This window comes from Cannabis sativa, chromosome X (genome assembly GCF_029168945.1).
Source record: "Cannabis sativa cultivar Pink pepper isolate KNU-18-1 chromosome X, ASM2916894v1, whole genome shotgun sequence".
In the NCBI taxonomy this organism is placed as follows: Eukaryota; Viridiplantae; Streptophyta; class Magnoliopsida; order Rosales; family Cannabaceae; genus Cannabis; species Cannabis sativa.
In genome coordinates this window covers 49,465,852-49,537,940 of record NC_083610.1, presented here as the reverse complement: position 1 = coordinate 49,537,940, position 72,089 = coordinate 49,465,852, and the positions used below count along the sequence as shown (strand labels likewise).

General features: G+C 34.2%; 2 protein-coding genes across 7 annotated transcripts; both read right to left on the bottom strand.

Annotated features, from left to right (window-relative positions):
• Positions 1-35,495: 35,495 nt before the first annotated feature.
• LOC115697073 (uncharacterized) lies at positions 35,496-53,808 on the bottom strand. 6 transcript variants are annotated; one of them, XR_009685371.1, is made up of 5 exons: positions 52,586-53,808; positions 51,979-52,116; positions 51,210-51,449; positions 50,983-51,132; positions 35,496-35,688 (listed from the first exon to the last, which is right to left on the bottom strand). XR_009685371.1 is itself a non-coding variant. In XM_061107196.1 (4 exons), the coding sequence occupies exons 1-4, from the start codon at positions 53,468-53,470 to the stop codon at positions 51,043-51,045; spliced, it is 1,353 nt and encodes a 450-aa protein (XP_060963179.1). In that variant the 5' UTR covers positions 53,471-53,808; the 3' UTR covers positions 50,789-51,042. The 6 variants fall into 6 exon arrangements, 2 of the variants coding, with proteins under 2 accessions (XP_060963179.1, XP_030479869.1); XR_009685370.1 differs by having other exon boundaries at positions 50,991-51,132; XR_009685373.1 differs by lacking the exon at positions 35,496-35,688 and adding an exon at positions 46,671-47,543.
• Positions 53,809-54,210: 402 nt separating this feature from the next.
• Positions 54,211-55,309, bottom strand: LOC133032256 (zinc finger BED domain-containing protein RICESLEEPER 2-like). Its single transcript, XM_061106136.1, has 2 exons — positions 54,703-55,309; positions 54,211-54,611 (listed from the first exon to the last, which is right to left on the bottom strand). The coding sequence occupies exons 1-2, from the start codon at positions 55,307-55,309 to the stop codon at positions 54,559-54,561; spliced, it is 660 nt and encodes a 219-aa protein (XP_060962119.1). The 3' UTR covers positions 54,211-54,558.
• Positions 55,310-72,089: the final 16,780 nt, after the last annotated feature.

Here is a 72,089-nt window from a genome sequence, read left to right as displayed (position 1 = left end):
AAAAAAACTTACATACAAGCTAAAACCACATACTCCTGCAACAAGGTTAGCTGGATAGTTGGAAGTAGGATTTATTTAATTTTAAATAAATAATTTCGAAAAATAAATAATTAAATAAATAAAAAATATTTAATTAAAAAAAATTTTAATTTTCGAAAATAAAATATTTATTTTCGAAATAAAAAAAAATATTAATTTAAATTTCGAAATTATTAAAAAATATTTAAAATTAAACCTACAATTTTGAAAAATTAAGTTTCAACCAACCTAAATATCATTTCAAAAATTTGCTAACTACTTTTAAAAAATTAAATGTTATTTTATAAATAAAAATTAGAAAAGATAAATGAAATATCTTATCAGATTTTAAATTTAATTTAAATAAATAAAATAACAAAATTTAAAAGTTAGCAAACTATCTTACATCTATTTAAAATTACATGATTATAAATATCTTATTTTAAATTTAAATAAGGTCAAAATACAAAAAGATTTAATTTTTTAAAAAAATATATATAAAATCTGACCTTTAAATTTAAAAATAAGATAAGATATAATCAAATTTAAAAATAAGATAGATTTTTAAGCAAGAAGATAGATACTAATTCTATTCAAATTCAAATTACACTAATATCTTGAATTAAATTTAAAAAATATTAAATTAATTCAAAATGATAATTAGAATTGAATTAGGAATTGTAATAGTATATATACAAAACCATACAAAAAATCGGAAGTTAATTCCATGAAAAAGCATGAAAAATCGAAGAAAAACGAAAAAATTGTAAACTGTACGGACAGTTCTGCGATCGCAGGAAAAATTCAGCACAGCCCCGATTTTTTCAAATCTTCAAAAATTCATAACTAATTCAAATAAAATCCAAATTGAGTTCTGTAAAAGGCTAACTTGCTTAATTTTTTCCATACTATCCAATAAAAATAATTCCATAAACAGAATCGCAATTATTTTTCACGAAAATTTACAAACATCAATCAATCATCAAATAACACTCAATACAACATGATACCATCCAAAAACAAACAAACAATCGTTTTAAAGTCCAAATTTCATGTAAGTAAATCAATTACCATGGCTCTGAGGCCAGTTGTTGGAAAATATTTTTACCAGGATCTTAGATCTACTCACAAGTATGTTGTTTAAACATCTTAAATAAGAACTTTCTAAAACGATAAATTAAACACATATAAAGTTAAGAAAACCTTACATTGATGCAGCGGAATTAATGTCTCCTTCCACTCAGATCTCTAACCCTTGAATCCTTTCTGTAGCAGAGTATAATCAAGATCTGAGCCCGAATGTCCTTCTTCTTCAAGTTTGATCCTTCACAGTCTTCCAATCTATGATTGAGTTACTGCTTGCTGTGTGTGGGCACTTACTCTTTCACTAGGGTCACGAAAAAGATGAAGAAGAAAAGAGAGAGGGTTTCGGCCAAGGTCTAGAAAGTGGGGAAGGCTCAGTTTTTCTGAAGAGAGAAATTTCTGTCAGAAAGGCTTGTTAGAAACTTGTGTTTTGACTGAGCCATCACTTTCTATTTATAGGCAACTACTAGGTCTAGGTTTAGAATTATTTGGCATTAAAATAATGAAAATATTAATTTGAAAAATCAACTTAAGTGGCCGGCCATGGTGTTGTAATGGGCCTCACTTAATTTTGCAATTTTATCAAATTTTATCTCTATTTTCTCAAAAACGCCAATTTTCCAATTCTAACCTTTTAAATGCCAAAACTAATTATTTAATAACTAAAATAGATTATTAAATAATATTGTCATTTAATTTAATTATTAATTAGACATATAAAGTCCATTAATAAATAAATAAACCTATTAACTCTTTTCTTTACAATTTCACCCCTGCTTAGTGAAAATTCATAAAATTAGACATAGTCTAACTTTAGAATTATAATTGATCAATCACGAATCAATTAGTGAGTCTTACAAGAAGAATGTTCTCAACTAGAATGGGGACCATGGATCTATATGCTGAGCTTCCAATAAGTGAACCAAATTTACCAAGTAAATTCCTACTTATTAATTCTTCGTTGAATCCACTCTTAGAACTTAGAATTGCACTCTCAGACTTATATAGAGCATATTGTATGTTCCACGATATCAATATACTATCTCATTTAACCATTGTTATAATCTTATTGTGATTTAAAGATCCTCTATATAGATGATCTACATCGAGATGGGATTTCTTTACCGTTCTCACCCCTCAATGTATTTTGCCCCTTAAAACACTTAGCTACCTGTAAATGGTGTTTAGTGATCTAATAATTAGTCAGTTAAACAAGAGTTCATCCATTTACTTCTATTTGCTAAGCTCGAAGGGAATCATCACTTAACTTCTATACACCAGTAGAAGTTATAGATTCCATATTTATGTTCAGCACTCCCACTCAATCATACTATCATGTTCCCAAAATATACGTATCACCCTGACCCAAAAGTAGGCTTAACTAATAAATCAAAGAACATGAATAGCACTCCTGAGTTGAGCCCAAGCATATCAGGATTTAGATTCTTTTAATCTTAAGATCAACTACTGATATTGACTTGGAAAGATATGTATAACGGTAAGTTTGTAATATCTTAACTTAGTTGCAATATCGGTCCAGTCCAATGTATACTCCATACATTCGAAACTAGTATACTTTACTAATGTCCTGGAAAGAACATAACACTTACTCCAAGTGCAAGTACACATCATCGCTGATTATCACATTAGTGTAAATCCAATAACACTGATGAAACAGGGACCAAAACTTTTGATTCATATGATCACAATCACATTCCACTGTGTTGACGATACTGTAATTGTGAATAAACATATGATCTGGATTTAACTGATTTTGTGTGTATGAATGTAATAAACATATTAAACCATTAGCATGTAAAATTCATGCAAACATCAATCACTTCTAATTTCTTATATTGATAACTAATCAGATTGTAAAGAGTTTTATTTAGGGCATAAAACCCAACAATTATATCCCCCAAAGTTTGGGGGTGCAACCTCCTCCTCTTCCTTCGCCTCGGAAGGAGTGCTAGGACGAACATCGTCCTGTTCCTCAATCTCCTAGACCTCAGCATCCCCTTCATAATCCTCCTCCTGGACGGACGGATCTTGTTCGACACTTGGTAAGGTGGCATGCCGGGCCACTTGAGGGTCAGATGCATCGACTCTACGCATTTTCTTTTTTGTACGAGCCATCATCCTATGGCTGGACGGAAGACTTAAGCTAAAATGTCCATCACTCGAAGAGGTTGGAGTAGAACGAAGACAAGGATGATCCTCGGGCAAGAGTTGAATCAGATCCTGGTCGATTTGGTGTTTGCTTCCCCAAAACTCACCTGGGTTCATCTACAAAAGACAACACATAAGATGAGTGTTTGGTCGGGATATCGAACATTAAAATAGGCAAATATGCTGACCAAGAGTACTCAACGGATTAAAGAACAAGAATATTCGACGAAAAGTTAAAACTCAAAAGTTTGAAATTTTCGTGAGTTAGGGCAAAAAAAATTATGAAGCTTAGAATAAGCAAGATGAAGGACATGCATTATGCAGCTCAAAAAGCAAGCATTATGAACGATGAAATAGCACGGATCGTTACAAAGGAAACTCGCAGAGTTTTTAAACTTAGGGTTTCCTGCATATTTTCTACAGCGAAGTTAAAGGTGCATTCAGAAAATAAATGTGCAAAGTAAACATAAAAGAAATCGAGAACTTACTTAAGGATCAAACGTCTAGATTCAGGTTATGCCAAGCCAAACGAGCAAATCTGGTGAAAACACTTCAGCAAACTCGAAGCTAAAAACCTCTCTTTTTGCTCTGAACTTACTTAGCAAAGAAGGTTGGTGAAAAAGAGTTTGTGGACAAATGCTCACTGTATTTATAGGTAAACAACGAAAGGGGGTAATCATTTCAAAAGAACCTCAGACGCCTCAGTTCCCCCAAAAGCGAATATGGGAAATCAAAAGCAATCAAGTGCAGCCGTCAACCGTGGTGAGAGAAAATTGGATTTCGAGATATTAATTGCGTCAGAGCATTTATTAGCCAAAAATCGAAGGGACGCCCAGTCAGCCTCACATCGAGTCGCAAACAGACGCGCCTAACACGTGTCACCCATTCAAACGGAAAGACAGCTCGGATGAAGTCTACACGCAACTTCGGAAGTCCCGTACAGACTTGGGGGGAAAATGTTATCCCCATTTTTGCACTCTGACGTGGCATCACACGATGGTGACACGTGGAATCAACTCCGGGTATTTGCTCGCAAGATACAGGCCGAACAGGATACCTCATATGCATGCTCAAGACGGAGCAATAGGCAATCCACGCAGAATGACAAACACTTAGCAAATTCAGCTTTCGCATCATGAGTCATCAAAAAAATCCCTGTAACTTGGGGATCAGATTACAGAGATATGACAAGCTGTCCAAATCCCACGATTAGTGTATTCTGTATTTACTATGCAATCTTTTTGCTTTTATCAATTGTAACGAGAAGGGAAACACTTCCTCTCCAAGCTCATAGCCCTATAAATAGTGATGCATATTCACTGGGTAAAGGGTCGAAAACATTTTAGTTGAGAGATTTTGTCTAAGAATTCATATTCAGAGATACTATTGTAAGAGCTATAAGAAAAGGAACCTTTTCTCCTTGTTCTTAAATAAATAAAAATAACGAGGATTAGGCTATTACCGAACTGCTCGGGATTGAACCTCTATAAAATTCTTATGTCGTTATATTGTTTTATTATATTTCAATCGTTATAACTACTTGTCACTTACAAAATTAGACTCACTGTCGTTGGCTAAAAGCGAGGTCAACAACTACAATCCTCGTGGGATTGACCTCACTCTTGGTGAGTCTACTATTTGTAAACGATATGTGCACTTGCGTGTGCAAAATATCACAATAGTCCTTGTGAATTACCTCCTTTGTATCCACTTGGAGTAGAGTTTTTTACCGGTGCAGAATTATTACGACTCACCAAGGCGCTATTAAGAGGAGTTGAAGAGGTAGTTTTTGTGCGAAGAACATGAGTAAACACAACTTGTAAAGAGGAGACATCAGAACTAGAGAGAACTTGTGACTTTGCAGAGTTAAATTCAGATGAGAGTCCTACAAGAAAACTCATAATAGCCATCTATTCTCATTGGCGCTTTTGAACTTTCACATCATGACTAAATGACAATAACACATTAAACTCTTCATATATTTTCTTAAATGTCATAAAGTAACTCATAAGAGACTTATCTTATTTCTTCGCACGATAAAAGGCTTTGCAAACATCATATATGTGAGATATGTTGTCTTTGACAGAATACAAAAACTCCAAGTAATCCATTAGTTCTTTAACTAATTCACACTGATTAATCAAACTAATTACCTTAAGCAAGCATCCTTACGGAGCCATATTTTTCTTGAATCGTCTGTTTCTTTTGGGGGATCGTCAGTCAAGTAATCATCTTTGTCAATACTCCTCAAATACAATCAAATTGTCTTACTCCATTCCAAATAATTCAAACCAATCAATTTATGGTCTGTGATTTTAGACATTACAGGAACCACATCAGAATCAACGACTGATTTCGAATCTAATTTTATCTCTGCCATATTCTCAAAAGCAAAAACAATTGACAGAGAAAAAGAAGAAAAATAACACCAATAAATGAGCACACAAACACGAATAAGGAAGAAAAAAATACCAAATTACAACCTTAGACTGATGCAAGTGGGCTTAGAAGAACTAAGTAAAGAACCGACAAAAGAACGTCGTTGAAGATGTTTTCACACACGCCTCCACGTGCTGGTGCGTGGGAATGTACATAGAAAATTTAGGTGGCGCGTGAGCCCCACGCGCGAGGAATTTGGCAACCGAACTTCGGGATTCAGAAGATCAGCGGTTGGGCAACCCTCCTGAGTGGGCAGTGAGAATAAATTCACACTCCAAATAGGATTTTTAAAAAAGAACCCTAAACTCAAAACCTAATCTCTTTTTTTTATGAACCCTAATTTTGAATTTCGAATCACAATTCTAACTATGGCTCTGATACCATGTAGAGAATAGTGAATCGAATTGTGTGTTGTACTTCATAGAATAATATATATTTATATACAAAGTTATGAGACTAAATGAAAAATTACTAAACACAAATAAGAAACTACTAAATACGAGTTATCCAAATTTCTTTACAACTAATATTCTAACAATTTCGATTACGCCATATACCATACACTGAGGTTGCAGTGATTGCATCCATTATAGAAGCCAAAGGTCTTAATCTTGTGCTATTAATCTAGTTTTTCCAACCATCAAAGCACAATGCCCAAGCTTGAAAACCCAACCAATTAATAATGGAACTCACTACTTTATTTGAGAAAGAGTGGTCAAAGAAAAGATGAGTGGCTCCCATTCACCATGCCTCAGACTGGACAATCAAGAGTCTTTAGGAATATGAAATCTAGAAAATAAATCTACTGTCAAAAGATGGGAGTTTAAAGCTTGCCAAATAAATCTATGCTTAGGGATGCTCATACGATCCCAAACTGCCTGCTTATAATTCACTTGACCTTGTTGCAAAAGGCTATTGTAAAGTTTACCTGCTCTAAATTTACGTCTATAGCCAGCTGCAAAAACACTTTGCTTGTTGAAAATCTTCCTCAAGTGGCAAAGCTTTTGCCAATACCAACTTGAGTCTGGATTGAGGTTGTAATCCTAGAAATTTGATCCTTCTAAACGCACTGATCCATTTGACCCACAACAAGTCATGTTTTTCCATTATGGCCCACATATTTGGCAAGAGATGCCCTATTCCAATTCGATCCATCCCTGAAGCCAATCCCACCATAAGCCTTAGGGAGACATACCTTCTCCCAAGACTCTATATGTATCTTACTCTTGTTACCATTCTACCCCCAAAGAAATCCTTTTCAAAATCTCTCAACGTCCTTCACAACACTTTGAGGTAAAATAAAGATATTCATCCAGTAATTTTGGAGCCCAAGCAAAACTTAATGAATTAATTGAGTCTTACCAACAAGGATAGATGTCTAGTAGCCCAAGTTACCTCTGCTTTATCTTGTTTATTATAGGGTCACAATCCTCCATTCGCCATTTAGTAAGTCTCATAGGGACCTGTTAGGCTAGTTTTAGCCTATGTTTCGGATCACAATTATGTTTTCTTTTCGATGTTTTAGGACAGAATTACGCTTGTTTCCTATATTTTCAGGTTTCTCAAAGCTAAGGAAGCTCCGGGCCACAAAAGTGCAGCAAAAGACAAGTGGAGCTAAGAAAAACGAAAAATTTACGTTTGGTGCACTTTTGGCCGCGGCGACCTTATACTACAAAAAACCCTTTTTATGTCCCTTTTTTATGTCTAATAAAAATGATGTTGGACATGAAAAATATTTTGGTAGTTTTCTAGTCCAGCATTATTGGACATAAAAAAAAATTATCATGTCCAACAATATTGGACTAGAAAATAAGTAATGGACACGAAATATATTTTTTATTTTTTAAACAAATTGTCTATTTTTTATGTCCAACTATGTTGGACTAAGAAAATATTTTTAAAAGTTTTCTAGTCCAAATATGCTGGACTAGAAAAATATTTAGAAAAATTTTCTAATCTAATTATGTTAGACTTGACATTATCTAAAAAAAAAATTAGTATGCCTATCAAATATAAAATCTATTTATAGGCTTAAAGAAAGGTGTTATATTTTTTTAAATATATATATATATATATATACTCATCAATATTTTTAACAAAACAAAACCCAACTTTTTTCACACGGTCCGAATTTCAAGAATGAATTAACATATACATTTTCAATTTTCAAGATTGTAATTTATTTTATTCTTTATTAAATAATTATTATTTATCATTTAATAAAAGTTGAAAATCCTAAAAACATATCTCTCTCTCTTTTCCTCTACCTACCAGCCGCATAACCCATAGTCATATCCCTCATTCTCTTCTCTCTATACCATCTTTGAATCACTTCTGCACAACCATATCACAGCCATGGTGGCTCTATTTCTTAGGCCCTGCGGCGTTTCCCCACAGATCGAACGTCCTCCTTTCTCTCACTTTGTAGGAGCTGAAGTTGAGATCTGAAGCCGAGATCTGAAGTCGAAGTTGAAAGAGACAATGATGATGATAGAGGACGAGAATGATGATGGTTGTGCTACAAAGAACCGAAAGAGAGAGAGAGAGAGAGAGAGAGAGAGAGAGAGAGAGCACCAAAGATCAAGATTTAAAGTCAAAGTTGTTGACGATGTGGCTCTTCTCATCTTCTCTCTTTGCCGGAGCTAAAGTCGTGGTTGAGGACGGAGCTAAATTCGCGGCCCTTGTCTTCTTCTCTCTCTTCGTCGGACCATGTCGAGTGCTCAATGATGGAGCTCCGGAATTATTTTATATATACTTCTTTATTATTTTTATTTTCTTTTATTGATTTATTTTATAGATTTTTTTTTTTTTTGATAAATCAGCAAGTTTATTATTGATCCACAACACTTTTGTACAATCATTTACAAAGAAAAGAGCATCTTTATGTTAAAGACCTCATGATCAATCTCTATCTTTTTACAATGAATAAAACCAATCTCTATCTTTTGGACCAATTTTCTTTGGCCAAAACAATTCTATTCTATGTTTTACATTTTGTTAAACTCTTTGTACAATTACATCTTGACCTTCTATATGATTATTCCATATTTGGTCATTTCGGGAATGCCAAATGGAATAGACTAAATGGGCAGCAGCTGCTGCAAGAACATTCTTTCTAAACTTGTTTATTTTTGCCTTGTGTATCCACTTGAGAAGCTGCTATAAGTCACTGGTACGAGCTCCCCACGACAGCCACTCTTTGACATGTTGTAGACAGCCTACTGAGAATGGACACCTGAAAAAAAAAAAAAAAGGTGGTCATGTGTCTCGGGTAGCAGCAGTGAGCACAAGTTGCAGCTCGGGTCATCTAGCATCTGAAAACGCTGCAATCTATCCTTGGTTCGGAGGCGATTCTGCACAACCAACCATAAAATAAAGTTGTGCTTTGGTGTGTTGAAACGACTCCAAACCTCATTGCTCCATGTGACTCTACTCCGTGTTGGAATGATCAACTCATAGCCATCTGAGATCTTGTATTTCTGTTGGACAAACTGTTGCACATCTGTGGTTTCTTTGAGTTGATTCTTGGCTGCCACTATTTGCTTCCAATACCAACTCGCTTGATTTGTTGCTTGGTAATCCCACCAATTTCCATCTTTCGTATAAACTGCATGTACCCATTTGACCCAAAGATTATCTTCCTTGTTTGCAACAGCCCACACATACTTAAAGAGAGCTGCTGTGTTCCATTCAGCCATTCTTTTAATGCCCGTGCCTCCTGCAATCTTTGACTGACAAACATTTTCCCAGGCTACTAAACCAGCTCCCTGCATCATATATTGACCCTTCCAAAGAAAAGCTCTACATATAGATTCAATCTCATTTATTACCTTCTTTGGAAGCTTGAGAATCTGGCACCAATAGGAGTGTATAGCTGTAAGCACTGAATTGATGAGGACAGCCCTTCCGGCAAAAGAGAGGTGTCTAGTGCTCCATGATCTGATTCTTGCTGTCATTTTCTCTGATAGAATTGAGCATTCCTGTTTCGAAATCCTTTTATGGCAAATAGGAATACCAAGATATCTGAACGGAGTTTGATGTTGTGAGAAACCTGATGCCTCCAGGACTCTAGTGACATCTGATTCTATCACATTGCAACAATAGATTGCAGATTTTGCTTTGTTAGGTTGTAGCCCCAAGGTAGCTGAGAAGAGTTTCAATCCTTGTAGCATAAGGATGATGCTCTTATAATCACCTTTACAAAAAAGTAGCACATCATCTGCAAAACTTAGGTGATTGAGCTTTAGGATGTCACATCGCTCAAGAAAAGAGAAATCTTCTTTGTTCCCAACTTTCTTCAAAATGCGAGTCAATATTCCATGCCAATGACAAATAAAAGAGGAGAAAGGGGATCACCTTGTCTTAATCCTCTCTTAGTTTCAAAGAACCCGTGAAGGGATCCATTGAAAAAAAAGAGAGAATTTTGGAGTTCTGACACAGTTCATTACAAGAGAGATGAACTTTTCAGGAAAAAGTAGCCCCCTTAGCACCTCCTCAATGAAGTCTCATTCTATCGTGTCATAAGCCTTTTGTAAATCAAGTTTGATCATGCAATTCGACTTTGTTGACTTCCTTCCATAATGTCTCACCAGATCTTGACATATCATGATGTTGTGGGCAATGAATCTCCCTTTGACAAATCCTCCCTGATTTTGAGCAACAATATCAGGAATAATATCTTTGAGTCTGGAGCATAGAACTTTAGTGGCCACTTTATAGATTACATTGCAGCAGGCAATCGGTCTGAAGTCACTTGGAGAATTAGGACATTTCACCTTAGGGATAATAGTGAGAGTTGTGGAGTTTATCTCTTTGAGGATTTTGCCTGAATGCAAGAAGGATCTCACAGCTTCACATATATCATTGCCAATCAATTCCCAATTGTCTTGAAAGAAAAAACTTGAGAAGCCATCTGGTCCGGGAGCTTTAGTGCCAGGTATAGCAAACATGGCCTTCTTTATTTCTTCATTAGTAATAGGAGCCGACAGAGTTACCCTTTGTTGCATCGTTACTGTGGGTCCATTCTTGATCACATGGTCTAATACTTCCCTTCTATTGACCATTCTGGTGCCTAACAGTTGCTTGTAATAAGCAAGAAAAACCTCAGTGATCTTTGTTGGTTCATCTACTCGGTTCCCTTGTGGATCCACAATAGAAAGAATTCTGTTTTGGTTGATTCTAGCTTTGAGGCTTGCATGGAAAATGGTCGTATTATCATCCCCATCTCTAACCCAAGTAGTCTTTGCTTTCTGCTGAAGGAATTGTTGATAGTTCTTGTGTGTCTGAGAGAAACTGCTTCGTGCTGCTAATTCCTTTTGCTGAAGTTCCTGATTTAGAGGGTCCAAAGATAACTGGTTTTGGCAATTATCCAAAACAAAAACTACTTTGATGACTGTCGATTGCAAATCATTATACCCCTCTTGATTTATCTTCTTAAAGACCGGCTTCAATGCTTTAAGATTAGCCACCACCTAGTACATTCTCGTACCCGATACCTGCTGCTGCCAAATATGCTGCAATCGGCTAGAGTATTTAGGGTGAGATATCCACATTATAAAATAGCAAAAGGGCTTTCTCCCATTGTGAGCAAGCTGGTGAAAAATCACTAGAGCTGGAGAGTGATCAAAGGCACCTTCGTTTAGGAAAATGGCCTTAGCTCCCGGATATTTTTCCATCAATTTACCATTGGCCATTACCCTATCTAGTTTAGAGTAGATGCGGTCATCCCCCTGTTGTTTATTACACCAAGTAAAGAATTTACCACTGCTTTTGATATCTTCCAGTTGGCACTGTGAAACACAATCTTTAAAAGAATAAGAAGTGAGAGTCTTCACCCTACTTCCAATCCTTTCTTCTTGCTCCAAAACATCATTGAAATCACCCATCACTACCCAAGGGTCTTGAGTAGAAATAGCTTTTAGATCCTGCCATAAAATCATTCTACCTTCTTCATCATTAAAAGCATAAACAAAAGTAACAAGAAAATTCATACCATCTAAAGTAGAGACTTGAAGATGTATTAATTGACTTGTACATTTGATTATATTGATGCTGAAGGTATTAGGATTCCACGCAACTACCATTCTCCCTCCTTTATGCCATGCTATATTGCTAGAAAAGCACCATCCATTAAAAACATGAGAGTACAAGGAACCAAGTTTTGGAGCCTTGACTCTTGTCTCCAGGAGACCAACAAGCCCCACATTTTGATTATCAATCAATTGCTTGATCAAATTTTGTTTGTGAAGGTTGTTGGCTCCCCGGACATTCCAAGCTAATATTCTATCCATTTGGGTTAGGAGGCACTCCCCCTCCTCTTGTCTTATCTCGAGTTGCTGCTAGTATTCTTGTGCCCTCATTTTCTTTAGGTTCTTATTCTTGTAAGAGAATAAATGCATTTCTGGTGCTGGTGCTATCGGCCTTTGTAGTACCATTAACTTTCAGACCCTTGTGAACTTGTTTAAATCCATCATTATCCGCAAGTCCCACTGGTTTCTTCCCCTTGTGACTTTCAGCAGCTGTAACAGGAGGATTCACACCAGAATTAGTGTTTAAATTCACACCAGAATTAGTTCCTGCTGTTGTACATCCATTTGTATCAGCTCCAGACCTCACCTCAATATCCTCTTTCAATTCACCCTTTTTGTTTTTCACAACCCACTGCTGCTTATGAGCAGATGGTTTCCTCCTGCACTCATCAGTGCTATGTCCCAAACCATTGCAATTCTTGCAAATGATTGGTTTCCATTCGTATTTAATCCCAACTGATGTAATACAGCCATGCTCATCTTCAAACGCAATAGACGATGGTAGTTCTTGTTCCATAGAAACTTCAACAAGTATTCTAGGGAAAGTGAGTTTTTGCCTCATTTTAGTGACTTCATCTACCATTATAGGCTCTCCAATCTGCCCTATAATCTTGAACAAAGTCTTTTGGCCCCAATATTTCAGTTCCAAGTTTCGATTTGAATCCAAATTGGAACCTTAAGAATATCCCCTTTTCTGAAATTAGTATCCGGATCCCATGCTTTCATTATCACCGGCCTCTTGTTGAAGAAAGTATAGCCTCCATTAAGAATGTTATCCCTTGTCTCAACTGAAGTGAATCTAATCAGAAAAATGCCATATGAGAGGAGCCCAACCTTATCCACTTTCTCCTCCATATTCTTCTAGCAAATCCTTCAAGAACATCCAATGGAGGGTTTGCACCCAACACATAACATACAATAGCAGAATTCCAATATTCAATTTCCCCCTCAATATCATCCATTGTGACCTTTACAATTACTTTCTCATTATCAGGTTTCTGTTTCTCAGTCGAAGCCTCTTGAAAAGAATTATCTAACGACCTAATAACAGAACCTGACCTAAGAATGGGGGGAACAGGGGAATTACCTTTCGAGACATCCCTGCTGCAGCTATGGTTTGCTTCCAGGAAGTGAGCGAAGTCACTGCGAATGTCATCTTGCCTCTGCAATTCACAAAGCGAAGATCGTGGTGAAAGAGCCTGAAGCTGTTCAAAATCTGGTTCGTGTTTATTGTCTTCTTCGTCAGTGAAATCGATGGGTTCAATTCCCAGAATTGCATCCATCGACTTGGTTTTCTTGACATCTCCAGATGAGGATGGACCTCGTTTCTTCACAGGTTTATGATTCTTCGAAGTAGATGCTTAGTTTTCCATGATTCTTGGACCGCGTTTTTGCCATGGCGCCAGCTCGGGAGCTGCGAGAGCAAGAAACAGAGAAAACTTTTTTATAGAAATCTTTGGGATTGTATTTTTTAAAAAAAAATCTGGAATTGTACTTTTTTATGCTAGAATTGTATTTTTTATTTGCTTGAATCTGGGTGGTGTTTTAACAGGTTTATGGAAATGAAAAATTTATATTTTACTGACATTATATTGCATGTAATATAAAATTCAAATCTTAATTATATTATTTTTATTAATTTAATTAATATTTATATATATTTTTAATTTTAAAAATATTTATATTTAATATTAAAATTAAATATAAAAACGTAATTTTATTAAAAATAAATAAAATTACTGTATGTACTCCACGTCCAGCTTAGCTGGCCTTCAAAGAGATTTTTATTGTGAGACCTTTTTTCTAGTCCAAAATAGTGGGACTATAAATATTTTTCTAGTCCAATATTGTTGGACTAGAAAAATACCCCTTTTATGTCCCAGGCTATTATGTCCAACACAAAATGGACTCTTTAAATTTATCTAGTCCAACTTTAATGGACTTAAAATGAGGTTTTTGTAGTAGTGAATTACTTCTGGCCGCGGCTAAATAGTATGGGCAGAGAGACGATTTTGGGTTGAATCAGTAGCCGCGGCGAGACGGTTCACCGTCGTGGCCATGTCATCACTCACCGCGGCGAGGGAAGCTATGGCCGCGACGAGAGCCCGTACAAGTGAGGGCAATTTCGTCTTTTGAAACCTGAAAATGAGAAATAAAAAGAAAACTGCGATTGGAAATGAAAAAAAGCGATTTTGAGACCTAAAACGTAGTCAAGAGCGGCTAGAGGAGCAAAGTGAAGATCCAGATTCATTCCACCAACAGTTTCTTTCTTCCTTCCTTTTTAATTTCTTTATGTTAAATTCTGTTTTAGGAATGGTTATGGATTTGAACATGAGCTAATCTTCCATTTAGGGAAGATGATGAATGTTTGTTAAAGTTTGCCCTAGTTAATGTTAATTGCCATTCCTTTTCATTTTGATTGTGAAATTATCCTTATTTGTGTTATTTCCATGTTTAAGCTTAATCACATTTTGCATGTCTATGATCTCAATTCGAAATCTGAAAAGTGAGAATTGAGAATGCTAAAATTTGGATAATCTAGGTTTATGTAAAACGAAGGTATTTGCATGACTTATGTGACGATTTAGATTATTGTTTAATGCAGATTTTATGTGAAACTAATTAAGAGATTAATTAGAGAGCATGAGATTTAGAACCTAGAAGATCTGAAAAGAGCTAAGTTAATTTGAATAATCTGTCATTTATAACAAGAACTGGAATGGTAATTAGGCATTAACAATTGGGTAAATCTATCAACAGGACTCTCTTCCCTATGTTCTCATCTTGATTAATTTTTATTGTCACTTTAAGCTTCTTGAATTTTTATTCAATTATTAAACTCAAGAAATATTGATTTGCCAAATAGAAACATAGATTTAATCTAGTGGTACTCAATCCAATTCCCTGTGGTTCGACCTCACCTGTGTGAGCTTACTACTTGATTACGTGCACTTGCGTACTATTTACAATTTTCGTAACAGGACCCCTAAACACTTGAGAGGAAACTGACCTTCATCAAATTGCACTTCCGAATGATTTCAATCTTACAACTGTTGTAGCACCACCAAATAAAATCTGGGACTTAGCATTGTTGGCCTTCAATCTAAAAACTGAGCTAAAATCATCAAGAGCAATTTAAAGATGCCTAATAGCCTGTTGAGTGCCTTTTCATAAGAGGATAAAGTCATCTAAAGAGCACAAACTGGTAAACTAAGACTTTTACGCATTGGATGGTATTTGAAAGACTTTTCTTGAACTTCCAATTGAAGTCTTCTAGTGAGATACTCCATGATAAGTACAAAGAGCAAGGGAGAAATAGGATCTCCTGGCTTCAGCCCCTTCCCCCTTTAAATTTACTTTAAAACCTACCATGTCGGGTTCTGTGCCATAAATAAAACCCATTGCAAAATAATCAGATTTACTAATAAAGATCAGAAATTGCATTTTATGTTACATGGTACACATGATTTAATTAATTATTATATTTAATGTATAAATTCTATTAAGTCCAGAACATATGTATTTGTTCATGATTATAGTGTTGTCAAAACAGTGGAATATAATCAAGATTATATGTTCAAAAGTTTAATTCTCTGATTTGTCAGTTCACTTGATTTAGACTGGCACGATAATCAGCGATAGGTATACTTACACCTTGGATAAGTGTTATGTCCCTTCCAGACCATTGGCAAAGTTTACCAATATCGGATGTATGGAGTATACATTAGAAGGGACCGATATTGAACTTGGATTAGATATGATAAATTTACCGTAATATCTATTCAATTCAATATCACCTAGTTGATCCTAGATCAAATGATCTTAATCCTGACATGATTAGGTTCGATCTCAAGAGTGTTATTTGTGTTCTTTGATTTGTTAGTTAAGCCTACATTTTGGTCTGGGTGATACGTACATTTTGGGAACATGGTAGTACAATTGAGTGGGAGCGCTAATCATATATATGGAATCTATAGCTTCTATCCGAACGTAGAAGTGAAACGATGATTTCGTTCGAGCTAGGCTAAATGGGGATAAATGATAGAGCGCTCATTTTTGTGATTATATTAGTTCACTAAAATATCATTTATAGTGGCCAAGTGTTTTAAGGATAAAATATATTGAAAGGGTGTAACGGTAATTTTTTTCCTTATGCAATGTAGATCATCTATAGAGGATCATTGATTATTGGGATTATAAAAATGGATAATTAATAGCATATCTATATCGTGGAACATATAGAGTGTTCTATGTAACTGAGAGTGAGATTCCAAGTTCTATGGTGGATGCAATGAGGAATTAATAAGTTAGTGAATTTACTTGGTAAATTCTAGATTTGCTTATTAGAAGCTCGGTTATGTAGGCCCATGGTCCCCATACTAGTTGAGACAAACTGCTTGTAAGACTCAGTTAATTGATTTTAGTTAATCAATTATAATTCTAAAATTAGACTATGTCTAGTTTATGAATTTTTTCACTAAGATATGGCTTGATTGTGAAGAAATAGTATTTTAGGGTTTATTTGTTTATTAAGAGACTTTATGGAGTCTATTTAATAAATATTACAGATGACAATTTTATTTGATAGTTACTTTAATTATTAAATAAATAGTTTTGGCATTTATAGGGTTGAAGTTGCAAAAAGTAGTATTTGTAAAAAATAGATAAAATAGTTGAGAAAAATGGCAAAAACCAAATTTGTATGGGGCCCATTAAGTGGTCGGCCATATGTGCTAATTTTCCCTCTATTTTATCAATTTTTTTATTCTTAATAATTCAACCCTAACCCTATTGGAGAATAGTATAAAAGGAAGGCTATGGTCTCATTATCCAACTAATGCCTCCAAAGCTAAAAAACTAGTTTTCTCTCTAGGTTTGAAGAGACCTCTTCCTTCTTCTTTCTCTTCAATTATCGAAACACTATAGTCTCTCTTCACAAACAATTTCAAGCCTTAGTGGTTGAGTGCATGCCCACACAAATCAAGTAAGTCCTCAATCATAGTGTCTAAGACTGTGAAGAATCCAAACACAAGGAAGGAGTTTCGGGCTCAAATCTTGGTGATACTCTACCACAGAAAAGATACAAGGGTTAGAGATCTGAGCGGAAGGATTCATTTAATTTCGCTGTAACCATTGTAAGGTTTCTCAAACTTTATATGTGTTTAAATTACATTGTTTTAGAAATTCATATTTAGGATGTTAAATAACATACATGGTAGTAAATCTAGATCCTGCTAAAATATAATTCAACAACTGGTATCAGAGCCATGGTAATTCTTTACTTTCATGAAATATGGATTTAAAACGGTGTTTGTGTTATTTGGATGGTTTCATGATGGTTTATGTGCTTATTTGATGATTGTATGGAAATCCCAATGTATGTTGTAAAATATTTTTTGTTTCGTTCTGGAAATAATTTTACTGGAAAGTAGACAAAAAATTAATGAATTTAGTCTTTTACAGAACTCAATTTGGATTTTTTTTTATGAATTAGTTATGATTTTTTGAATTTGGATGAAAATATCTGAAATCGGCTGCACATACGCGCGCGCATGGGGGACATGTGCGGGTTGCTCGGACAAAACCCCTTCAGATAGGGGCATGTCCAAAGCTTGTCTCTCTTCACGCCGAGGTTTCTCGGCGACAGAGGGTGCACGCAGCCTCCTGTCTCGACCATCACCGTCGTTCCGCGCGCAGGGGTATGCAATGCATACCCGTGTGCACCAAACTTATTTTCAACATAACTTTTGATTCAAAAATTGTTTTTCATTGAAACAAAATTCAAATTTTTGTAGAATTTTGTGTACAATCTGAATTTTCAATTAAAAATCTAAATATCAGAATAAAATTAATTTTTATTAATTTTTAATTAATTAAAATTAGTTTTAAATATTAGTAGCCTTTGAATTTGAAATTTTGATTTTTCCACAAAAATAGCCTTATGGTCAATTTTGAAATTTTGATTATTTTATTTATTTTAATTGTAAGATCATATATTACTTATTTTATTATTAAAATATGAAAGATCTTATTTTTATATTAAAATATTAATAAAATTTAGAATAGTCTATTTTAAATTTTAAAATTTGCTAACCATATTACTTTTTCAAAAATTTTTATTTTGAAAATTAAATTAATCTTTTTTTGCAAAATAATATGAAATTTTTGAAAATTTGTTAATTTAGGTTTGAATAGAAATTTTAGGGTTTCTAACCATAAAATTTTTAAACTTAGGATATTTTGTTTTATTTAATTATTAAATAAAATTGATAATATCCTAACCATCAAATATCTTATTTTTCAAATTGTTTATTTTGTTATATTTAATTCATTAAATTATAAGATTAAGAATATAATATTAGGAATATCTGAATTTTAAATTCAAGATATTATATTATATTATCTTATTAGATATTTAATTAATTTAAATTATTTAAATAAACTTAAAAATTTGAAAATTGGTTAGATATTTGAATTTAAGTTAGAATTTAGGATATTTAGGAGATTTGTTAGATTTTAAATATTCTCTAACAACCTAAATTTAAATTCTAGTTAAGATATATTTTAAATATTTTAATATTAAATAGAAATATCTTAACCTACTTTCTAGTTATCTGTTACATGTTTGTTTGTAATGTTTGTTTATTTATTTATTCAATTTTTTTTTACAAACCTATTACTTATTTGATTTAAATTGCTACGATTAACTTGTTGACAAATCCAATGATCTGATTTTAATCATAGTCCAATTGTCAATAGATCTTTTAATTAATTTGTAACAGGTAAATTTTGTAATTTCTTTCATCTGTGTAAACCTAGTAACATGATAGAGCCCATCGAAATCATTTGACCTGTGTGAGCCTATGCGTTCGCTTTTGGGCTTAGATGCATATAGAGAGCCCATTTAAGTTTAATTAATTAAATGGACTAGGTTGCTAAAATAAAATTTCACATAAGTAATTTTATTTAGGCCCAATTATTAGGTTATTTTTAGTATTAATTTTATATTAAGTTTAGTGTATTTTTAATTGAGTTTTAATCCCGTTTGAAGCATTTTTACGCTTGATATCTTTTATTTTTGGAGATTTAAAATAAAAGAAGATTAGAAAAATATCAGAGGAAAGAGATGGAAAAAAGGATAAAAATATCTCACAAAAAGATGATATTTAAAGTAGAGAAAATTGTACAAGAAAATAAAGCTAAAACTTCAAGCCTGAATTCAAATATGTTTTGATTAGATTTTGGAAAAAGTCAAAACATGAAAGTTCTAGATCTCTCTTTTATCTTTTTAGAACAAATCTTTCAATTCCGAGCAATATCGAGAGAGTTATGGCAAAAATACTATCAGTTGGCGCTACAGAAAACTCACATCCTCTTCTAATCCTAAGCAGAATAGGTTTTCTAATCCTAAGGAGAATAGGTTTTTTTTTCTTCAGCGATTTTTATCTTATTTTATCATTTTTTGGCTATAAAAGGAGTGGACTTCAATAATTTTGGACTTCAATAGTTTTGGGGGAAGCAATATATGTTATTAATATGATATATTTTTCTCCCAATTTCTATGTATTCTATTTCATTCGTGCTTAATTACTTTTAATTGTCTGATCACCAATTAACTGTCTATGTTTTAGATGCGAGATCTGAGAAGTGAGTGTCAATTATGTTATAGTGAAATAGAACTTAATTTCGATATAGGATGAGAGTACCTGTATAGTTTAGATAGCTTATAGGGTTTCTATGCTTAATGTCTATTGCATGTTAAATTTATCACGAGAGTAAAAAGTTTGCATGTAATTGAGAATTATATATCTGATAAGACTATAAATTACGTTAGTAAACTTACTATTGCATAGAAATTGATAATAGGAAGATAATCATATTAAGCCATACTCAATAGATACAATTGAAATCGAAGCCCTAGTTTTTATTAACTGTTAATTTCCTTAAATTATTTCTCCTTTCACTGTTTTTATTATTTTCTAGTTTTAACCTATTCTTATTTTTTATTTAACCAAATAGAAGCGAAAGTTTAATTTTAACGTACTTAACTACAATCCTCGTGGGATCGACCTCACTCTTGGTGAGTGTACTACTTGCAAAAATACGTGCACTTGCGTGTGCAAAATATCACAACAAGTTTTTGGCGACGTTGCCGGGGATTGTTATTTAATATTATTAAAAATTAAATTTGGTTCTAATTTGGTTTTTCTTCTTAGTTTTAGTATTACTTTTGTTGTTTCAAATTTTTATCTTTTTAGTACTAATTTTAGTTTTATTTTTATTTTTTAATTTTACTAATATTTTACTAATGAGTTTGACCTGCAAGATAAATCCAGATGCTATACCTTGAGGATTTTTCCCAACAATACAATGAACCATTCTATTCAGCTTGGAAGAGATTTAAAGAGCTTGGAGAGAGATGTTATCCCACTTTCTCAAGTGGGTGTTTTACTTGGCTCTTTTATAATGGACTTAATGATGAAACAAGAAGCCGGATTGATTATGGAGTAGAGGTCACTAGAGCGCCTCTATTAATGAGAGGCTATGATGTAATAAATCTATTGAATAATATGGCAGATTTTGATTACAACTGGCATTTGGATCCATCACTTCAGGGTTGGAGTCACCAATACCCACCTTATTGCCCAAATACATCCCAACAAACTGAAAAAGAGGAGCAACTACTACACTTCTACAATCACTTCCAGGAGAGATTAATCACTTAACTGACATGGTGAGATCCTTATGTGATAATTCAATGGCTCATGATTCAGAATGTAATAACTCCAATGATGAAAGTTATGAGAGTTATTGGTACAATAAAGAAGGGTTATTATTTGAATATAATGAAGATAATGAGCCTACAATTGAAGATCAAAATCCTTTTGAAGTAGTATTAACTCAAAATTTGGCTACATCAGATTCTTTCTTGGTAAATAATGAATGGAGTGACTGAAATCATAGAAGAGAATGAATTCATCCATGATCAAGGAAGAACATGACATCATTGATTCGACTTTATCAATGATATTGACTAATAAACCACCAATGGATCCATATATGTCATCAAGACCATATTATATCCTCTACAAGCTACAAAAGGCTTCTCCCCAAGCTCATCATCTAAAGTCTTATGTTGTTGGTGCTGACTTTGGTCCAAACTCATCGCTTGCCAAACTTGAAGGCAAGTACAACAACAATTTTCAAGTTGTCTTGCATGACGCTTATTATGGGCGTCAACCGCTTGTTGATGTGGCGCTCAGGTAAGTTTCCTTTCTTTTTTCTTTAATGTCACATTGGGGACAATGTGCCACTTTAGTTTGGGGGAGGTGACTTAAAGTTTTATTTTTAGTTTTTTTTTTTATTATTTTTAATTTTTAATTTTTATTGTTGTGGGTCAATTTGCTTAATATGATTTAATTTGAAAGTAGGTAGATAGCATGATTTAAAAAATTCATTTATTTTTTCGAAAAATCTGTGTGCTTGGTGATGTTATACTCTTGGCTAATTTAAATTTTATACTTTAAAAGAAATGTAATCATATTAGGTAATTTTTTAGTAATTGAATTGATTTATGTATGCTAATTTGATATGTGGAAAGTTGTTTGAAAAATTCTAAAACTTGCTTGCTTGCTATTTGAGATGAAATAATAAATTATACATGACTAGGAAAGTGATTGAGGCATTTTTTTTTATCGATTGTGTCTTTCAAGCCATCCCTATAATTTTATTCTAGTTACCGTTTTTGAGCCTTAACTTATTTTTTTCTTCTACACATATTGAGCCTAAAAAGCTAAACCCATGAATATCCACAATTTAACCCTAATTATACCATAAGTATATCTTTATTTTGGGAGAATTTGGATGAGAAGTTTGTTGTATATGTGTGGAAAAAAATGTAAAAATTGAGAGAATATAAAAAAATTGATTGGCAACAACTTGAAAAAAAAAAAAAAGAAAGAAAGAAAAATCTGACAACCAGTGTCAAATATAGAAAAAAAAAAGATAAATATATAGTTGTTGCAATCTTGTTGAAAAAAATATCTGTCATGTAATTAGAAAAGGGGTATTGAGATAGTGTAAAAAATATTGTGGGTGACATGATTGGAGAAGCTTATGGTATAGGAAAACCTAAATGACCATGTCAACTACCTTTACCCTAAGCCTAACATTACAAGCCTAGAAAGACCTTTTTGATTCTTGGTTGTGTATTAATTTATATTAGAGGAGAATAGTAAGTATTGCAAGCATATGGAATTTTGGGTTAGAGGATTGATAATTGTAATTGGCATGCATAAAATACTTTAATTGTTAGTTAATTGCATTTTATGGTTTCATGAGCTAAATGAAGATAAATTGAAATCTGTCAAGGGTGTAATTGAACTGAAATTCTAGATTATATGCATAACTGAATTTTTTTTCATAATCATGTTATTGAAGCTACTTAAAAATTTCTCACGTTTTAGAGATTGACTTGTTTAATATTTATTTAGTGTTTTAGTCGATGACGAGTAAAAGCTTAGTTTGGGGGAATTTGTTAGGTTATTTTTAGTATTAATTTTATATTAAGGTTAGTATATTTTTAATTGAGTTTTAATCGTGTTTGGAGCATTTTTACGCTTGTTATCTTTTATTTTTGCAGATTTAAAATAAAAGAAGATTAGAAAAATATCAGAGGAAAAAGATGGAAAAAAAGATAAAATATCTCACAAAAAGATGATATTTAAGTAGAGAAAATTGTACACGAAAATAAAGCTGAAACTTCAAGCCTGAATTCGATTATGTTTTGATTAGATTTTGGAAAAAGTCAAAACATGAAAGTTCTAGATCTCTCTTTTATCATCTTTTCGGAACGTCTTGAATCGTCCAATTCCGAGCAATATCGAGAGAGTTATGGCCAAAATACTATCAGTTGACGCTGCAGAAAACTCACATCCTCTTCTAATCCTAAGCAGAATAGGTTTTCTAATCCTAAGGAGAATAGATTTTTTTCTTCAGCAATTTTTATCTTATTTTATCATTTTTTGGCTATAAAAGAAGTGGACTTCAATAGTTTTGGGGGAAGCAATTTAGAGGGAAAAAAGAGTACGAATTTCAGAGATAGAAGTCAATACTGGAGGCATTCTGCAGAGGGTTTTCAGCATTATTTTATTCTCTATCTTATTCTCTTTCTTAAAGTTAATATGTGTGATTTCACTTTCATGAACATGTGTAGCTAAACACTTTATTAGGGTTAGATGGATATTGTTTGATATTGCTTTATATTATTAATATGATTTATTTTCTCCCAATTTCTATGTATTCTATTTCATTCGTGCTTAATAACTTTTAATTGTCTCATCGCCAATTAACTGTCTATGATTTAGATGCAAGATCTGAGAAGTGAGTGTCAATTATGCTATAGTGAAATAGAACTGAATTTCGATATAGAACGAGAGTACTTGTATAGTTTAGATAGCTTATAGGGTTTCTGTGTTTAATGCTTGTTGCATGTTAAATTTATCACGAGAGTAGAAAGATTCTTCAATAGGGTTAGGGTTGAATTACTAGGAATAAAAAATTGATAACAATAGAGAAAAATAAGCACCTTATGGATGGCCACTTAATGGGCCTCACATTGGTTTGGGCTTTGCCATTTTTCTCAACTATTTTATCTATTTTTCACAAATACCACTTTTTGCAACTTCAACCTTATAAATGCCAAAACTATTTATTTAATAATTAAAGTAACTATCAAATAAAATTGTCATTTGTAATATTTATTAAATAGACTCCATAAAGTCTCTTAATTAACAAATAACCCTAAAACACTATTTCTTCACAATCAAGTCATATCTTAGCGAAAAAATTCATAAACTAGACATAGTCTAATTTTAGAATTATAATTGATTAACTAAAATCAATTAACTGAGTCTTACAAGCAGTTTGTCTCAACTAGTATGGGGACCATGGGCCTATATAACCGAGCTTCTAATAAGCAAATCTAGAATTTACCTAGTAAATTCACTAACTTATTAACTCCTCATTGCATCCACCATAGAACTTGCAATCTCACTCTCAGTTACATAGAACGCTTTATATGTTCCACGATATTGATACGCTATTAATTATCCATTGTTATAATCCCAATAATCAATGATCCTCTATAGATGATCTACATTGCATAAGGACAAAAATTACTGTTACACCCTTTAAATGTGTTTTATCCTTAGAACACTTGGCCACCTATAAATGATATTTTAGTGAACTAATATAATCACTAAAATGAGCATTCTATCATTTATCTCTATTTTGCAAGGTCGAAGGAAATCATCGTTTCACTTCTATGTCCGGATAGAAGCTATAGATTCTATATCTATGATTAGTGCTCCCACTCAATTGTACTATTGTGTTCCCAAAATGTACGTATCACCCTGACCAAAAAGTAGGCTTAACTAACAAATCAAAGAACGCAAATAACACTCTTGAGATCGAACTTAATCATGTCAGGATTAAGATCATTTGATCTAGGATCAACTAGGTGATATTGAATTGAATAGATATTACGGTAAGTTTATCATATCTAATCCAAGTTCAATATCGGTCCCTTCCAATGTATACTCCATACATCCGATACTGGTAAACTTTGCCAATGCCTTGGAAAGGACATAACACTTATCCAAGGTGTAAATATACCTATCGCTGATTATCATGCCAATCCAAATCCAGTGAACTGACAAATCAGGGAATTAAACTTTTGAACATATAATCATGATTATATTCCACTGTGATGACAACATTATAATCATGACCAAATACATATGTTCTGGACTTAATAGAATTTATACATTAAATATAAACATGAAATAAATCATGTGAACCATGCAACATAAATTGATTTCTGATCTTTATTAGTAAATATGATTATATTTAAATCAGCTTTATTTATGGCACAAAATCCAACATTTACCTTATGCAAAGAAATTTGAAATGTTTAAAAAATTTCATGAGTTTCTAGCAATGGTAGAAAACAAGGTAAGTGGTTAAAGATCTTTCGAACTGATAGGGGTGGAGAAATATTTGGTAGATATGCAGTTCAAAGATCATTAAGTTGATTTTTTGAATTATATCCAAACTTACCTCCCCAAAAATTCGATTTGCATATTGATGATATTATAAGGTCTATGATTAGTTACTAGTCGTTGCCTAAGTCCTTCTAAGGAAATACCCTAGTGATAGAAAAATTTTAGAATGATGGAATGGTTGTGTACTTAGTGTAAACCATTACTAGATTCATGGATGACCTAATTGTAATCTTTAGAAAAGCTAGAGCTGTTAACCAAGGTTTGCATGTTTGATAGCTATTCTAAGTGATTAGGGGTGGACCATCGCATAGTCATTAGAGGAGATTATAAGAAAGTGTTTGTTTCAACAAATACTACTTTTCTAAGAAAATGACTAAGTCTGAAAACAGAGTAGCAAAATAGAGGAGATATTTTTTTCTTGATTCCAAAACTGTTCTATCATCTTATTCTGTATAAGATGGTCCCACTGCCTCTGTTGTCTTGACACAACCGAAGAGGATAATTCCACTTATGTTCTTAGACAGAAAGTCACGGTACCTTGTCGTAGTGGGAGAGTTTCAAGGAACTCACCCTGTTATGACTTGGAAGAAACTTGTGATTAAAATCCATTGTTAGTTTAAACAAGTAATTGATTGTCAAAATAAGAAACTAAGAAGCAAAGCCTGGAGAACTATGGTTAAAACCATTCATATGGACAACTAAAAGTGTTCTATAACAAGGACAAGAAAGGAAATTTTGTTAGTAAGTCTATTCAATGGACTTAACAAAACTTCATGTTCCTAGTATTAAAGGTTTGAGTTTATCTTAACTTATGGCTTGTGGTATGCCTGGTAATTTACTTACTCTAGTGCAAGCAACTTACTTTAGTAAGATGCTGAAGTATTTTTTTCTAGTGACTAAATCTATAGAAGCTTTCGACTTCTAGATATAGATTTCATTTATCTAAGGAAAAGTTTCAACTATTCTAGAAAAGAAGAAGGCCAATGAAAGAATTCCTTAGGATCAACAGTGAGAGATCTCAGATATGTTTTAGTATGCATTAGAGCAGACACTTGCTGTTGAGTGGGAGTAATGAGTAGGTATTAGATTAATCCAGGAAAGGAACATTGGAAGACAATCAAGTGAATCTTAAGATCAATAAGAGGAACTATATGTTAGTCGATAAGGATGTATTTAATACTCTTAGACTACACCAAATTAGATTTCTAGACTTGCCTTAGTGCTAGAAAGTCTACTGATGAGATGGTGATTACTCTTGGGGTGGAGTAGTGATTTTGGAGAAGTGTATAAACCTATCTAGAGTCTCTAAGTCTACCAGAGAGACTGAATGTTAAAGTTGCAAGAAAGACACTTATTCAGTCTAAGGGGAGTTCTATACATTTTTGGCATTGTTTAAACATTTATTAACTACTAATGTTACCTCCTGACTTACGCAAAAGTAGTTGCCAAAAAGTAAAGAATCCAGTATCCCTAGAGGAGTATACATATAGAGAGAAATTTCACAATATCAAGGATTTTGTGATTAAAGAAATGTAATTGTGGAGGAAAGGTTGTATTGAATACAACCTGTCAGATCCTATTACGGAGAGAATACTACATACTACACTTGATTTGGATATCAAGGTGTTGAGATTATTTGTAAGGCATTTTTTGTTTTATATTAGTGACAGTAGGAGTTTGTTGGGTTTTGTGCCCTAAATAAAACTCATTTCTATATAATCAGACTTACTCATAAAGATCAAAAATCCCATCTTATGTTGCATAGTACACATGATTTATTTCATGATTATATTTAATTTATAAATTATATTAAGTCCAGAACATATGTATTTATTCATGATTATAGTGTTGTCAGCACAGTGGAATATAATCATGATTATATGTTCAAAAGTTTAATTCCCTAATTTGTCAGTTCACTTGATTTAGACTGGCACGATAATCAGCGATAGGTATACTTACACCTTGGATAAGTGTTATGTCATTTCCAAGCCATTGACAAAGTTTACGAGTATCGGACGTATAGAGTATACATTGGAAGGGACCGATATTGAACTTCGATTAGATATGATAAATTTACCAAAATATCTATTCAATTCAATATCACCTAGTTGATCCTAGATCAAATGATCTTAATCCAGACATGATTAGGTTCGATCTCAAGAGTGTTATTTGTGTTCTTTGATTTGTTAGTTAAGCCTACCTTTTGGTCTGGGTGATACGTACATTTTGGGAACATGGTAGTACAATTGAGTGGGAGCGCTAATCATAGATATGGAATCTATAGCTTCTATCCGGACATAGAAGTGAAACGATAATTTCCTTCGAGCTAGGCTAAATAGGGATAAATGATAGAGCGCTCATTTTAGTGATTATATTAGTTCACTAAAATATCATTTATAGGTGGCCAAGTGTTTTAAGGATAAAATACATTGAAATGGTGTAACGATAATTTTTGTCTCTATGCAATGTAGATTATCTATAGAGGATCATTGATTATTGGGATTATAACAATGGATAATTAATAGTGTATCTATATCGTGGAACATATAAAGCGTTCTATGTAACTAAGAGTACAATTCCAAGTTCTATGGTGGATGCAATGAGGAATTGATAAGTTAGTCAATTTACTTGGTAAATTCTAGATCTGCTTATTGGAAGCTCGGTTATATAGGCCCATAGTCCCATACTAGTTGAGACAAACTGCTTGTAAGACTCAGTTAATTGATTTTAGTTAATCAATTATAAATCTAAAATTAGACTATGTGTAGTTTATGAATTCTTTCACTAAGATATGGTTTGATTGTGAAGAAATAGTGTTTTGGGGTTTATTTGTTAATTAAGAGACTTTATGGAATCTAATTAATAAATATTATAAATGACAATTTTATTTGATAGTTATTTTAATTATTAAATAAATAGTTTTGGCATTTATAGGGTTGAAGTTGCAAAAAGTGGTATTTGTGAAAAATAGACAAAATAGTTGAGAAAAAAGGAAAAAACCAAATTTGTATGGGGCCCATTAAGTGGTCTGCCATATGTGCTAATTTTCACTCTATTTTTATCAATTTTTTATTCTTAATAATTCAACCCTAATCCTATTGGAGAGTAGTATAAAAGGAAGGCTATGGTCTCATTATCCAACTAATGCCTCCAAAGCTGAAAACCTAGTTTTCCCTCTAGGTTTGATGAGACATCTTCCTTCTTCTTTCTCTTCAATTTTCGAAAGACTATAGCCTCTCTTCACAAACAATTTCAAGCCTTAGTGATTGAGTGCATGCCCACACATATGAAGTAAGTCCTCAATCATAGTGTGTAAGACTGTGAAGAATCCAAACACAAGGAAGGAGTTTTGGGCTCAAATCTTCGTGATACTCTGCTACAAAAAGGATACAAGGGTTAGAGATCTGAGCGGAATGAGTCATTTAATTCCGCTGCAACCACTGTAAGGTTTCTCAAACTTTATATGTGTTTAAATTACATTGTTTTAGAAATTCATATTTAGGATGTTAAATAACATACATGGTAGTAAATCTAGATCCTGGTAAAATATAATCCAATATACCATTCATCATGAGAGTGTACAAGATTGCATTCAGACATGAAGATTTCTTTTTAGAATAATTGTATGTTCTTATTTCTCTAAAATATTTTACTATTAATAGGCTAATTATAAAGAATTGTACAAAAAGAAATTTACAACTAATTTCAGCTCAGATCCTAAAACTCAGAAGAAACAAGAAAAAATCACTAAGAAACGGTTTCCTAATAATTGATATTGAATTAAATACATAAAATATTTACATAATACTACACTCCCCCTCAAGTTGGTTTATGCATATCAAACATTCCAAGCTTGCACATTAATTCATCAAAAAATTGACCTATGAAGAGCTTTGGTGAGAATATCAATTGTTTGAAGTTTTGATGGAGTATAGATGATTTGAATTGTGGCATTTTTAATTTTCTCAGTGATGAAGTGACTATCTATATAATATGTTTTGTCCTGTCATGATGAACAGGATTTTTAGCGATACTAATAGCAGCCTGATTGTCACAAAACATCTTTATAGATCCTTTTGTAAAGAGTCTCAGCTGAACTAATAATCTTTTCAGTCGAATCCCTTAACAGACACCAAGAGCCAGAGCTCTAAGTTCTACCTCGGCAGAACTTTTAGAAACCACATATTGTTTCTTACTTCCCCATGTTACTAGATTACCCCAAACATAAGAGCAGTATCCCGAAGTACTCCTATCAGTTACATCTCTTGACTAGTCTGCATCAATTTTGACTTTGATCTATGTCAGAGTACCCCAAACATAAGAGCAGTATCCCGAAGTACTCCTATCAGTTACATCTCTTGCCTAGTCTGCATTAGTTTTGACTTTGATCTCTCTGTTTTTAATTTTCTCGAACAAAAGGCCTTTCCCATGATTCATCTTGAGATACCTTAGGATTCTAATAACAACTTCCATGTGTTCTTTAGTGGGATTGTTCATGTATTGGCTAACAACATTGACAGAGAAACCAATGTTAGGTCTTGTATGAGATAAATAGATCAACCGTCCAACTAGCCTTTGATATCTCCCCCTGTCCACGTGTGTACTGTCTATTTCTGAACCAATTTTCTTGTTGAAATCTATTGGACTTGAGATTGGATTGCATCTTAGCATCCTGTTTCATTTAGTAAGTCTAGAAAATACTTACATTGCTAGACAAAAATACCATGTTTTGATCGAGCAATTTCCATGTTAAGAAAATATTTAAGATTCCCAACATCTTTAATCTCGAATTCTCTAGATAAGAAGTCTTTCAATATTTCCATTTCCTCCTTATAATCACTTGTCAATATGATGTCATCCACATAGACAATTAGGTTAGATATCATTTTATCTTATGAGAACTTGACGGATAAAGTATGATCAGTTTGACATTGAGTGTAACCATTTTTGTATGATTGACTTAGTGAATCTACTGAACCAAGCTCATGTAGACTATTTAAGACCATATACGGATTTCTTGAAATTGCAAACCTTATCTTTGTTTGAAGAGTTCTCAAATCCCGGTGGAATGTCCATATAAACTTCTTCAATATCATCATTTAAGAATGCATTTTTCACATCAAGTTGGTGAAGAGGCCAATCTTTATTTCCAAACAGATATAACGGTATGTGTATATTTAGTTTGGCAACAGGAGTAAACATTTCTTGATAATCAACTCTGTAGGACTGAGTGAAGCCCTTAGCAACAAGGCGAGCTTTAAATCTCTCAATGCTACCATCAGCTTTGTAAACGGTAAAGACCCATTTGCAACCCATAGATCTCTTCTTAGGTGTTAGATTTGTGATTGTCCAAGTGTTGTTTTTTACCAAAGCATGTATCTCATTTACTACAACTTTTTTCCATCGATGATCAGCCATTTCCTATCAAATAGTGTGAGGAATCTATATGTTACCAATGGTAGAAACAAACACCTGATAGGATGGTGACAACATCTTATAGGACACAAAATTTCCAATGGGATGTTTTGTACATGTACAAACTCCCTTTTTTAAAACAATAGGCTATTGAATTTGTGAATAGTGACCAGTGAAACAACTTCACTGCTGTTAGATGAAGAGCTAATTGAGACATCAGGATTAGAGAGAGTAGAAGATGTATCTGAGGTTAGGCTTTCTTTTTCAATAGCCATGGTGAAAGAGAAGCGTGAAAGGTGAACAAAAAAAATTGGCTAGAAGATATAATTAGAGTAGAGAAAAAGAAGTGATTAGGGTTGTATTACCCGCTCTGATACCATGAAGATTTCTTTTTAAAATAATTGTATGTTCTTATTTCTCTAAAATATTTGTCTATTAATAAGCTAATTACAAAGAATTTTACAGAAAGAAATTTACAACTAATTACAGCTCATATCCTAAAAATCAGGGATATAAAATAAGTAAGGAAACAAGAAAAAATCACTAAGAATCAATTTCGTAATAATTGACACTGAATTAAATATATAAAAGATTTATATAATTCTACAAGACAAATCATTACCCATCTTATAAATCTAGCATGGAAACACAGATCATTTAGCTATTCTTCTAAAAAATACCAATCCATTGTATTATAGGCCTTACTGAGATCTATCTTAATAGCACACTTGGGAGAAGCATTTTTTCTACCATAGTTCTTGATGAGGTCTTGAAAAATCAAATTATTATGAGCTAATATATTCTTAACAAAAGCTCCTTGATTTTGGCTCACCAAGAAAAGAAGAACAGCATATAGTCTTAAATTGTTAGGCACTAGGATTAGTATGGTGTGCTAGCATATAATAAATAAAAAAAGTATTTTAGTCTTTGTTTGGGAGAGTAGTTTTGAGTGAAAAATTACTATATATAGGTAAGTAAGAAAATAGAGAGGGTATGCAATGAATTGAGTAAAACTCTTTGCATTAAAGGGGACTAGGGGCTCCCATAGTTTGTAATTGGTTTTCTCGCACGTTCTCTCAGGCATATCGAAGGAGGTGGACAATCCAAAGTGATACTAGTTCTCTGGCATCGACTCCATCTTCTGGTGTTTCTCTAGTGGCATTTTTCTCTTCTCATCCTTCTCTATAATCGTCGATTTTTACCGAGGCATCTAAGCAGCGAAGAGATTGGTAGCTAACGGTGGCGATTGCATAATCTCCAATCGATCATTTGTTCTAGCAGTAAAACCAACGCTGGCTGCTAATTCTCCCTCACCACTGTCTCTTGCGAGACCTTCTCCGGTGTCAATTCCAACGGTTGGTCAGAACCGATTTCTGTTTTCTTAGGACAATAATTATCTTATCTATCAATATCCAAGATAGCCATCATTTTGTTGAAGAGATGGCACTCGTCATCCGTCATCCCAAGATTTATCCTTTAAGTCTTTGAATGTCTCTTCGCTTTCCAACAGAGTCGTCGCCCTCTCTTGGTCATTCTTTTTTGCTTTCCTCAGTCCCATATAGTCTTCCCACTCGTAACGAAATTGGTGTTGTGATACCATTTGATAAGAACCGGATGCCAAATTACTCAAACCAGTAACCAAACACACACAAACACAACTGCAAAATGATACAAAAACAGTGGAATGATACCAAAACAGTAGAGAATTGTATATTGAGTATGTGAGAAAACTAATTACATATTATGCAAGCCCTTAGGCCCCTTTGATGCTAAGAGTTTTACTCAATTCATTGTATACCCTCTATTCGTCTTACTTACCTTTATATAGTAATTTCTTATTCAAAACTACTCCCTAAACAAAGAAATAAATACCCTTTTTATTTATTATATGCTAGCACACCATACTAATCCTAATGCCTAACATAAATAAAGTAGCTTTGAGATACATTTATAAATGGTAGAACAACATGCAGTAGATTGACAGTCAATAGTCTTAGTAGGAGAATCTACCTAGTAGTCTTACTGAACTCAGCTAGGATACTTCCTGTTTTGAAGAAAAGAAGAATAGCCTTGCTCACCTCCATTCCTATTTTAGATCACATTTCTTTGAAAAATTCAAAGCCAAACCCATCTGGAATGGGCTTTTAGTACTTGGAATACTAAAACGAATAGGTCTAATCTCTATGTAAGTGAAAGGTTTGATCAAGAAGAGCAACTGCTGTTCAAAAGATAGCTTAGTGCCGAGAGCCAAGCAGGACAGATTGAGTTTAACATTAGTTGTACTTTTATTACCCATGAAGCTTCAAAAGTGAGTTACAAAGTGATCCACCACTTCAGAGTAATTGTCAATAACTTAACCATGTTCATTCATAAAGCTAGCAATCATATTTTCTTCTCTTCTCTTCTTGATACTAACAAAGAAATAGGCAGAGTTGTCATCACCTTTTTGCAGCCAATTGATCTTGCTTCATTGAATAAAAAGTCTCTGAAACATTCTAACTTGAGTACTAAAGTTAGTAACAGCATCGACCTATGCTTTTTTGAAGGACAAGTCTCTCGAATTTGCTTGAGTCTAAAGCTTAGCAACTTGATATAAGTCTTTGGCTGTTGGTAATTAATCTCCACATCCTGAGAAAAATTGTCTTTAAACTTGTACCACCAACAGGTTTTGCCCAACTATCCAACACAATCTTTTTGAAATCCTTGTGGTCTATCCAGAAGTTAAAAACCTAAAAGGTTTTATCCCAATATCTGCAATACAGTAGAAGTAATGATACAAGAACGGTGATCAAAAACAATTTCCCATTAAAGATAAGCAGTAGAAGTAGGAAACGTATTCAATCAAGCTTCGTTCTTAAAAGCATGATCTATCCTAGAATAGATTCTATCAATTCCAACCTGATTGTTGGTCCAAGTATAATGAGATCCACTTTTGTTCAGTAAGTCCACCAACCCCAAGTTAATCCAGTTGTTAACATCCTCAAGCTCATTCTTAGAAACCAAGTTTTCCCCAATCCTATCCTCATAGTGAAAGATAACATTGAAGTCTCCTAAGATTATCCAAAGTTTTATAGGGAACTTAAGCTTAGTTAAATCATCCCAAAGAATCTTCCTCTCAACAAGAGAATTCGAGCCATAGACAAAAGTAACACAGTCAGCTTCATTGTGACTAACCATTTTAACATAACAGTGCACATATTGAGAAGATTTAGCCAAAACAATCACTATCACAAAGGTTTTCCTCCATATAAGAATTATTCTTCCTTCTATAGTTGGACTAGAGTAGTGATTCCAACTAAGAAATCTAGTTGAAATCATTTACCCTATTTTATTTCATTTAATTTTAATTTCTGGTAAGGCACCAACCCCAATATTCCTTATTCTACACAAATCCAATCCAGCTTCTTGTTTATTACTACTATTCGAAACTCTAACATTCCAACTTAGAATATTACAACTTTCCATATCAAAAAATGGAGAGAGAATTACCAGCTTTATCCCCACCAAGCTATTGTTGTAAAGTCTCAACCGTATTCTTAGTATTATGTTCAATCTCTGCCTTATTCCTTGGGTCAAGATAAGCTCTCTAGTCTTGTCTTTTTGTGCTCAATTCTTTTTAAGGTTTGCCACTGGTCAGTCTCTTTCCCTTTCTCAGTCCAGTCTTAATTCGAGCTACAACTTTAGAAGGATCCCCTCCTTGTTCAGCATTAGGAATATTCAAGCTATCAGCCTAAAGCTTGTCCCCTGTATTCACATCAATAATATATAGCTTTTCACCTTTCCTAGAGTCTATTGCACCATGTCCAAACCCGTTGCAGGATTTGCACTTAATTGGTAACCACTCATAGTCCACTCCCTGCTCAACAAGTTGTCCATGTTCATTAAGAAAATGAATAATTATTGGAGGAGTATCTGTAATATTCATTTCCCAAGCACTCTAGAAAATTTAACCATTAATCTCTCCTTAGTGACCTAATTAACCATAAGCGGTTTGCCTATTGTACTCACAAGAGAATTCAAGCACTTATTGCCCTAATAATGCAGTCCTAGATCATCTAATCAAATCCATAATGGCATTAATTTAACCAAATGAATCACATCCAAATCAGTAGTCCATGGCGGGACTATGACATGTTTTCGATCAAACTGAATCACACCATTCTCAAGCATATGATGTCTAGTCGCATCATCATTGAACTTCACAATTGTAAATTCCCCATTCCTCCAAACAATTTGTGAAATCCCTAAGTTCCCAAGACACACTTGAGGAATCCCTCAAAAATAGCAATAGAGGGATTAGCCCCTGACAGCAAAATTGAAATTTGCTACTTAAATTTTGACTTACTCTCATCAACTTGAGCTATTTTCTTCCCATCTTTAATGATCAGAGTTGTGTACAACATTTTAGCATCTATATTCAAATGCTTACCTGCTATAAATTGCTTCCAATTTTGTTGCAAATTAGTCTGGTAGTCTCCATGTTCAACCTCTTCAATCTAGGATAAAGGAGTCGCACAAGGTTCCTTCAAACTAGAACCAGTAACTTCCTTATTCACCGCCATATCTACACTAATAATATCCTAGCTTGAATAGCCTTCGATATCGAATCTTGACTATTATCACCAACATCCTCACCAGGATCGTGATCTCCATCGCAATCTTGGATTGAAGGAGGATCTAAATCTAGAAATCTAGCTAGCTTTCGAACCAAACACACACGCCATGTAAAATTTTTTATAGTTTTTTATTAGGAAAATGTTGTTTATATTTTATAGTTTTGGGTAAACATTTCAGTCTCCAATTTACTCCTTATAACATTTCTCTATTTAATAAAACAGGTAGTGTTGTTTTTTACCTCAAAAGAAAAATTAAACAAAAAAAAATCAATGTGATTATTCAAGTTCATTTTACTTTCATTTTAATCAAGGTAAGAAAAATGCAACTTGCATTACAAAGTAACCTATACTCCTCTCCAAATTGGCGAATTTCATCAACAAAATAGTTTTAATTAGTAGTTTTTATTAAGAATCGTAATTTGAAGCAGACATTATTATTGTAATAGTACATTCATCTGCACAAAAGAACTACTTATTACAGGAAATTGAGTTTTCGTACCAATCATAAATACATGTTGCTATTGCTATGATAAGATTATTGGCATAAGTTCATTCTTCCCTCGAAGACGAGAAAAACTGCAAAGCATAAGAAGGATACAATTTAAGTGATGTTTGCTTTGATGTAATATAATGTAATAAAAATAGCGATAGTATAATGGATGATAATATAATAGAATAACAATTATAATGAGAATGATATTATGATGTTTCGTTTAACTCTAATGAACATTGTAATCAAATAAAATATATTAACAAAAATATTCTTAGTTTTATTATTTTTAATATTTAAAATTTAAATAAAAGTAAAAAAATGACAAAAAAAATAATTTCTAACAATGTAATCATCTTTACATTGATTTTATAATACAATACATGATGTAATGGTCATTACAAAGTTTTAAAAGTTAAAGCAAATAATGTAATGGTTCCATTATAATTCCTCATTACATCAAATCAAACATGCTGTTACAGTGAGAAGAAATCAATCTAGTACTCCCTTTATAACATGTATTTAGTAGTTTCCCATTTAGTCTCTTAGCTTTGTATACTATTTTATGGAATACAACACACAATTCTATTCACCATTATTTACATGGTATCAGAGTCATACTTAAAATTGTGATTCTAAATTCAAAATTCGAAATTAGAGTTCATAAAAAAATAAGATTAGGGTTTTAAGTTTAAGGTTATTTTTTTGGAAACCCTAGTTACAGTGCAAGTTCTTTCTCACCGCCCATATAGACAGATTGCCTAGCCACCAATCTGCAAAATCCCAAAGTTTGGCGGCCAGTATCACCGCGCATGGGCCCCACGAGCCGCCCATCTCCGTCGCCCCAACTCTCACGCGTCGGAGCGTGAGGGTGCATCTGGCCTCTTTTATGGTGACGGTCATCGTCCATCAAGCTCCCACCCCTTCCCTGACCTCTTTGCATCGGTCTCCAGCAGTTCTTGTCATTTTGTGGTTTGATACTTTTGTCTTCTTCGTGTTTGGGTGTTCATTCTATGGTGTTTGGTTTCTTTTTTTTCTCTTTCACTTGTTTTTGCTTTCAAGATTATGGCAGAGATAAAATCAAATTTGGAATCAGTGGTTGTTTTTGATGTGGTTCTCGTAATGTCTAAAATCACAGACCATAAATTGATTGATTTGAATTATTTAGAATGGAACAAAACGATTCGATTGTATCTGAAGAGTATTGACAAAGATCACTTGACTGACGATCCTCCCAAAGAAATAGACAATTCAAGAAAAATATTGCTCCCTGGGGATGCCCGCTTGTTCCTTCAATTTCAAAATTCTATTGATAATGAGGTAATTAGTTTGATTAATCATTGTGAATTGGTTAAAGAGCTAATGGATTACTTAGAGTAGAGTTTTTGTAAAATGACAAAAACATCTCGCATATATAATATTTGCAAAGCCTTTCATTGTGTGGAGAAACAATATCATTCTCTTATGGTTTACTTTATGGCATTTAAAAAAATATATGAGGAGCTTAATGTGTTATTGCTTGTTAACACAAATTTTCATTAACCAAAATTAAATAGTCTTTCAGTAATAAATATTATACATAAATTAATAAGTGATAAAAGATATAATAACTCTAAATATTTTTACGTGATTTTGCAGTTAAAATCTACATACTCCACTAGCTTTTATTAGAAATATTTTTAGAGTACAGAATACAATATCTGACTATTAATAATAATGGTTCTCTATCAAATTTGTTGTCCCTTTTTTTCATGGAGTATGCCCCTATTTATAGGAATATAGGTTGGTAGTTATCTTTTTTGAGATTGATTCATGGATAACTGTTCATGAAACGTGGACAATCCTCACGTTTCATTTAAATTACATGTGGGATAATACTAAATAACTGACCAGTCATTTTTTAGTTTTATATTAGATGGTTATTGCTGACGTGGAAGGTCTCTGATTCGAGTTATCTTCCTTATCCATCTTGATAAGAAAAAACGCTAAGTGTTGAGAAGGTTTCCATCTCGATATGTTCTCTTTGTGGTTTTCGTAATGCGAGGTGCCTTCTCACTATATGCAATACGAGGCAGTTCATGTTAATACATTCATCTTGCTCGGGTGGATGAATATCCACTTCTTGTTTATATATTCCGAGGCATACATATGTCTCGTTAATCTCGAATCAATAGTTGTTATTCTTGTCTCGCTTTTGACTATAAGCCAAAGAGTTTTGAATATTATCTATTTAACCTTTATTTAATAATAAAGAGTTATTAAATATGCATTTATATAAATAATATTGAATAGATTACTTATAATTGATTCATATTCTTTCTAGTGGACACGTCTCGACTTTTGAAGTGTAGCCAATTTTCGGGTGTAATAATTGCCCCTTAAAAGTACTTTTTGATTAAAAAAAGAAGTTTTTAAATGATTGCCAAGGTATTTTCGTCTTAACTCAATTTTGAAAAGATGCATGCCTTGGTTTTTTGGCGGTTCAAAACTTCGAGGCACATCATTAGCATTAAATGTCCCGACTTTTCAAATTTGCAGGATTCCCATCCGTTAGATCAATCCTCTTTTGATCTAACGGTGTTTTACAATATGGTATAAAAGACAAGAACATTACTCTATTTCACCATTTTTGAATTTTAAGCTTTCAAATTTCCTCTGTATCCTTCGATTTTCTTCTCTTTCTCTTTGCATGCCCTCACTGTCCTTAACTTTTTTCTTGCGCATCTCATCAGATTACATTTCCATTCTCAGAGAATTTCAAAACGCATTGTTGTAGCCATTGAACTCTCAATCGCAAAGTTCTTCATTACCCAGAAACTTACAACGAAACAATAAATGGTTCATCTCCTCTTTCTTTATACCTTTCTTTTTAATATTTGCAGTCTAATTTTCGTGATTGATTGTTTTCTTTATCTACGTTGTTTGGTTATTTCTCTTTTAGGTAATTTTTATTCTATTAGTTTGGAAAATTTTAGGATTAAGTAAAATTTCTAGGTTATTAGGCTCTTAAATTTCTGGGTTAAGTTGAATTTATCTTTTCCAGAAATTGGGATTATACAAGTCTGCAAGTATGACCCAATTTATTTCTGAAACTACAATCCCAAAATTCCTTGAAACTATATGTCCTGAAAATCTAGCCCTTCCATTTGAATCCAAAACTTACGTTCCTGAATCTAAAATTGGGATAAACGATGCCAAAATTAAGGATCATCTAATAAAAACCAATCAATATGAGATTTCAAGTCGATATAAGCGATTTTTGCAAGAAATAATCGAGGGTAAACGTCATTTTCTTCGAGATGTAGCTTGGCCTGAAACTCAAACTTTATCTTCTATTCCTCTAGCGAGACCTTTATTTTCACCTCGAGTCACTGTTGCTTTTTCACTGGGTGACTTAAATTTCGAAATCATGACCACTCAAGCTCGAAAATCAAAGACTCATCAAAATCCAACAGTTACATTCGAGGCAAAACTTATTGAATCTAGGGTCAGATCCATTGCTTCCTATGTTTGTAATATATTAAAAGCTTATGGCATCAAATATGAGAAAGGATGTCGAGTTAGGTTCGTCGCCCCAGGGGAATTTAGTTAATTTCTCCCTGAAAGAGTAATTCGAGAAGAGTGTGGTGGTGCTAGTACTAGTGGCTCGTCTGGAATAGGCTCTTAGAGCCTCGAGCACATCAGAACTGGAGTAATACTCCCTCTGAGAGAGTACTACAAGGATTTCTGTAATTATCTCATAATTGCTCCTTTTTAGTTAATTCCGAGTTCTTATAGAATCCTGGCCTGTTTAAAGGACTTGTACCAAATTATGGGATGGGAGTGTCCAACTCCCCTTTTAAATTTTGTAGTTTTACTCTATAAAGGCCGTTCCCTGAAGGAAGCGAGGATCAAGTGGTTTTTACTACCTCGGGACCCACACGAATGATCGAAGGATCATTGTGAGGTTGCCTAATAAAACTGAATTCAAGGACGAATTCTTCTGGACATCTGGTCTCTCCCCCATCAACACGACATTTCGCATTATACATAAGTATTACCTTTTCTCAAAAGCTTGGTTTTGAGTTTTTAATTTATAAATTGAAGGCATTTATTTATTTTACTTATTGTATTGACAGCGATCACGAAAAGGCCAATTCCAACTCCTGAGATGGTAGAATGGCATAACTTTTTAAGGTCTTCCGTTTGGATTGCGATCAGCTGATTTTTTTACTGAACGAGATCAATCTGAAGATCTGTAATCTTCTCAACAGCAAACAATCCACCTGCGACTATAAGAATCCAAAGTATTCTAAGTGGCAGCAAGTCCAGTTCCTGCTGACGAGAAAGATAAGGACTACGTGGCTCGCATCCATTTCTTGAAGAAAGTATCCCCTAGGGAAGCTGAAGTGTCCAGAGGTAATAATTGTGGATGGTCTCCTATTGCACTTAAGGCTGAGCGTACCTCGCTAGTTAAGTTTAAGGATAGCCAGTATAACTTCTATATTTGGGATCGTTTATGTGTAGATTACATAGCTCATAGGTTTGACAGTTGGTATCCCTAGTATCATGTCCAATTAAGTTGTAATAGTTCCTACTTTAAAATTGTCGAACAATACGGTACCAACTTGGATAGAGCGAGCCATCTGGACTCTGATTGGGATACGTCTCCAATAAATCCTTATGACATATACATGATCACTGGCTCTAGAGAGTTTAATAATTACTATAGTTCTTCGTCATCAGATGATGATTATAGTAATTTTCTTGAGTGGGAGATTACCTCTCTACATTTCCCTTATTTATTTTGTTACCAGTGCTAACTATTCTTTTTTACCTCGTTGATATGGACTTTGAGAGTCTTGTTAACACCTCGGGAAAAAAGGGAAAGAAAAGGATTGTTGCATCTGAGACTTCGTCGAGAGCAAATCGAAAACCCGTGAAGAGAGAGGAAAACCACGGCAAACAAAAAGGGTGCCTCAAACCAAATAATTATCGAGCCAGCCAATGACCAAGTTCACTCCCCATTCCCAACTAATGAGGGCATTGATGAACATGTCTTAAGATCAGTTCACCAGATCAAATTCTCGGGTTTAGAACCCGAGATGGTCTTTTTGGAGCCCTCCTGCCCCTTGCCACGAGATGCAAGGATCATTGCCTCGCAGGCCTGCTCGCAATATGCCACCCCTTGTTGGCGTCATTACAAATCCTTCCAATCGAGTGATTGGGATTCGATCAACAATGGTAGCTTCCATGAACTGTCTGAGAGGAGCTTGAATCTCAATATCTCGGTTAATCCCTGTTTTTTTATTTATTATCTCATAAAGTGTTCTTTCTTACCTATTCTTCTTCTAACTTTATCTTCATTGTAGGCGTCTTTGATGTCTCACTTGGCACATCAAAGAGACCTTCAAAAAATTAAACAGTTGGAATTTGAACTTCGCAAATCCATCGAACAATGCAAGGTTATTGCGTAGCAGTGGCTGATGCCCAAAAGGAGAACATTTATTTGACAAAGGATGTCGAGGAGGAGAAGAGACACCTCAAGGCTGAGCTTGAAAAATCTCAAAAAGAAGCCAAGAATCACCAAGAAGCCCACAAAAAGGTTCTAGAGAAACTTAATGAAGACAATAAAAAGTTTGAAGGCGCTGAAGCCAATGTTAAAAATAGATGCAATATAGTTGTAAAATGTTCTATCGATAGCGCTTGGCTGGTTAATCCCAATATGGATTTAAGCTTCCTGGAAAGTGATGATGCAGAGATGCTGGCTTATTGCGAGCAAACTAAGAAAGATGAAGCATTGGATGTCGAAGAAGAAGAGGAAAAAGAAGAATTATCCAAGTCTCCTACCATGTAGACTTGGTTATTATTATTATTTAATTTTATTTTATTTTAGAAAAATGGCCATTTGGCCGAGACAATGGTTGCCCCTAGTGACATTTAGTAAAAACTTTTGCATTGTTGGATGGCCAACTTTGCTTATTTATATATTTTAACTTTTTATGCCTCGTATCTTGTGTTTGAGCTAAATATATTTATTTATTGTGTTTTATCTCACAATCTAAACATGTATATCTCAATTTAATCTAGATACTTTGGGTTAAATACATCTCTATTGTCTTTTTCTTTGATGTATAATAGGAGTTAATAATCAACCATGTCTTTCAGGAGCAATTTTTAATCTGCCTTATTATATGCGAGCAGTTCTAATCTGCCTTGTTATATGCGAGCAGTTGATGATCTGCTACACACACATCATTATCATCATTTTTTAGAGCAAACTTAAAATATTTTGAATATTTCACTTTTAGAATTATTTTAAATATCTTTTTGATTGTTCATATGAATAATTAAATCTTCTATTCATATTTTTAGCTTAAGTATTTATTTTCAAGGCACTCACTCTTGTGCCTCGTTTATAATACATGCCAGAACAATGAAAATCGTTAAGTATTCAACTCGCATATAGTTTTTTGTTATTTTATGAGTTAATCTCACTTACAACTGTTATTTTGATTTTTTTTTTTTCCTGAAGAAAAAGTTTTTTCAATCTCTTGACTTTATATTGTCAATAGACAATTTTAATCAATTATCATTTTCTTTCTTTAAAAATTTTTAATAATATTTTAAGTTCGCAATATAGTATATATTTCTAGGTGGATTCCAGTTATTATACACATATGTAAGCCCCTAAGTAATTTTAAAGAAAGTAAACTTTGTAATTACTTGAACAAATTCTAATTTTATTCATAATAAGTATTTTAACTATTACAGAGATAAATAAATCATTTACATTTTGAATATACTGATAATAAGGTCGCAACTATTCACTATTCTAGAGTCATTAAGCAAAGCATATTGTAAACCCCGGTTCCCACGACCGCTTAATAACATAAGGACCTTCCCAGTTTGAGTTAAACACTCCAGCAGACGGATCTCGCGTATTTGCAAATACATGTCTTAACACCAATCTCCAACTTTAAAAAATCTTTTTCGGACTCTTTTATTAAAATATATCGTGATTCGGTGTTGATAAGCTATATTGATTATTTGTGACTCATTACATTTTTCTTCAAGTAAGTCTAAGGACAAATTCATAAGTTCTTAGTTTTCTTCTTAATTATATAATTCACGCCTATGGGTCACAATGTTAACTTCTACTAGTAACATTGCTTCCAATCTGAATGCCAATGAGAATGGAGTGTGTCCCGTCATTGTTTTCTCTGTTGTTCTATGGGCCCAAAGCACCTGTGGTAGCTCGTCTACCCATCTTCCTTTAGCAGTGTCCAACTTCTTCTTTATAGTATCTTTCAAGGTTTTATTAACAGCTTCTACTTGACTGTTTGCTTGAGGTCTCGATACTGATGAGAAGCTTTAAATAATCTTATTCCTTTCACAGAACTCAGTGAACAACTCACCGTCTGAGTTCCGTTATCAGATACTATTTTGACTGGTAGTCCAAATCTACAAAATGATGTTCTTGATAACAAAATCGAGAATTTTTTTGCAAGTTATGGAAACTAGAGGTTCAGTCTCTGTCCACTTTGTGAAGAAGTCGAGTGCCACCACTGCGTATTTTGCTCCTCCTCGCCTTGTGGGTAATGCCCTAATCAGATTAATGTCTTATATTGCAAATGGTTATGGTGAGATTATCATTCTCAACTATGTTGATGGTACGCAAGGTATATGTGAAACCTCTGGCATTTGTCGCATTTCTTAACAAATTCATGAGTGTCTTTGTCAATTGTTGGCTAGTAGTATCCTTGACAAATGATTTTCTTGGATAGGTTTTGCCAACCTGCATGGTCTCCATAGAAGTCTTCATGAATTTCTTTAATTATTTCATTGGCTTTTGCTGGTAACACACAACGCAAGAGAGGCATGGAATAACCACTCCTGTATAATTTGCCATCGACTATTGTTTAGTGATGTATTGAATTCAAAAGTCTGCGTGCTTAGATTTTGTCTGCAGGAAGTTCTCCGTTGAGTAGATACTTGACTATAAGTGTCATCCATGTTTGTGAAGTATGTATCATCTCGATTTCTTTCTCTTCACATATACTTGGATCGCTCAAGACTTCAACCGATACCATATTCAGCTTGTAGAGATCATATTGGGATGCTAGTTTTGCCAATGCATCGGCATTAGAGCTTTCTTCTCTTGGGATTTGTTTATTTTTAAAATAATCAAATTTTTCCAAGTTCTTCCAAACATTTTTTTAAATATTTTGTCATTTTTAATCCATTTGCTTGGTATTCTCCCAAGACTTGATTTGCAATTAGTTGTGAGCTGCTAAAGTATATAAGATTCCTAACTTTTAACGCCTAAGTTATTCTCAAACCTACTAACAAGGCCTCATATCCTGCCTCGCTGTTTGAAGTATCAAATTGGAATCTTAACGGGTAGTAGAATTTGAAGTTGTCAAGCAACATCATTATGACTCCTACTCCCGAGCCATTCTCATTTGAAGTCCCATCTACATATAACTTCCAAATTTCTGCTTCGTGTTCAATAGCTAGGACTTTTTCTGAGTCTATACCTTCAACTAAAAAATCAACCAAAACTTGACCTTTGATTGATGCTCTCGGGTGGTAGGTTACATAAAATTAACACAATTCAGTTGACCACTTTATCAATCTTCCTGAAGCATTAAGTTTTGATAGAACTTGTCTTAGTGGTTGATTTCTTAAGACTTTAATTAGGTGTGCCTGGAAATATGGTCGTAATTTGCAAGATGCATGAATTAGGCATATAATGCAAGTTTTTCAAGAGGGGTATATTTCGATTCTGTCCCAGTTACCTTTTACTGACATAGTAAACAGGTTACTAGTGCTTTCCCTCTTCTCGCAACAAGGTTGCACTAATGACATGCTCCGAGACAGCTAGATAAAGGTATAAAATTTCTCCAGTTATTGGTTTGGCCAAATTTAGAGGCGTTGATAAATGCTTCTTCATGCCTTTAAAAACTTCCTCCCATTCTTCTGTCCATTCAAATTTTTTATTGACTCGCAATATATTAAAAAACGGAAAGCATTTGTCAATTGACTTCGAGACGAATCTGTTTAGTGTTGTCATTCTCTCTATCAAAGCTTGAACTTCTTTCGGATTCGTTGGTGAGGGCACCTCGATCAGGGCCTTGATGTTTCCTAAATTGGCTTCAATTCCTCTCGCATTTACTATAAAGTCGAGAAATTTTCCTGAGAAAACCCCAAAAGAGTGTTTCTTCGAATTAAGCTTCATATTATACTTTTTAGGTATCTAAAAGCATTTCGCGAGATCCTTAGTGTGATCTTTACTTTTTATTGACTTTATCAGCATATCATCGACATATATTTCGTCCGATCTGGTTCTCAAACATTCTATTCACCAATCGTTGATACGTTGCTCCAACATTTTTAAAACCAAACGGCATGACTTTATAACAATAAAGTCCCATGTTTGTCACAAAACTTGTATGTTCTTGGTCACGAATATACATTTTAATCTAGTTATATTCATAATATGCAACGCAGATTATTCGAGACGTTATAAAATGATGAAAAAACTTGTCGAACCAGCTGCTCGCGTCTCCAGTTAATGAGGTCGGGAATAAGATGCAACGCAGATTATTCGAGATATTGTTGGCTCGTATTATAATAATGAAGTTGTTCAAATGAGAGACTGGATCAATCGTCCCATCATACTGCGAAACATGTGGGTTTTTAAATCCCTGAGGAAATTCAGAATTCAAAATATCAGGATGAAACGACTCGGCTTCTTCATCCAAATCGTAACCAGGCAATTTTCCATGTTCTCCATCCTGATCTTTTTTGATCAAGAAAGCATGAGCAACACTATCGTCTCATGCTTTCTTGATCAGCATAACGTCAAGGTCTACTTCCCTCCCTCTCGCGTTGGTCTACCCAATCGACTATGTCCTCGAGACCTTGAGTGTCCTGAACTAGAACTTGCTTCATCTTGTATCAGTCTTCTCCTTCGAAAGAGGTTAGACACACGCCCTCTATTTAAATACGTGTATGCAACCTCTCTCTGATCGAGAAGGAAGTTGAGGGTGTCTTGGAGGTAGCTCACTTGTCCTGGGTTGGCTTCCAAGTTCTCTCGTTGCCACGAGGGATTCCCTGGTTCCCAAGTCGAGTCTATCTCACGTCCTCATTCCTGCGAGAAGCTTCCGGTACATCATTTTGTTCGTTCCCTTGGTTCGTAAATCCTTGGGATCCTTAAGGAGCATCTCACCTTTGCTCTTGATTTTTTGTTTGATTATCCATTGGAACATCCTTTGTACCATCAAGTTGCTCTTCTTGGGTATTTTGGAGATTTCCTTAGTTTGTTTCCTGTCTCCTGGTTCTAGAGCCTTGTGGTCTTCTTACCGCAAGATCAGGTTGATTCTGAGGATTTGTTCCTTGTGCCACCCTAGCTGTTGTAGCCTCTCTTACCAACTTAGAGTTTCGTCGGTTAGATTTGGCTAAGCGTTGTCGGAGTTGTCTATTCTCTAACTCTACCAATGGTACATACCTAGTTGGGTCATAAGCATCTTCACTTCTAGCCACGTATCTGGTAAAATTATTGGCATCTCCATTTCTTCTTTTTGAATTTTGATCACCACCACCATCATTTCTCCTTGAACGTGATGTTCCAGTGGTATGGGGTCTCTGAGATCCCATTGGATCTTTTCCAGGGCGACGTGTGATTTTTTCAATGATATTTTCGTCGTTTCGATTGTTATCTGTCATTGAATATTGATAGATTTTTGTTTGTAAAGAAGAATTTTTCTAAGTTTTACCACTAAGACTCTCAATGAAAGCACTAAACTGTTAACGCAGATAACCAAAATTAAATAGTTTTTCAGTAATAACTATTCTGTAGAAATTAATAAGTAATAAAAGATATAATAACTCCAGATATTTTTACGTGATTTTATAGTTAAAATCTACATACTCCACGAGTCTTTCTTATTATGGATATTTTTAAAGTACAAAATATAATATCTGATTTTTAATAATAATGATTATTTATCAAACTTGTCGTCTCTTTTCTCATGGAGTCTGCCTCTATTTATAGGAATATAGGTTGGCAATTATCTTTTTTGGGATTAATTCAAGTACAATTGTTCATGAAACGTAGGCAATTCTCATGTTTCATTTAAATTACATGTGGGATAATATTAAATAACTACCCAACCGTTCTTTAGTTTTCTCCTTTAGATGGTTATTACTGACGTAGAAGTTTATATCATCTCAGATTCGAGTTATCTTTCTTATTAATCTTGAAAAGAAAAAACACTAAGTGTTGGGAAGATTTCCATCTCGATATATTCTCTTTATGGTTTTCATAATACGAGTGACCTTCTCGCTATGCAATACGAGGCAGTTCATGTTGATACATTCATCTTGCTCGGGTGGATGAATATCCCCTTCTTGTTTATATAGTCCGAGACATGCATATATCTCGTTAATCTCAAATCAATAGTTGTTATTCTTGTCTCACTTTTGACTATAAGCCAACGAGTTTTGAATACTATTTATTTAACTTTTATTTAATAATAACGAGTTGTTTAATATGCATTTATATAAATAATATTAAATATATCACTTATAATTGATTCATATTCATTCTAATGGACACGTGTCGACTTTTAAAGTGTAGCCCTTTTTCGAATATAACATTGCCATTTAGTCCTAATGTGAGGTTTCAACAGCGCCAACGAGAACAGATAGCTATTGTGAGTTTTCTTGCAGGACTCTCATCTGAATTTAACTTTGCAAAGTCACAAATTTTCTCTGGTTCTAATATCTCCTCTTTACAAGTTGTGTTTACTCGTTTTCCTCGCACAAAAACTACCTCTTTAGCTCCTCTTAATAGCATCTTGGTGAGTCGTAACAATTTTGCGCCAGAATAAAACTCTACTCCACGTGGATACAAAGGAAGTAATTCATAAGGACCTGATAATCGAACACCAAATTCCTGAGAGCATCATTTGCAACTATTGTAAGAAACTAGGTTACACTAAGTTTAAGTGTAGGAAGTTACAGTTCAAAAATCAACAACACTACTAATATTGCAAGCACTAGTGATGCATCTAACAAATCGGTCTTTATTTCTACTGATGAATTTGTCAAGTTCTCAAAGTATCAAGAAACACTTAAATCTGCATCTCCTGTCACTGCGATTTCTGATTCATGTAACTTTAATGCATGCTTTTTTTCAAATTCTTAAAATGGGTCATTAATTCTGGTGCCACAGATCATATGATAGGTAATTCCAGTCTCTTTTTCACTTTTCATTCTCATGGTACAACTTTTATTGTTACCTTAGCTGATGGATCACCATCTTCTGTTCTTGGATCTGGCACTGTTGTTCCTACACTTATGCTTACTTTGTCATCAGTTTTACATTTACCTGATTTGTCCTTTAATTTGATTTTTGTTAGTCAACTCACTCGTAATCTAAATTGTTGCCTCTCATTCTTTCTCAATCATTATTTGTTTCAAGATCTTATGACGAAGAAGATTATTGGTAAAGGACATGAATCTAGTGGCTTGTATGTTCTTGACCCACTTCCACCAACCTCTATTGTTTGTCTAGGTGTTACTTCTGCTTTTGAGGCTCATTACCGTTTGAGTCATCCATCCCTACATTTGCTCAAAAAAATTTGTCCCCAATTTAGTAAGTTGTCTTTATTAGATTGTGAGTCATGTCAGTTTGTCAAATATCATCGTGTTAGTTTGAGTCCTTGAGCCAATAAACATGCTAGTGTTCTTTTTGAGTTAATTCATTCTAATGTTTTGGGTCCTTATCCTATTTTGTCTTAACCTGGACTCAGGTATTTTGTTAGATAATTTTCGTGTAAAAATCATTTATATTTAATAAAAAATCGTTCTAAATTGTTTTTTATATTTTGTGCTTTTTATGTTGAGATTCAAAATCAATTTAATATGTTTTTTCGTATTTTGAGAAGTGATAATACCAAAGTATTCACATCTTAATTTTAATTTTACATGACTTCTAATGGCATGTTTCATGAAACTTCTTGTGTTGATACTGCACATCTTCTTAATGTACTTTTCCTATTTCTTATAATCATCTCTCCTCTTCTTCTTGCTCTCATATTGCTTCTCTCGATTCTATCACTATTTTTAAAATTGTTCGTGAAGCAATGTCTCGTCTTGGTTGGATTTAATAAAAAATCGTTCTGAGTTGTTTTTTATATTTTGTGTTTTTTATGTTGAGATTCAAAATCAATTTAATATGTTTTTTCGTATTTTAAGAAGTGATATCGCCAAAGTATACACATCTTCTTAATTTTAATCTTACATGACTTCTAATGGCATGTTTCATGAAACTTCTTGTATTGATACTGCACCTCTTCTCAATGTACTTTTCCTATTTCTTATAATCATATCTCCTTTTCTTCTAGCTCTTCTATTGCTTCTCTCGATTTTATCACTATTCTTAAAATTGTCTGTGAAGCAATATCTCGTCTTGGTTGGATTTAATAAAAAATCGTTTTGAGTTACTTTTTATATTTTGTGCTTTTTATGTTGAGATTCAAAATCAATTTAATATGTTTTTTCGTATTTTGAGAAGTGATAATGCCAAAGTATACACATCTTCTTAATTTTAATCTTACATGACTTTAAATTGCATGTTTCATGAAACTTCTTGTGTTGATACTGCACCTCTTCTCAATGTATTTTTCCTATTTCTTATAATCATATCTCCTCTTCTTCTTGCTCTTCTATTGCTTCTCTCGATTCTATCACTATTCTTAAAATTGTTCGTGAAGCAATGTCTCGTCTTGGTTGGCTTGCTGCAATGATTGAAGAGATGAATGCTTTAATTGCAAATGATACTTGGGTCTTAGTTAATTTACCTTTAAGAAAACGAGTCATAGGGTGCAAATGGGTGTCTACAGTTAAATTCAATCAAGATGGAAAAATTGCTCGCTTAAAGACTCGTCTTGTTGCCAAGGATTTATACTCAAACTTATGGAGTTGACTATTGTGATACTTTTTCTCTTGTTGTTAAACTCACATCTATTCGACTATTCATTTCTATGACAGCTACTCATCATTGGCCTTTGCATCAGCTTGACATTAAAAATACTTTTCTTTATGAAGATCTTGAGAATAAGTGTATATAGAGCAACCTCCTAGGTTTGTTGCTCAGGGGGAGTTAGGGCGAGTTTGTGGTCTTCACAAATCTTTATATGGATTGAAAGAAAGCCCTTGGTAAGTCAGATCATTCTGTGTTCTATAAAAAGATAAACTGTTGATATCGCTTTGTTAGTGATGTATGTTGATGATATCGTTATTACTAGAAATGATACTGAAGGTATCTCATTCCTTAAGTCTTTTATTCAAACCCAGTTTCACACGAAAGATTTAGAGGAGCTCAAGTATTTCTTGGATATTGAAGTTACTCAGAGTAAATAAGGTATTTTTCTGCCTCAAATGAAGTACGTACTTGATTTATTAACTGAGATAGAAAAATTGAGAGCAAAACTTTGTAATGCTCCAATGAATCGAATTGTGCATCTTACACGTGATGGGAAACTATTTGAAGATCCTGAAAAATATTGTAAATTGCTTGGAAAGTTAAATTATCTAACTGTAACTCGTCCAGATATTGCATTTCCAATTAGAGTTATCAATCAGTTTATGTCTTCTCCAACAATTCATCATTGGGCAGCACTAGAACAAAGTTTATGTTACTTGAAAGGAGCACCAGGACGAGGTATAATTTACAAAAATCAAGGACATACCTAGATTGAGTATTTCTCTTATGCAGACTGGGCAAGCTCCAAGCTAGATAGACGATCCACTTCAGGATATTGTATCTTTGTTGGGGCAATTTGATCTCTTAGAAGAATAAAAAACAAAATGTTGTGTCTAGATCTAATGCTAAATCAGAATATAGCTATGGCACAGTCTGTGTGCAAGGTAATATGGAGTTATCAACTTTTGCCTGAATTCAAGTTTAAGACTTCTATTGCCTAAAATCTCATTTTCCACTAGCGAACTAAGCACATTGAGATTGATTGTCACTTTGTGAGAAAATCCAACAAAGGTCTAATCTCCGCAAAATATGTGAAGATCGGAGAAAAATTATAAGATATTTTTACAAAAGTTTTAAATTGAGTGCAGGTTAATTATCTTTGTAACAAGCTGGGCAAGATTAACATCTATACTCTAGCTTGAGGGGAAGTGTTAGAATATTAATTGTAAATATTAGGGTAAATTGTATTTAGTAGTTTCTCATTTAGTCTCTTAGCTTTGTATATAAATATATACTATTCTATAGAATACAACACACAATTCTATTCACTATTCTCTACAATAACTATATAAATTAATAATACAAAGTATAAAACAATGCTTGAAACAAGACAAAAGATACTCACACAATTACCTGTACTGACGTGTGTTGTTCATAGCGTCTCACAAATGAATAACAAGATTACTTATTGAGATGCTTTCAGGAAAGAACTCAAGGTGCTAAATATCGATTCATATACCTTTATACCATTCAGATAGACGGTATCTTTCAAGAACTGCAGAATAAGTTCAAGGAATGAAAAAAGAACAAAGCGGCAAACAAATAGAAAAGTAGATAGGGAATTTGTCAAACCTCATTATGATCATGTAGCAAGATGGGAGTATTCATCATTGGTGAGAATCCAACAACTGGAATTCCCAACTGTCTAAGGTATCGGGCATCTGTAGTTGAAGCCAATATTTCAGGCTTTGAAAGTTTCCCTCCAACTGCTGCAATAGATTCTTCAAAAACAGACCACCATGGATTGGAATCATTAGTCAATGTCAATAATGGGTGACCGAGGTAGTCTCTAAGAGGCCCTTTCTCAAGAATCTACAAGCATATAAAGTTCATCAGCACTTCCTCACTTAATCTACCGCTTCTAGCAATGAAAATAATGTAATACCTTCAAGTCAAGCCTGAAAGAGACTTGCTACAACATAAATATCAAAATCATGATGCCCATATACTTGTTCAGCAAACTTACAAGACACAAACCACCTATCCGTGTTCTGGGATATATTTTTTGTATATTGAAAACAGTATAAATAGAATCTAGTAGAAATGGCTCGACTAATGTATGTTGCCTCACTCGCTACAAAGTAGTCCGAATTAGAAAGTCAAAAGTGGGTGAGTAATACAAATTCTAACACTAACACCCTTGCACAGATAACTCAAGAACCAAAAGATAATAGACACAATTGCAAGATCAAAAATAGCACCCGAAAAGAAACAAAGTTTGTATTGATAAGATTATAAACACAAATGAAGCAAAGAACAAATAAGAATCAAAAACAAAAACTTCATAAGATATCCATTAATGGTAATGCAAATCAGTAGACACACTAAGACATTTATTCACCTTGTAGGTCATGTTCCTCACAGCTGGCGCCCATTCCTCCGCAATTCTTTTCTTTAAAAGATCTGGATCTGCCGTTGGAGGCAATCTGAGGTCAAACCCAGCTTCTGCCTCCGAAGGTTGCATATTCATCACAAATCCCTGAACAAAAAATCCAAGATACAAATTTCAATAACCAACAACATTATTATACGAGTTAAATTTAGTAAAACACCCCTGTTTTAAACTTCTTATCATACTATATTGTGTTGACCTTATTCAACAGTCAACACCACAGTCTAATTCTAATCATTTCTTTCTCGCTGAAGCAATAAGATAGCTTTGACTTTTTACATAACCTATGAGCCTAAAACACTGTTAAAACTTTGAAGTGGGAATTTCTCTCAAAAAAAAAAAAGGGAAAACTTCAAAGTGGGGATTTCCCTCAGAAAAAAAATTCAAAGTGGGGTTTAAGACATGACCTATTCCTTTTGTAGCAGAATTACCTCAACAAAAACTTTCATTTGTACAAAATTTTGCTAAATCTTTTTAACTTTCTCAAGTTATATAACTATATTATAAGCCTTTAAATGGACATATATACATATAAATATATGATTATGGAACTCACAGTCGGAGAAGGAATCCCAGATTTCAAATAAACAGGATTAACCGAAATAACTTCCGAGTTGGCAGCTCGACCGGATTTGACCACATCGAACTGGCTCTCCCTGAACCGGCTTATAATATCCACGCTCTTCATCAAATTTTCCATGGCGCTGTTGTCGTACATCCTCGACCCGTGCCCTGGCGTTCCCTTAGCCTTGATCACCAACTCCCATGGCGACCTATCCGCGTAGAAAACCCTAAACTCCTCACCCGGATTGGCCTGGCCTTCGTCCATGGCAAAACCCAAATTCAAATCCTTGAATTCCTGCGAGACAGCGAACTTGGCCATTCCCTCAAACCCTCCGACCTCCTCGTTGGGGACGTACGACAAGTGTAGGGTTCGAGTGGGTTGGAAATTCTTGGCCTTTAGATTGCGAATGGCCTCGAGGTACTGCATCCCGATGCACTTATCGTCCTGGGCTCCACGGGCGAAGATTCTTCCGTCCTGGGTCTTGACAGCGGAGAATGGTGGGTGGGTCCACTTGGAGGGCTCGGCGGGGACGGAGTCGAGGTGAGAGTTGAAGAGGATGGAAGGAAGAGAAGGGTCGGAGCCGAGCCATGTGAGGAGGAGGATAGGATTGTTGAGGGAGAAGTGGAAGGTCCGGGATTGCAGGCCGAGGGAATTGGCCTGGGAAAGGAGGTAGGAAACGGCGGAGGAGTAATCTGGGGATGGATGGGCTGTGTTGATTCGCAGGTAGTTTCGGAAGCGGGAAATGGGGTCGTCTTCTTCTTCTTCTTCTTCTACATGGGAATGTTGTTGTTGGGTCTGGGTCTGGGTCAATAAGAAGGTAAAAAGAATAATAAGTAGGATAGAGAGGGAGAGAAGAGAGGTGTGAGTTTTAGCCATCGCAAATAAAGTTGAGAGTTAAAAGTGATGGACTTTAGTTTAGTTGTTTGTTTTAACGAGAAACTAGATGTGTTGTAGATGATGTTCTTTCATGGATTCGGTCAACATTACCTGGCTGACTCATCACTCGCTAGTCAAGAGTAGGAATATCAGTCGCCACAAACCCGGCCCGGCCCGGCCCGGCCCGACTTTTTCTTTTGGCCTAGCGGGTCAAGCCCGGCCCGAGATAATCGAGCCGGGTTAGGCCCGACCCGGTTTTTTTTTTTTTTATTAAGAATACTTATTATTTTGTTTTGTTTCATTTGGTAAAGTGAATGGTATTTAATTTTGGTGGTGATTGAGACAATTCATTGTAGACACCTTTTTTATTTATTATGTTATTTTAGGGAGAGAGAAAATTTGATGAGAAAATAGATAATGCATCAAAACCCACCATTGATTATTATTATTATTTGCCCTCTTTTCTTTTTGTTTTCTTTCTAAAAATTATTATTATTATTAGGAGGGGGTTAGTTATAACTATTATACTATTACAATATGACATGCTTTATTAAAAGGGATTTCTTTTTTCTTTGGTTTTGTCTTGTTTTGAGTCATGGGTAATGGGAGAAATATTATGTTGTTTGATTACGTTTCAAAATCAATATTATAATAATTATGTAAGTCAATTTATTTTTAATGAAGAGAATTATAAGGGTGTGATGGTAATTTTTTTTTTTCAATTTTACTTTAATAATAGATAAGGTTGGAAAGTAAGGTTTTCAATGAATAATTGAATTTTTGTTATAATGAATAAATGAGTGATTCAATTATGCATAATAGAGGAAAGTTTGAGATTGTACTTTTGTTCCTAACAATGTTTAATACATCAATAATAACTACCAACCATAAACTCAAATATAATAACTAGCAACCATAAGTACTAAACACTACAATTTGTTCTCATCCATGTCCTCACTCATATACTAAAAAGAACAATGTACTTTCTAATCATCAAGATCAACTACGTAAGGCTCCTGCAAAAAAATAAAAACAGAAAAAAGTATTAATAATAAAAATAAATAATTTATTTGATAAATTACAAAAACTTAACTAATTACCATTATTGGATCAACATCATTATCTTCATCATTCACTGTTGCTGTTAAAAAAAATAAAATAAATATTAATTCTAATTAAGAAATGAAAAAATGTATATAAATATATATTTACAATTGTTAAATAATATCTACCTTTTTTGTCAGTCTTCAACCAATTTTGTGTACATACTAATGCTTCTAATGTAGAAGGATGAAGTCTCGATCGATGTGAACTCACGTGCCTACCACCAGTACTGAATGTAGATTTCGAAGCAACAGTGCTAACAGGCACAGCAAATACATCATTGGCAATCATACTCAACAAAGGGTATTTGAGGCCCGTCACCTTCCAATAGTTGCATATATCAAATGACTCTTCAGTCCTAGGTATCAAGTTCTCCTCTAAATATAAATCCAGTTCAGACTTCATATTCTCTACTCGATAGGAAGCTCTAACAAATCTGTCAAAGTTAGAAAGGGCATCCAATCGGCGTGTTGAAGACGATGTTGATACATTTTCTTCTTGAACCCTTCTTTCTCTCAAATGAGGAAACTTAGACCCGTACTCCTCTAGTAGCTCGCAACAAAGCTCACGAACCTTCGCAATTTCAGTTACATATTGCTCATCTCCATAAATTACAGGGAAATAATATTCGAGCAACATGAACTTGTACCTCGGGTCTAAAACAACCGCCACACACATAAGCCCATGAATCTCTTGCCAATATTTCTGAAACTTGGACATCATTTGAGTTGCCATGTCCTTAATAAAAGGCACCTCTGATAACATCCATAATTCAATGTTTGTCTTAATTTCACATATTTTTGGAAAAAAAATATTGGCGGTAGGGTACTTTGTTCCAGAAATTAATTCGGTTACTTCATGAAACAACTCTAACTTATCACACAATTGTTGAGCATTTTGCCAATCAATTTCTGAAGGGGCACACCTCAAACGCAACTCCCGCAGCCTTGCACGTTCAAATACTGTCTTGTAGGATAAAGCATTAGAAAAGTTGAATTCCACCTCATTACACAATCAAGTGATATTTTTTTTGGTGTATGGTACTCCAAGTTGACGAGCAGTGTCTTCAAATTTTTCATGTCTTTTTGGTGTGCCCGACCAATAAGCAACACTGTCTCGAATTTTGTCAACACTATCACCAATGACAGATAAACCTTCTTTGACAATTAGATTTAAAATATGTGCACAACAACGCACATGTAGCAACTTTCCCTTCAAAATAAAACATCGAGTGCTCAAATTGTCCTTTCAAAAGATCAATCATGGAATCATTGGCAGTACAGTTATCGAGAGTCACTGTACTGATCTTGTCTTCTATTTTCCAATCATTAAGACAAGATCTTAGGGCCTCAAGTAGTGCTGGAGCATCGTGAGGACACGGAACATACTTAAAACTCAATATCTGACTGTGTAAGTTCCAAGAATCATCAATAAAATGAGTCACATGTACCCATATATCCCTTCTTCTGATGATTTGCAGTCCACATGTCACTGGTTATGGCTATTCTGCTCCTACTTTTTTCCAAATTTTGCCTGCACTTTTCTTTCTCAGTTTTATACATTTTCATAATGTCTGACCTAATTGTATTCCTTGACACCATTTGAAACATGGGACATAAAGTGCTTGAATATTCTATAAACCCGCTATGCTCAACCATAGACAAGGGATATTCATGCTTAACGATCATTTGAGCCAATTTGATCCTTGCTAAATCAGGATCAAAATTAAAAGAAACTGAAGGGCTTGTAGTTGCACTAGGATTGGCGGCAAGTTGGGCCTTTCTTACAGACACGTTTTCACGTGAGAATTTAAATGCCTAGTCCCACTAGAACTTTCTCCCACCAACTTACGCTCGCAATACTTGCAAACTGCTTTAATTTTTCCATCAATTTTTTCCCGTGTGAAATGATCTCATGCACGAGAAGTTCTTTTTCTCTGATTCTGAGTTTCATCTACTGTATTGCTAACAGATTGTACTTCATTTGTAGTTGATGGCACAAAATCAACATCATCCTCAAAATTAGAATCGATTTGACCAGACATTCTATTTGAACCTACATTAACACCTATCAATTAATCCATGCAATTGCTTTAAAAATATGATAAACATATCTACGAAAAATCGATCAGCATTTTCCCTATTTTATTAACCTAGCCATCTGTCAATTTTAACTATAAATAATCAGATAACACACAATTTATCATCCTTATATCACCGCAGCACATAAATTTCGCAGAACCTACTTCACTATGGATGAATATATAAGATATTCAAACTCTTCTATAAATTATATGTAATATAATAAAGTAATTATATAAAAAAATATATATATACCTCCGATGAATCGAGATTGAAATTCCCACTTGACTCAAATTCTTTTCAAACACTTGCAAAACGCCAAAGCCTATAAAAAAATATAAAACAGAGCAAAATCAAATGGAGCCAATAATTCATGTTTGAACACTTATACTGAATTGAACCCCAAATGCATATAAACTGCCAAAGCACAACCAATACAAACTCTCAACTCAATTTGAACAACCCATTAATCTTCATTAAATACCAACACAATCTCTAATAACACAAGAAATTTCCAATCATATCCTAATATCTCACAGCATATACTAAACATTATTTGATGTAATTAACCGTAATATAAACAACAAAATATTATAAAAAAAAATACTAATTTTAAATACCCAAATCAACATTATCCACACATTTCTCAACTAGTTTCTCAGCAACTAAACAGCAGAAAATAAATCCAAATTACAGAAAAATAATTATAACCCAAATAATAAACTTACAAATCAATAATTCCCATTCAATTTTATCAAACAGAATGTTAGCCCAAGATATGTTTCCAAGAGGGGGGGTGAATTGGAAATTTAAACTAATTTCGGAAAATTAAAACTTTTAACACAAAATTATGCAATTAGTCAATTAATCAAGTAAAAGCAAGTAGTATGGCAAGCAATATATTAAGACAAATAATTAAACTTGTAAAGTAAAGAGTTTAAGGATTAGAAAATGCAAACTCTCGATTTTTACAAGGTTCGGTAGAACTATGCCACCTACGTCCTTGGTCTTCAAAGCTATGGACCTAGCTTTGAGTTCCAATATCGAGCCAAGTTAACGGGCTTGACTAACCCTTACAACCGGGAAATTTTCACCAAGGTATTTCCAAACCTCTTACAATAGTTTCGCACCCCCGAGGACTATTAACCTCTTTCTCGGATTGTTAAAGTGCCAATCTCACTATTTCCGGGTTGTTTACAAAACCGGTGCCAACCTCACCTCAATCACAATATGGAAATGTGTTTGATATACAAGCTAAAATCACTCTAGAAATATGATGATACAATGGAAACCTAGAGTGAAAAGCAAGCACACTTAAGATGAATAAAATCAAATTTTGGCTCAAAGTGTGTGAAAAGTGTTGGTTTGGATTTCAAACTTAGAAGCTCCTTAATCTCACTTAGATAGGTTAGATATATGTAATAAATGCTCAACCAACTTATTTTTTGAAAGAAAAATCGAGTTTATATAGTGTTTGATGAAAAACTAGCCGTTTATAGCCGTTAGCACGTTTCCCGAGGTGGGGTCAGCCATGAACCGGAAGTCCGGATGGGAACCGGAATTCCGGATTGATTGCAACCGGAATTCGGTTGCCATCCGAATTCCGGATGACCGACCAAAGGGCAAAAGTGCCATTTTTCGGGACTTAAACGCGCATAACTTCTTACTCGATTATCCGATTTCAGAAATTCCAACTTTGTTCTCTTAGTTAAACAAAATGTGATTTAGAAATTCAATCAAAAAATTTTTTGAACTATCGTGTGAGAAAACTTGTTGCACAAGTTAGTGAATGGGCCAAAATTCAAATTTATAAAAACTTAGTGTGCTATGCAAATCACTTTAACAAGACTAAATTAGATTTATACCATTTAATTTTGAGTAGTCTTGATGTAGATGAGCCTCCTAGCTTGATTTGCATGTTTTTGATCCCAAGTTGATTTTTCCCGAGAGTTGACCTTGACTTTGACTTTGACTTTGACTTTCGGGTTGACTTTTTGACTTTGGGATTTTGAAGACCTCTTTTGAATAGGGTCTTGAGTTGTTGATCCCTTGATGAATCTTTTGCTCTTGATATGCTTGTTGAGTCCATTTAGTGTTGCTTTTAAAAGTTTGGTAAAAATACCAAAATATTTATTTTCTCTTTTAAATTTGCTACAAAATCAATAAATCATTAGTAACAAATAATAATCAAATATTTGCTAATCATCAAAACAAGGAGATCGAAAAGTTTGAGTTAACAATCTCCCCCTTTTTGATGATATCAAATATTTGATTATTTTTAAAGGGAAAGAAAAATTTAAACAAAGTAAATTGGATTAGCTCCCCCTTAATGTGTGCAAGAAAAAAAATTTACCTTTTAATTTTACCTTGCATGAAGTTGTAAACTCCCCCTCAATTTTTACTTATGATAAAAGATTAGATACAAAAAAAAATTTGAGGTGATGCCAAAAAAAAAATTAATCAATAGTTGTTCTCCCCCTTTTGATTCATCAAAAAGGATGGCAAGGAATTCACAAAATATAAAAGAAAAGAGAAAGAAAAAAAAAAATAATAAAACAAAGCAACAAGCCAATGCATTAAAAAAAAAGACAACATCCAAAATAACATGCAAACAACACAAAAAAAATAAAGCAAAGAAAAAGTACCAACTAACACAAAGTCAAAAGGCATGAAGCCTTTGCACACAACCAAAAAAAAATAAAAATAAAAAGAAACTAAATAAGCCAAAAAAAAAATAATGCAAGAACTAGTTTGGTGGGGGGCCAAAGCGATCCATGTATGCCCTCCATTGTGCCATCTCCTCTTGCACATTAGCAAACCCATGCACCATGTCACTCCTCATGGTGTTGATGTCATTGTTGAGGTTGGAGAATTGTGAGTTGAGATCATTTCGCAAGGTTTGAAATTGGTTGTCAACCGAGGTGTGAAGACGAGTAAACGCTTCCTCAAGGTTGAATTGGGGAAAAGTAGGCATGGGAGGAGCTTGAGGAGGCATGTCTTCTTCTTCTTCTTCTTCTTCTTCTTCACTTTCACTTGCGGGCAAATTAATTTCTTCATCATCACTCTCCAAATCAATTTGCATTCTTTGCCCTCTTTTGGGTGTGAACACCCATTCATTGTTAAGGAATTTGTAACCCATAGCCTTGAAAGTTTTGGATCCTAGAATGTCACTAGAGGTAGGATCATTTTTCTTTTCATGTAGGGTAGGAATTCCTAAGAGAGGAAAAAGGTAGCTAAGAAGAAAACCAAAGGGAAGTGCCTTAATCATATTAGGCTTGTCCACATCAAGTATGAATTTTAAAATAAGATAGCCTAGGTTGATGGGTGTGGTTTTGGCTATAATGAGATGCATGAGTAATTGATCAATGGAATTGATCTCATCTTGGTGGCCACTTCTAGGAGCAAGATTTGCAACAATAAATTTGTGGAGGATTTTAGCCTCTAAAGTGAGTTGGTGTCTTTTTGGTCTCATAATAAAAGGGCCATCACCACAAATATTCCTAGAACACTCATCAAAGTTAAAAATGGCATCATTTTTGAGAGAAAGTTTGGGTTCAAGTAATATGCCACCATTAGGTGCTCCTAACATGTCATTAAGAGATGCTACATTGAGTTCAAAAGCTACTCCTCTAAGGGTTCCTCTAACACCTAAAGGTTCTAATGTAGGTTTAATACAAGCATAAAAACATTGAACTAGCCTAGGATACAATGGAGTATTGATTTGAATAAAAGATGTCCATCCTAGGGTATCAAAATGGTGACTAAAATCAACACAATCAAGGCTAGGGAGATCACAAATTTTACCTTTGAGAATTTTCCTAGAGGAGAAATCATTGACAAACTTGTTGTGATCTTCATCATTGAAGAAGAGAGTGGGCTCTTGCCTTGCTTTTGCCCTTATTTCCCTTTGTTGAATTGCACTAGCCATTTTCTTGGGAGCTCTTGATGAGGAAGCCATTGAAGAACACACTTCTCTCTTTTTTTTTTAATTATTGGAAGATGAGAGTGAGGCTTTGAAAGAGAGAATTTTAGAGAGAAGAAGATGGTGGCTGCTGTTTTAGGGTTGAAAAAACTGAATGGGGGAAGAAAAATTCGGTGGTAGGGTTTAAAAAGGGAAAAAATCGCATGAAAATGACAAAAGCGCCTTTTGTCGATCCCGTGCCATCCGACTCGGATGGTACAACCGGAATTCCGGTTGGTACAGGACCAGCAAAAAAAAATTTCTAAAAGTGGGCTAAAAAATCCAATTTTGACCCAAATGACCCCAAACCAATTCTAATACCTTTAATATGATAAAACAAAATTGCTCAAACAAGAAAATCTGAAAAATAAGGAAAAATGACGATTTACGGTAAGTTTTTCGAAAATTGCCAAGAAAACTAGAACCGTACCAAAAATGAGTTTTATGCAACGAAATTGAAAAATTCTTTTTCCAGCAGTTTTATAAAATAAAATGTGAGGTGTACAAACTTACGGAATCGAAAAATGTTGAAAAATGAGAGAGTTTGGCGAAAAACACTCTTTTAGGCCTAAAAATCTAAAAATTCAACAAGTGAGGTACCAAAAATTTGTTTCATGCAAATTTCAATCAAGGCAAACCTATAGGCATACTAAATACACTCAATTTCACATATTCAAGCATATAGACACATAAGAAAATCAAATATGCAAAAATTCACATGTTCACTTGTTTAAAAACAAGTCCAAAGTTCACCAAAAATCCACATTTTGACCTATAATTTTAAGTTTTTCAACAAGGATAGTTCATATAGGTCAAGTATCAATAAATTTTCGCATCTATGCATATAAATCTCATTAATATCATATTTGGAACAATTATGCATAAATAAGTAAGTAACGAGATAAGAAATTTTTTTTCATAGCTAGCAAACCTTATATTTCATCTAAGTTGGTCATTCCTAGCTCTCTTCTAATGAAACTAAATCTCTCATCACTAAGAGGCTTGGTGAATATATCCGCTAATTGGAATTCGGTGCTTACAAAGTCTAGCATAATATCACCTCTTTGGATATGATCTCTAAGGAAGTGGTGCCTTATGTCAATATGCTTGGCTCTAGAATGCAATATTGGATTCTTAGAGAGGTTAATGGCACTAGTGTTATCACACTTTATGGGTGTACATTCAAAATCAATATCAAAATCCTTAAGAGTTTGTTTCATCCAAAGTATTTGTGCACAACAACTACCCGCGGCTATATATTCGGCTTCGGTTGTGGATAGAGCTACCGAGTTTTGTTTCTTGCTAAACCATGACACTAAGGAATTTCCTAAAAAGTGACAAGTTCCACTAGTACTTTTTCTATCCGTCTTACAACCGGCAAAGTCGGCATCCGAGTAGCTAACTATTTCAAAGTTTGAGTTCTTGGGGTACCAAAGTCCTAGATTCATTGTGCCTATCAAGTATCTAAATATTCTTTTAACGGCACTTAAGTGGGATTCTTTAGGACAAGATTGGTACCTAGCACAAAGACCAACACTAAACAAAATATCCGGTCTACTAGCGGTTAAATATAATAAAGAGCCAATCATACCTCGATACTTGGTGATGTCCACATTCTTACCGCTTTCATCTTTGTCCATCTTTATGGATGTGCTCATGGGTGTATTCATGGACTTTGCATTTGCCAAGTCAAACTTTTGAAGAAGATCCTTGATGTACTTAGTTTGACCTATGAATATGCCATCCTTTTGTTGCTTGATTTGAAGTCCAAGAAAAAAGTTGAGTTCTCCCATCATGCTCATCTCAAACTCACTATGCATACACTTAGAAAATTCTTCACAAAGAGCATCATTAGTAGCACCAAAGATAATATCATCAACATAAATTTGTACTATAATAATGTCTTTGGATTTTCTTTTTATAAAAAGTGTATTATCCGCTTTTCCCATTGAAAAACCATTTGAAATAAGAAAAGTGCTTAATCTTTCATACCAAGCTCTAGGAGCTTGCTTTAAACCATATAAAGCCTTTTTCAATTTGTAAACATGGTTAGGGTATTTATGATTTTGAAAACCGGGTGGTTGAGAGACATAAACCTCTTCCATAATGTACCCATTTAAGAATGCACTTTTTACATCCATTTGATACAAGATAAAATTCTTGTGGCATGCAAAAGCTAACAACATTCTAATGGACTCAAGTCTTGCTACCGGGCAAAGGTTTCCTCATAATCAATTCCTTCTTCGATTGTAACCTTGGGCCACTAATCTAGCCTTGTTACGCACAATGACCCCATGCTCATCTACCTTATTTCTATAGACCCATTTTGTTCCAATCACCGATTGATGTGACGGTCTTGGAACTAACTCCCAAACATTATTTCTTATAAATTGATTTATTTCTTCTTGCATAGCTAGAAGCCAAAATTCATCAACTTCGGCCTCTTTAAAATTCTTTGGTTCAATTTGAGAAATAAAAGCAATGAAATTACACAAGTTTCTAAGGGAGTTCCTAGTAGTGACACCTTGAGAAGGATCACCTAGAATTTGGTCTATAGGATGAGCACTTTTGAATTTCCACTCATGTGGAAGGTTAGAGTTCATACCTTGGCTTTCATTTACCTTGTCCACGGGTGGTTCCTCTTTGGGAGTTTGTGAAGGAGCATTGGAAGTCTCTCCAATTTCGAGATTTTGAACCTCATCTCCCAAACCTACAACATCATCATCTAAACTTTTGCTTGTAGGCGGGTTAGTCTCATCAAAAGCAACATGAATAGATTCTTCAACAACATTAGTTCTTTTGTTATAAATTCTATAAGCTTTACTATGTGTTGAATACCCTATAAAAATTCCAACATCGGATTTCGCATCAAATTTTCCAAGGTTGTCCTTGGTGTTTAAAATGTAACATTTGCATCCAAAAACTTTAAAATAACCAATGTTGGGTTTTCTTCCTTTCCAAAGCTCATAAGGGGTTTTATTCATGTTGGGCCTAATGAAAACACGATTCAAAATATAGCAAGAGGTATTAACGGCCTCGGCCCAAAAATATTTTGGTAATGAAATTTCATTTAGCATTGACCTAGCCATTTCTTGAATTGTTCTATTCTTCCTTTCGACAACTCCATTTTGTTGTGGAGTTCTTGGTGCCGAAAAGTTATGGTTAAAACCATGATCATCACAAAACAATTCTAAGGCATCATTGTCAAACTCACCACCATGGTCACTCCTAACGGAGGTAATAGAATATCCTTTTTCATTTTGCACATTTTTGCAAAATTTGACAAAGTTTTCCAAAACATCACTTTTAAGAGTCAAGAAAATAACCCAAGTAAATCTTGAAAAATCATCAACAATTACAAATGCATAGTATTTACCACCAAGACTAGCAATTCTAGAAGGACCAAATAAATCAATATGAAGCAATTGCAAAGGTCTAGTAGTTGAAATTTCTTTCTTGGAATGAAAAGATGTTTTAATTTGTTTTCCAAATTGGCATGCATCACAAAGTTTATCTTTAACAAACGGAATAGATGGCAAACCAATAACAAGATCTTTTCTAACCAATTTTGAAATAGAATCCATACTAGCATGTCCTAATCTTCTATGCCACAACCAAGAATTATCATTCATAACGGTTAAACATTTATTTTTACTATCAAAAGAATCAACATCAATAACATACACATTATCCTTCCTTACTCCAAGGAAAATAACTTCATTGGTTGAAACATTTTCAATGGAGCATTTTGAGGATTCAAACACAACACGAAAACCTATATCACATAATTGACTAATACTAAGCAAGTTATGTTTAAGATTATCAACAAGAAGCACATTTTTAATACATGGAGAGTATATGTTACCGATATCACCAATGCCCAAGATTTTTCCTTTTGAATTGTCTCCAAAAGTGACAAAGCCACTTTCCTTGCTTTTAAAGCTTGAAAATCTTGATGGATCACGGTCATATGCTTTGAACATCCACTATCCAAGAACCATAAGCTTTGGCTCTTTCTTGTTGATTCCTACAAAAACAAATTCATTTGTTGGCTTTTGGTACCCATATAACTTTGGGTCCATTCATGTTAGTTCTAGAACCCTTTGGTACCCATTTAGTCTTGCCTAGATATGCAAATTTCTTTACATGACAATAGGAAATAGTATGACCATCTCGGTTACAATATGTGCATGTAAAGTGAGGTAGACTAGATGATTTCACAAAAAAGTTTCTCAAAAATTTTTGTTTCTTACTAGGATCATAACCAATACCATTTTTTGAAGAACCACATGATTGGTTTCCCACCATGAGATCATAGCCTTCCTTACCTCTAGTGAAGGTATATATGTCATTTTTTAGGCTTCTCACATGGGCTTTCAAATCAATAATTTCTTTCTTATGTGAAGCACATGTAGCACATTGAGATTTAGCTATAAGTTCTTTTTCATTTATTTTCAAAATCTCAATTTCTTTTAAAAGCATGTTGGTCTTCTCTCTAAGGGTTTGGTTTTTAACAAGCAATTTACCAAAATCATCAAATAGTTCCTTAAATGAATTAGACAACTCATCATATGACATATCTAAGTTATCATCATCATTTTCGCTATCACAATCATTTTGGTTAGAAATGCTTACCCCATCATCAAGTGCCATCATGCACATGTTTGCCACTTCATTCTTTCCTTCTTCTTCGGAGTCCTCTTCGTCACTATTGAGCCAATCCGCCAACATTGCCCTTCCTTTGTATTTGTTCTTCTTTCTCATTGGACAATCCATCTTCATATGTCCGGGCTTCTTGCACTCAAAGCAAATTGGTGGATCATCTTTGCTTTTTCTTTCTTTTGAGTCACTCCCTCTTTGTGGCTTCTTCCCAAAGTTCTTTTTGAATTTCATGAACTTTTTGTATTTCTTAGAGAAGAGTGCCAAGTCCTCCATGTCACTACATAAGCTTTCCTCATCTTCTTCACTAATGGCATGGGAGGAGGAAGACTTGAATGCAATAGTCTTCTTTTTCTTCTCAACTTCCTCTTCTTCTTGAGCACTCATGAAAATTTCATGGTTCATGAGTGAGCCAATTAGTTCTTCCAAGGGAAGTGTTGAGAGATCCTTGGCTTCTTGAATGGCAACCACCTTTCCTTGATAAGCCTTGGTAAGACTTCTCAAAATCTTGGTCACCATATCCTTTTGAGTAAGTACCTTGCCAAGAGAGTTCAAACCATTAGTAATTGTAGTGAAGCGAGTATACATATTAGCAGTGGTTTCATCCGATTTCATCTTAAAGTTCTCATATTGAGTGGAATAAATTTGAATTTTAGTTTCCTTCATAGCACTAGTTCCTTGATGAGTAACTTCAAGCATTTTCCACATATCATAAGCGGTAGAGGCTTGTTCAATATTTTTAAAAATATCTCTATCCAAACCACATATAAGAGCATATTTAGCTTTAGCATTTTTAGAAAGCATTTTCTTATCATTTTCATCATATGCTTCATAAGTCTTAATTACTTCAACACCATTTATGACATGTTTAGCAACATAAGGACCACTAGACACAATATGCCACAAATCATAGTCAATAGATTGAAGGTAAGTTTCCATTCTAATTTTCCAATAAGGAAAATCTACTCCATTGAAGTATGGTGCTCTATTTGTGCTAAAACCTTCTAACATGTTATTTTGTGAATTACTTGGAAACGCCATGCTCTAGATTGTGAAATCTAATCAAATAATTTGAGCCCTTGCTCTGATACCAATTGTTAGCCCAAGATATGTTTCCAAGAGGGGGGTGAATTGGAAATTTAAACTAATTTCGGAAAATTAAAACTTTTAACACAAAATTATGCAATTAGTCAATTAATCAAGTAAAAGCAAGTAGTATGGCAAGCAATATATTAAGACAAATAATTAAACTTGTAAAGTAAAGAGTTTAAGGATTAGAAAATGCAAACTCTCGATTTTTACAAGGTTCGGTAGAACTATGCCACCTACGTCCTTGGTCTTCAAAGCTATGGACCTAGCTTTGAGTTCCAATATCGAGCCAAGTTAACGGGCTTGACTAACCCTTACAATCGGGAAATTTTCACCAAGGTATTTCCAAACCTCTTACAATAGTTTCGCACCCCCGAGGACTATTAACCTCTTTCTCGGATTGTTAAAGTGCCAATCTCACTATTTCCGGGTTGTTTACAAAACCGGTGCCAACCTCACCTCAATCACAATATGGAAATGTGTTTGATATACAAGCTAAAATCACTCTAGAAATATGATGATACAATGGAAACCTAGAGTGAAAAGCAAGCACACTTAAGATGAATAAAATCAAATTTTGGCTCAAAGTGTGTGAAAAGTGTTGGTTTGGATTTCAAACTTAGAAGCTCCTTAATCTCACTTAGATAGGTTAGATATATGTAATAAATGCTCAACCAACTTATTTTTTGAAAGAAAAATCGAGTTTATATAGTGTTTGATGAAAAACTAGCCGTTTATAGCCGTTAGCACGTTTCCCGAGGTGGGGTCAGCCATGAACCGGAAGTCGGATGGGAACCGGAATTCCGGATTGATTGCAACCGGAATTCGGTTGCCATCCGAATTCGGATGATGACCGATGGCAAAAGTGCCATTTTTCGGGACTTAAACGCGCATAACTTCTTACTCGATTATCCGATTTCAGAAATTCCAACTTTGTTCTCTTAGTTAAACAAAATGTGATTTAGAAATTCAATCAAAAAATTTTTTGAACTATCGTGTGAGAAAACTTGTTGCACAAGTTAGTGAATGGGCCAAAATTCAAATTTATAAAAACTTAGTGTGCTATGCAAATCACTTTAACAAGACTAAATTAGATTTATACCATTTAATTTTGAGTAGTCTTGATGTAGATGAGCCTCCTAGCTTGATTTGCATGTTTTTGATCCCAAGTTGATTTTTCCCGAGAGTTGACCTTGACTTTGACTTTGACTTTGACTTTCGGGTTGACTTTTTGACTTTGGGATTTTGAAGACCTCTTTTGAATAGGGTCTTGAGTTGTTGATCCCTTGATGAATCTTTTGCTCTTGATATGCTTGTTGAGTCCATTTAGTGTTGCTTTTAAAAGTTTGGTAAAAATACCAAAATATTTATTTTCTCTTTTAAATTTGCTACAAAATCAATAAATCATTAGTAACAAATAATAATCAAATATTTGCTAATCATCAAAACAAGGAGATCGAAAAGTTTGAGTTAACACAGAAGACTAAAGATTTTTAAGCATAAAATGGAGAATTAAGACTGATAATTAAGCTTGAACAGCAATTACCTATCAAGAAATCCTTCGAATCAGTCCTTTTTCAACACCGAGGATAGGTATCCAGTGGATCCGATCACAGATTATAAAACTGCATCACAACCACACACAACCCAAAAGAAAAATAAAGTTAAATCAATTGAAAAGTGATAAACTTGAAAAGACAATAAAAACAAAGGTTTAAACCTTTTTTTTAAAGAAAAATGAAATGGGACTTGAGAAAACGATCGACCATGAAAGAAAAAAATTGTACGGTATATAATATATATACACACATACTCTACAGTATACACAAATGAATTAGTGATTATTTCATCAAAACAATGATTTAGTCCACATAAATGTTTTTCTTTTCTTTATTAAAGAGAAGCTCTTAGTTAATATTTATCGATAAAAAGAAGAAATTAAAAAAAAAATGTGTTATGTTAACATCAATGTATATGTCAGCAAAATTTGTCGGTGACTAGTTATGAATTTTGGCTTTTTCTACTTGATATATAGAAGGAAGATATGATCAAACAAACAATTTAAAGAAAGAACTTACCCAGAATAAGAGAAGGCCGATCGAGAAAAGAGCTGGGCAGCCAGCAGCCTGAGCTCTGTCGTCGTCGGAGAGAGAGAGGAAACGAGAGAGAAGTCCAGAAGTCCAGATCTGAATAGTGAGAAGAAATTAGAATTTGGGATTTTTTTTAGGAATTTAGGTTTTTTTTTTAATATTTGAAACCGGGTCGGGCCGGGCTCGACCCGAAATAATTTGTACCGGGTCGGGCCATAAGCCCGATAAGAGCCTGAATAATTCGGGCCACAGTCGGCCCGGCCCGGCCCGCGAAAATGGCCCAGATTGACATTCCTAGTCAAGAGAGTGAAGTAATTCACCACACCAACGCATAACCAAAGCATCTATGATGGACGGGATATGATGGATATGATATAATAAAAGTGATCTCTATAATTTATTTAGGGAAATTTGACAATACACTTAAAATTGGTGCATGATGATCTCTTATTATTCCGCTTTAAATAACATACGGTTATAATACTTCAAAAACCTACAAACTCAAAAATATTTACCCCATTTGAATCACTCTTCCTTTAACTCTCCCTCTCCGGTCTAACTCTCTCTCTAACTCTCACCACAAAACCCGATCATCCTCTCGCCCTTCTCCTCCAATGGTCACCACCGACGAAACCCACCAACCCAACCACCCCAACGAAACCACGTAGTCGAAGCCCAAATCCAAATCGTTAAACGCAATCCCAAATTGTGAAACCCACATCCGAAATCATGAAATAAGTATTTTTCCTAAACTTTATTTGATTTTGAATGGGTTTTTTTTATTTTTTTTTATTTTTGTTATTTGTAAGGAAATTTATTAGATTGTAAGGAAAACTCCTTTCGTTTGATTTTCTTTAATGTGTGTTCAAGTTATGGCTTTCGTGATTATTGACATGTAGCGACATTATTCACGATGTTATTCAATTTTGTTTTTCAATAGAACAAAATGTAGTAGGTGTTTGTCTTTTAGTGATGTTTCACGACAGGTCGCAACGACGTTTTGCGACATGTTTTATGGTTTGATGAACTTTTAGAGTTTTGTTGTTTGATGTAGTTTCACGATATCTAGCAATATGATTGGTGACGTCTCACGATATATTGGATTACTTAATATTATCATTAGACGTTGTGAATGGTATCGCTAGATATCGCTAGTTTCAGTTGAACAAAAAAAAATGCTTTATAATTATATTGATATGTCGCTTGAATGTCGTGAAATATCGCTAAATTGTGAACTTCATATTTGCAATTTTATTTTGCGACTTTTCATGACATATTTGCAATGCAGTTTGCGATATAAAATTTTTTGGTTTTAATATGTTTGCTCTTGTTGTTTTCTTACAATTTTTGCAGATGGCTCATGAACTTAAACTTCCTGTTTCTCAATATTTCACAAGACGTCTTTGTTAGAATTTATGCCCTAAAAATAAGTAATTAATAGATAATATATTATAGAATATGTAAAATGCATATATAAGATAAATGAATATATTCATTATAGAAGTATAAATAATAAATATCTAAAATTTTCTTATTCATATGGAGATAGTATAATCTTGTAAGGTCGTACAAGAGAATTAAGATTATACAATATGTTGACCTCGCTTTTAGCCAACGACAACGAGTCTATTTTATAAGCGATAAGTGATTTATAATAACAAATATATGATAAAGGAATATAAAAACACAGGAATTTTATAGAGGTTCAGCCTTGAGCAGTTCGGTAACAGCCTAATCCTCGTTACTTGTATTGACTTAAAATCAAGGAGAAAGATTCCTTTTCTTATAGCTCTTACAACAGTATCTCTAAATATATAATTCTTAGATAATATATTTAGGGTATTGTTGCCCCTGATTTTGTCCAAAATACGTGGACCAACCGGATTGAGACACGTAGACTGAAGAGGTTTAACTTTGGGATAATTCAACTAAGTCTCTTTAATCAAAGGGATCAGGATTTAACATGCCTCTCGGAGAAGGCATGTAAGTTTCACATACTCCCGGAGAGCAAGGCTACAACGAAGCACCTCCGGGAGGTATCAAATCCTATCTGAACAGTCACCTCGCATTTAATGCCGCATGGGAGAAGGCGTATTGAAACTACCATAAGTATTAAAGTCTAACGGCGTAACCCCCCTTCTGCAGCTACTACGCTATGATTAATGAGCCTAGTGACAGCTACTTTATGAGGAATCACATCAGTCAAGAAAGGATAAAGGATTACGTCCATTAAACCCCTAAAAAGCCTAGGGATTAGACCATGCATTTCTTATGATGTATCCATTGGGAATGTGTGCTTTTATAGAATATTACAAAAAGACATGTACCTCATTTCTAGGGATCACCCCACAAAAACACTATAAATACCCCCCAAACTCATTAAGGCAGGGGTCGAGAATTCTGGGTTTCATAAGAATTAGAGAGGAAAATCACCAAGAACATTCTCTGTAATAAATACTCTCATAAATACACAGACTCGTGGACTAAGGCTCATTAATGCCCCAACCACGTAAAAATCTCTTGCATTAACTCCTTACAGCTTTCTTAAATATTATTATTATATTGGTTGCCGAAAACCTCGGTCAACAGGTATATTCTTAGCTCAACTGCTTTTTGACCGATCCCTTGCCTAGTGAATGTGCATCACTATTTATAGGGATAGTAAGCTTGGGGAGGAAGAATTTCCCCTCTCGTTACAATGCGTATAAATAGAAAGATCATGGGATCAATGCTGAATGCAAGGATCGTGGTATTGAGGCTGAATACACTGATAGTGGGATTGTGTGTATGCCATATCCACGTAACTTGATCCCTGAGTTATAGGGATTGTGCTGATGACTCACGATGCGAAAGCTGAATTCGCTAAGTGTTGGTCGCTCTGCGCGGATTGTTGAATACCTTGCTCTAGGCATGCCAGCGAGGCATCCTGCTCGTACTATGCTTCCCAAGCAGATGTTCCAAGTGGATTCCACGTGTCACCATTCATGTGATGCCATGTCAGAGTGCAAAAATTTGGATAACATTTACCCCCCAAGTCTGTACGGGACTTCTGAAGTTGCGTGTAGACTTTATCTGAGCCGCTTTTGCCTTTGGATGGGGACACGTGTCGAGTGCGACCGTCCGAGACTCGATGTGAGGCTGACTGGGCGTCCCTTCAGTTTTCGGCTAATAAATGCTCTGACAATTAATATTTCGAAATCTGATTTTCTCTCTCCACGGCTGACGGCTGCACTTGATTATTTTTTATTTCCCATATTCGCTTTTAAGGAGGGAAACTGAGGCGTCTAAGGTTCTTTTGAGATGATTACCTCTTTTCGTGACTTGCCTATAAATATCAAACATCATTGGCACATAAACTCATTTTCATCACCCTTCTTTGCTAAGTAAGCTTCAGAGCGAAAAGAGAGATTCTTGGCTTCAAAGTTGCCGAAGTGCCTTCATACAAACTGCTTGTTGGATTGACGTTGCTCGAACCCAGATATCTGACTCTCGAGTAAGTTTTTGATTTCCTTTATGCTTATCTTTGCATCTTTATATGTCAAATGCACCCTCTACTTTGTTGTAGAAAATGTTTAGGAAACCCTAGGTAATCACTTGATTATCTTTGCATGTTTATATGTTTATATATATATATA

Excerpts from the sequence above, each read along its gene's own strand:
- LOC115697073 (XM_061107196.1), bottom strand. The coding sequence starts at position 53,470 with ATGGCTAAAACTCACACCTCTCTTCTCTCCCTCTCTATCCTACTTATT. Across the intron at positions 51,450-51,978 it reads TGAGGAACATGACCTACAAG|ATTCTTGAGAAAGGGCCTCT; the intron begins GTGAATAAATGT and ends ATATGCTTGTAG. Across the intron at positions 51,133-51,209 it reads TGCTACATGATCATAATGAG|TTCTTGAAAGATACCGTCTA; the intron begins GTTTGACAAATT and ends CTTATTCTGCAG.
- LOC133032256 (XM_061106136.1), bottom strand. The coding sequence starts at position 55,309 with ATGGCAACTCAAATGATGTCCAAGTTTCAGAAATATTGGCAAGAGATT. Across the intron at positions 54,612-54,702 it reads GTTGAAGACTGACAAAAAAG|CAACAGTGAATGATGAAGAT; the intron begins GTAGATATTATT and ends TTTTTTTAACAG.